Source organism: Jaculus jaculus, chromosome 16, assembly GCF_020740685.1.
Source record: "Jaculus jaculus isolate mJacJac1 chromosome 16, mJacJac1.mat.Y.cur, whole genome shotgun sequence".
NCBI classification, from domain to species: Eukaryota; Metazoa; Chordata; class Mammalia; order Rodentia; family Dipodidae; genus Jaculus; species Jaculus jaculus.
Window position 1 is genome coordinate 43,927,657 of NC_059117.1, and position 70,878 is coordinate 43,998,534.

General features: G+C 48.2%; 1 protein-coding gene across 11 annotated transcripts; it reads left to right on the forward strand.

Moving 5' to 3' along the window:
- The first annotated feature begins 1,613 nt into the window (after positions 1-1,613).
- Positions 1,614-51,516, forward strand: Adcyap1r1 (ADCYAP receptor type I). Of its 11 annotated transcripts, none has more exons than XM_045135774.1 (19): positions 1,666-1,717; positions 4,260-4,341; positions 10,075-10,206; positions 11,531-11,636; positions 22,011-22,118; positions 24,068-24,088; positions 24,862-24,903; positions 27,180-27,289; positions 27,833-27,930; positions 28,366-28,498; positions 29,315-29,468; positions 29,787-29,847; positions 30,245-30,314; positions 33,819-33,910; positions 36,719-36,829; positions 40,347-40,430; positions 43,200-43,329; positions 44,730-44,771; positions 45,966-51,516. In XM_045135774.1, the coding sequence occupies exons 3-19, from the start codon at positions 10,165-10,167 to the stop codon at positions 46,152-46,154; spliced, it is 1,593 nt and encodes a 530-aa protein (XP_044991709.1). In that variant the 5' UTR covers positions 1,666-1,717; positions 4,260-4,341; positions 10,075-10,164; the 3' UTR covers positions 46,155-51,516. The 11 variants fall into 11 exon arrangements, with proteins under 11 accessions (XP_044991710.1, XP_044991714.1, XP_044991709.1 ...); XM_045135776.1 differs by having other exon boundaries at positions 40,350-40,430; XM_045135777.1 differs by having other exon boundaries at positions 36,746-36,829.
- The last annotated feature ends 19,362 nt before the right edge of the window (positions 51,517-70,878 follow it).

Here is a 70,878-nt window from a genome sequence, read left to right on the forward strand (position 1 = left end):
GGACTCACGAGGGATGCTAACTCTCAGTCTGGAGCAATAGGCTAGGAAGTGAAGGCAGGTTACAGAGGGAGGCTCTACCTGACTGCCAAGCTCATCTCCACACCTGGCCAATGCTCTCTCTAGAGGGGCTGCAGCTGGTCCTGACAGAGAAGACTGACAGGCTCTGCCTTCAAGATGCTTTTCTGGCCCTAGAAGGGACCAGAGGCTGAGCTGGTTTATGGTGAAGAGGTGGGGTCAGTGCTCACTAGGCAGCAAAGAAGAATCATAGACTTGCTACACTGCCTAGAGGAGCTCATACACCTTACTGGGGCCTGGAGTTGCTCTCTGCAAGTTTCCATAGCATTTTTCTCACCCCTTCTCAGCTCCTTAGCCTGGCCTTGCCAAAGGAAAGGCTCATGTTCCTTGCCCTTCCCTCTTCCTCTACAGGGATTCTAGGCTGGTTACCTTCTTCTCAGCACCTGGGCCCACAAAGAGGCTGGCCAAGAGCTTACCTGAGTGGGCAGGAGCAGAACCTGGTTGCAGAGCTGAGGACTCAGGATGCTGTTGCCAGCCAGAGCAGTGACCACAAACTGAGAGCAGGTGTCAGGAATAGCTGTGGGGAGGGGATGGAGGTAGACAGAGGGCACAGACTTGTCTGGGAGTGAGTGACTAACTGCTCTATCACAGTTGTCTGTGTGACCTTGACCTGTTGAGTTCCCTTCGTCATGTCTCAAGTTTACCCATTTCTATCAGGAAAAGGTTGAACAGCAGTACTAATAGTAATGTATTCAGCACCATGAATATATGAAGCTACTGGAAACCTACTACGGGCTGCAAGCCCTATTCTCATTCTCAACGTTGTCCCCAAGACCCTAGAAACAGGTCTAATGCTGATGCTCATTGGTTAAGCCACATGCCTAAACTTACACCTGTAGTCTGATTCATTTTTTAACACACTCAATCCCTTTCCTGGTCCTAGAGGTGTCCTCCAGAACATAGGCACACATTTGAAAACATCCAGACAGCAGCCTGTACATTAGCTAGCCTTCCTAGGCCCGGGCTGTAGCCAGAGAAGGGCCCAGAGAGTGTCTAGGACTTCCCCGGGTGGCAAGCTTCCCGGAGGAGGGGAACGAGATGAGGAAGAGAGATTTCTCTCTGGGTGTCGTGCGTGGGGACTGGCGGTGAGCCTTGGGGAAGGACCGACTCAGCCGGAAGCTGGGCCACGGAGCTGGGGGAGGGGGCTGTCACCTCCGCCTCGGCGCGCGGGGGTCTTTGCGGGGTCCCGGTGGGTCCTCCTCGCCGCCCGGGCCTAACCCCGCCCCCGGGCGCTCATTGGCCTGCACCCCACCCCGGCCTGCGAAGAGTGCGGGGGAGGCGGTGGTCGGCCCAGCCGCCTCCTCTCGCCCCAGGCCTGACTCCGCGGCGGAGGCGGCGCCTCTCCCGCTGGACCGGGAACGCGGGGCGGGCGAGGGCTGGCGAGGGGCTCCCGCCGGTGACGGACGGCGGCGGCTCCGGACCAGCGCGGTCCCCGCGCCGCGCACACGCACACGCCGCCACCGCGCAGCGACACCCGGAGCCCGCCGGCCGCGGCCGCTGGGACGCGGAGAGCCGGCTCGGCGCGCGCTGCTCTGCGCACACGCTCCATCCCCGTCCCCGCGCTGCGCGGGGCTCGGCTCGCGGGCCGGGCGCCCCCCGCGTTGTCTGTCCCGCGACTGCCGGCCAGGCCCGCGTCCAGCAGGTAAGGACCACCCTCGCCCCTGCCCCAGCCGGGACCCGGGACCCTCCTCCAGCCCGGCGGTCTCTGGGAACCGAGCGCTTGTGCGGGCCAGTGCGGGACACAGCCTGAAATGACCCTCTTCCTCCTCCCCGACTCCCCCTTCAAGTGTCTGGGGCCAGTGCTTGGGGCGACCGTCCCCGCAGACCACTGGAATGGAGATGGGCCTAGGTATCTCAAGCCCTTCCCGGGGCCAGGAAGGGACGGACAGTCAGGTGCAAGGATGACACTATGGACCCTAAGAGATCTGTCTCCTAGCTCCCAGCAGACAGTCGCTACTATGCGGATTTAGAAAGCGAAGCTAGAGGGTGGGGCGGGGGCTAGGTGCTGCAGTCTTCGCGGGGCTTGCATGGTGGGCAGGCGGCATGCTGCTGGGTGGGGGTGGGGTAGGAGCCAATGTAGATTGCCCCTGTAGTGATATGTTTGGGATTCTTCAGAAAAGCATAGTCCCTGTTTTCCACGGAGCCAAGAGGTTCAGTCCTGATGTGGGCTTTGGTGGCCCCTCAAGAAAATGCCCTGCAAGGCCTGTGGGAGAAATGCAAGGTTTCTCAGGGAGGGCTAAAGTGGTCCCAGCCTGAACTCCCTCTCCCATAGCCCGGTTAAAGGCCCAGGCTCCTGTGGCAGCTGCTGAGAGGAGGGGCGCATCTTCAGTAGTACCTGGATGGCTTGTGGGGAAGGTCACAAGGAATAGGCAGCCCTGTGCGGAACTAGATCCTTAGAAGCAAGTCCAGCCAAAGAGGCCGGTGATGGCATTTTATTGAGGCTGGGGAGTGGAGCCTTGCCCTCGGAGGAGTTCAAGACCCTTTAACTACACCGGGATGGAGGGTGGGCCTCTGCTAATTCTTTAGCCTCTTTCCCTACTCCTCAAAGACAAAATCAGCCAGCACTAACCTTTTCCTGTGAGCGGCTGTGAATGGTGTGTGTGTGTGTGTGTGTGTGTGTGTGTGTGTGTGTGGAGTGGAAGGCAGAGGATGTGGAGGGCAGCTTGCCTTGGCTCTGCAGTTGGCCAGAGGCAGACAGCATCCTGAAGGTCAGCTGGAGGCTGATGGTGGCTGTGAGATTAGGACAAGGATGAGGCATTGTGACTGAGCCTTTGGGGCGAGGACTGCAGAGGCACCACATTTGCTCAGGAGGCCGTAGGCTGCAGCTGAGGCTGGTGGGAACCTTCAGTTCCAAGCAGACTCCCACCCCTCATTGACCTTGAAGAGAGCAGGCAAAGACCCCAGTCTGGACAGAGCTGAAATCTGAACACACTGGGCTGGCCCTGAGCCACGTCTTCAACCTCTCCATCAACAAGTGTGTGTGGTGTGACCAGGGAGCTGGACATGGTCCCTCCTGCCTTCTCCCATCAGGAATGATTTATGGATGGAGGGTCATTTCTTTGTAGATTCCTGAGGGTCTGTCTGCCTTTCTGTGCACTGAGGGCCGTTTATAAAAAGACATTTTTTGCTTCTAGGACTAAGCCAGGCTGAAGCATGCCTTCAGGTCCTGTTTTGTGCAAGGTTCTTTTGGGGACTGATTGGAGAAACACTTTGGAGGCCATCTTTTTTCACATAGAGGCTACCTCTTTGCTATGCTCCTACTTGGGACACTCTCTGGATTTGTGTTGAATAACAATACACTCAGTGTTTATAGATCAGTGCGTATGGACAGAGGATAGGAGAAAACAGCAGCTAAAAGCACAAGGTGGTTTTCTCCCTGGGGAAGTTGGTTTGGGTTCCTGGATGTCCTGGGTGGTTGGTCTCCCAGGGACAAACATTTCACTAACTGGTACTGGTATTGAGTAAATGGTGGATCCCTGTGCTGCCTGTGAGACAGCATGGGCTCAGGGTGCTCAGTGCAGAGTGTTCGCTCAGCTCAGGACCAGGAGGGCCTTGCCCACCTGCGAGCCACTCACCTTGGAGCTGACCCTGAGGTGGTAGGGAGAGCAGAGATGTAAGCAGAGCTGTGGTACCACAGACAGGGGCTGCCAGGGTCTTTCAGTCTCAGAAGGGCTGGAAGCCTCAGAAAAGGCCAGCTACGTCTGATTAAAAGAATCTGTGATCTAGGATCTGAACAAATTGGGCCTCGTGGTCCAGCTGCCTGGCAACATGGAGGCTGGAAACTCCTCAGCTGCGATGTGTTTGTACCGAGCTCTGGATGCCGTCAGAGGCACACAGTGATAGCCACCCCCACAGTGACACACAGAGAGGGAGTGACACAGCCAAGGAGGCTTGTAGGCTTCCTATGGCACCTGCTTGGGAGCTGGGACAAAATAGAGTCATGCAATACCAGAAGACAAACCCTCTCAGAGTCTTTGGGTATACACAAAAGCTTTTCTTAAGGTCCCAATGCACATTGAATTGAATGGGGAAAAGGTCCTTGTGGAATGTGTGTGTGTATGTGTGTGTGTATGTGTGTATGTACACGTATATTTGTGTACAGCATATTGTGCTAGTCTGGAACAAGAGTCAGTACCTTTTTGTTCCTGTAAATCTGGTTTTGTGGCCATTGTATTTGTTTGCAGTGCCTTCAGCTCTGGTAGGCGGGAAGCAGCCATAGACAACCATAGAGGACGTGTGAAGAAAAGAAAAGCCGGCTGTGTTCTGGTAAACTTTATTTGTGAACATTGAATATTTGAAATTCATATACTGTGTGTGTGTGTGTGTGTGTGTGTGTGTGTGTGTGTGTGTGTGTGATGAAATTTGATTCTTTAATTTTCACAAGCATTTAGAAATGTACAGACCAATCTTGGCTCTATGACTACACAAACATACAGGACAAGCTGGATCCAACTGGCTGGAAGGGTTTGCCAGCCCCTGGCCTAGACGTTAGATAAAAAAGAGAGCTAAAGAGGTTGAAGAAGGGGGTACTGGGCCCCGGTATCCTGAGGTGCTCCTGGAGCTCACAGTGCCTATCAGTGTGATGGGTCATTCCCAGGGGAGCCCCCACCTTGTGTCTGTGTGACACAAATCACTCTGAAGACACCAGCATGGGTTAAAAACTTCATACCCCCAACAAGACCTGCACCATCATATTCTGAGCCCATCCACATTTTTGACATGGAGGATAGAGGAGAACAAAAGAAATGGGACAATAAAACAGGAGGGACTAACTTGGAAGCAGAGTACTCAGAGGAATGAGGGACAGAGAGGACAAAAGAGGATAAGGTGATGGGAACACAGCCAAATTACATATATTCGTATATTAAAGTTCCCAGTAAAAATTAAATCAATATAATATCACCAAATTACTTTTGTTGATATTAAACTTATTGAAAAAAGTCTAAAAACAAAAAAATCTATCCATTGTCATCTGCTTACTCTAAGTGACACTTGAACCCCCTTTCCTGTACAGCTTGTGAAGGAGGAGACCTCTTGTGCCTCTTGAATCTCAAAATGAACTTGGCAAGACCTGAATAGTCCAGGCAGGAGAGAAGAGCTCTTCCATTCAGGGCCAGAGGTTAGAGGGGTGGAATGGGCTGGCATAGCTATAGGCTTCCTGGGTCTAGGGATGACCTTGCAGCCTAGACTAGCTCCTGCCAGCACTTCTCAGACTCCAGCTCTGTCTGGTGCTTCTCCCCACCCCCTGGCAGATGCCTACCATGGAGGGCTGGCTGAGAACAAAATCACAGCTCCTTTGCAGGCACCTCAGGACTTCCTAGATACCCACCTGGTATTTGAATAATGGCCCTCCCCTGTCCTCCACTTCTCACCCTGTTGTTCCCTCAGAATGCTTCATCCCCCCCCAAAGATGGCCAGCCAGTCTTTCCTCTCACATTGCCCAGAGCCTCTGCACTGCCCCCTTTCCATCACCTCAGCCCTGACCCTGAAAGGCCTGCCTGTGCTGGTGAATTCCATCTTTGCTTTCCAGTGTGACTTTCCCCAGGAGCATGGCGTAGCACTCCCCTCCGCTCACACCTGTCCTCATCAGTCCCACCCTGTGTCATGGTTTGGCTCCAGTGTCCCCAGCTCCCAGACTGGCTCCAGTCTGTCCTACCCTTCCACCTCATGATGTCTTATTAGGTCTCCCAAGCTCCCCCCAATCAGCTTCTTAAACCTTCTTGGGGGGACCACTTATGCCTGCTTTCTGGATACTCGGTGTGCTCCGTGCTCTGTGCTCGTGGTCTGCTCAGGAGGACAGGTACCATCACCTCTGTCTGAGCCCATCCTTGATGAAGGCCTCAGTCACTTGATCTGGAAGCAGGTTACCACATTGTGAGTTCTTAAGTCCTTCCCTCTCCTGCCACCTTTCCTTCTCCCTCTGCCACTGTCTCCCCTCCTCTGGCCTGGCCTGGCCTGGGATGGGGTAGTTTCCCCTGATACCTCAGGATAGGAACTGTCCCTGGACTCTTTGAGTATGGAAGGGAGTCCTCATGAGATATGATTTTTGGAGCAGGGATTCGCAGCATGACCTTGGAGAGGGGCCTGAGTGTCCTGCCCCAGCCCCCATCCATGGAAGGGGGGATACAACCAGAGGGCATGTTGGTGCCTGCCCCATCTACCCTCCTTTGTCCTGAGCCGCTTGTCCACCTATCTCCTACAAATTGCAACATGAGTGTGGTCAGCACTGGAGGCCAGTCCCATGACTTGGTTCCTGTGGATGGAACCCAAGCAGCTCTGGAAGGAAATGGTTTGGATAACCAGGAGTGATTCATCTTCATGACCAAGAGGAATCTTGCCTGGGGCTAGGCCCTTCATCAGCACTGGCCCCAATGAAAATGAAAGAGGTACCAGATCTACTCCTTCCTTGAAGCAGCTTCTGTTCTTCTCTTTGAGGGAGAGCGGGAGAGCAGTGTCTCTTCCTTCAACCTCCCCACCTTGTTTCCATGACCTAATTGAGAGAGGGAAGTAGAGGTAGGTCTTGTGTTGGTCTTTTTTATAAAGGTTGCATGTGGAGAGCAGAGGAGTTGAGTAATGCTTTTTTCCTGGTTATCTTTAGTTTGTGTCAAAGCTTGGTACTGCATTGTAATGGGAGTGTTAAGCAGTCAGGGCATTCTAGTAGGAGGTGGCTCTGCTGGCCCCTGGCTTCTGCAGGGCATACCTGGGACCTGGGGCTGTGCCTGAGGAGAGGGAAAGGCCAGCGCTGTCTGACATCCTCGTGTGTGTGTGGGGCATGCTGCAGAAGAGTTCAAGGTTGGTGGGAAAGGATGCTGAGAGATGTCAGAGTCCCACTGAGGTCATTGGCCAGTTGCAAGAGGAGGAGTGAGCAGCCTAGGGTAGGATCCAAGCTTCTGTCCCTGCCAGAATTGATACCATGAGGGGAAGCTGGAGGATCTGCACATCCCTGCTTCTGCCAACAAGGAAAGTGATGAGGCCATGAGTCTTTGCCTTCCCAGTATGCTGGCTGGTGTGGCATCTGCCACGTGCAGGGGCAGCAGACCCAAGGGAGGACTCTAAGACTGCTGTCAGCTCCTGCTCACTAGCTGTGGGCTACGGGGTCTGGGGAGAGCAGGCCTTCCCTTTCTTGGAAGCAAGCCATGGTGCTCCCCAGAATATCCTCCTGCTACACATCCCATTCCTACCAGGAGATCCTGCAGACTCCCAGGGTGTGACCTGGAGAAGGGCCTCCCCTGCTTTGACCTCAGCTTCCTCATCTGCATCATGGGTAGGTGGTCTTTCCAGGTGGCCTCAGGCACGACAACTGAAGTGATGAGCTCATGGCTAACTCCTGTTGGGGAGGGACAGATGGTCGCAGGGGGTCTGGGTAGCCCTCGAGGGTGAGAGAGACCACTGTGAAGCTCAGTGGCTCTGAGAAGACCTGAAAACCTTTCCCCCCTTTTTGAACCAATAACAAAGCAATAGAAACCCAAGGGTGCATATGCTTGGAGCCTCTTTCTAGCTCTGTGGGGATTCCTGCTGCGAGCCCCAGCCACTTCCACTGCACACTCTGTCCCTTAGTCTTTCTCTCTCTGGCCATCCTTCATTCATCCTCTTTCTCAGCCTTGAGTTTTTGGGGTAGTGCCAGGAGCATCTTTGGTGTCAGGTGGGTTATAGGCGGGTGCAGCATGCTCATTGTCCAGCACATACCTGAGATCCCTGGGATTGAGCAGTGAGTGGTCTAGAGGGAAGGGGAGAGGTCAGGGCCAGGACCAAGGCCAGTGATCCCTGAGATCCTCAGAGGTGGGTGGACAGGAAGCCACAGCCTGGGCATTCCGAGGTAATAGCTGCCTCTTGTGGATGGGCATCTGGGCACAGTGGACTGTAGTGAGTAGGGGCAGCAGTGGGAGTGGAGAACCCGGGCTCTAGTCCATCAGGCCCAGCTTAAAAGCCCTGGCTGCTTTCCCCGCATCAGGGGCTTGGGCGTACCCCTCCTGGTGCTCGTGGTGACAGCGAGCTGAGCCAGCACTTCCTCTTTGCCTTGTGTGTGCTCAGCACCCAGGCCATGCGTGTCTGCATCTGTGTCTCCCAGGCCACGTGTGTTTGGGAGACTCTGCATAGTGATCCTGTGCATCCTGGCTTCTGTGCTTATCTGTAGGTTGGGCCCACATCTATGTGCTTATATACCCCTATGAGACTTTCTTCTGTGCGTGGGTTGGGATCTGCACAGAAGGGGCCCTGACGGAAGGTGTCTGTCCCAAAGGAATCATTTCCACCTCATGGGTCCTCATCAAGGGTGTGAACATTGATGTGGGCAGGTGGGAGCTTGGTGTTCAGAGGCCTTCTGCCTCAGATGGTTCTCCAACCCTTGTCTGGCTGTGAGATGTGGCCTTCTACCCCTGTTGAGTTCCTCAAAACCAGGAACTCCCTCAATCCAGCAAAGCCCCAGGCCATTTCCATAGGCACCATCTGTGCTTTGAGGGTGGGGGATATGGTGGTGTCTTTTGAGGACCACCAGTAACTATACCAGAGGCAGCCTGTGATCACCAGGGGTGTGCAGAAACAAGTCTGCTTGCCTACCCTTTATTTCTTGGGTGCCCAGAGGGAGAGCTGTGGCCAGTGCCTGTCAGCCTGCATGGCTTCCACTGACCTACAGGGAGAAGCTGGGCCAGCACCACCGTGGCAACTGCCTTTCTCTTAGTGCCTCACAGACACCCGATGCTCCCCAGTGAACCTTGGGCTGGGGACATGGTGTGTGTGTGTGGGGGGGGGGGGATTCTGTTCTGTACAGCCTACCTGTCACTGGTTTCATTCTTCCTTTTGGGGACTTGTTTGTTGCTTGCTCAAATCAAAAGTGGTTGAAGAAGAGTGATAAGGTCAAGTTCCAGTGGCATAGAGGCCTGAATAATAGCAGTGGGCACACTGAATGTGTGGGTACCTGGCCTACGGGTTGGAATGCAGAGAATGGTCTTTCGCCAACCACCAGTGGCTTCTCTGAGTTAGCTGTGCCCCCAAGGGGCCCATTTCATCTTTTTCCAGCATTGTAGTCATTTGAAGTGGGCAGCATTGAGTGACTGGGCCAGGCCTGTTTAGCAGAGCTTGCATGGTGGCTTCTGTGTTGCCCTTGGGTGCCCATGATGTTTGAATTCTGCTGCACTGTGTACCCTTGTATATGCTGTTTCCTGTCCAGGGGTGAGCATTTCCCAGTTTTGGAGCCTGTGACTGGCTGGGAGTATGCATCAGTGATCAACATTAGAATGAGAGCAGACTCTTTGCAAGTGAACTGGGCTCTCACGGCCATTTTACTGGGGCCCACTCCTTGAATACCTTTCTTCTTGGAGCTCCTGAGGCTCTGAGTTATTAGCACCCCCTTCAGTAGTTACTGAGGGTGAAGTTGGGGCAGGTAAGGCGGAAGGAGGGTGTGTTTGTTAGGGTACTGACCTAGGTGGCTAACCAAAGAGGCCTTTGAGGGTGAGGAGATTGCATAGAAATTCATTTCTCTCATGGAGTAATAGGGAGTTGCTGGCCACTCAGGCTGGAAAAGTGCTGCCACAGACCACTCAGTGGCTCTAGCTCCTTCATGGTGTCACCACACAGCCCCTGGGCTATTATCTCTTTCTTCTCTGAGAGAGGTGGGCCCAGAACTTAGAAGGAAAGGAGCAGCAGAGAGGTAGTATGCCATGCCCCCGACGACAGATGCCTGGGAAATGCCATCTCTAGGTGTGCATTCATGTGCCACTGAAACCTTGTCACTGTGGGAAACTGGAGAATGCCAAGATTTGGGAAACAGCCTGCTGCACAGGAAGATGCTGCGCAGAGCATTCTGATAGCCTGATGGCTGAGCCAGCGTGTGCTTACACAGTGCCTACAGTGTGCCCCCTGTGTGCCCAGGGTCCAGCACACACAGCACTCAGCTCATGTTGGTGGAGGGGAGAATAAAGGACCCAAGGGGTTTCTGTGGGCTGGTGCCTGCTATGAGCAGCTGGGTCCCTATCTTAGGACTCTGATGTTTCTTCCTTTTAGCCTGTGGACACTGGGGACACGAGACGGCTGGCCTGAGACTGCTGGGAGCAGACACCAGCGGTGCTGGTGGGAAGCACCACGTCTGGCATCATGCAGCACCATATCCTGGCTGCTCTCCTCCTGCTGCCTGTGGTAAGAACCCAAAACCTCTCTTCACAATCTTTCTGGAGCCCAGGCTCACCTCATGCCCCTTCCCAACTAGAGAACTCATCATGACTTATGTGCCCTTCATCACACTGTTCTTAAGACCAGATTTCTGCCAGTTCCCTGCCTCCACACTAGACCAGCAGTACCTCATGTGAATAGAGACATGGCCCTTCCTCAATACACAGGACCACTTGGACTGGAAGCTGTCACAGTCTGTTAAGATGTGTGGCAACCTGCCCAACTGTATGCAGGGGCCCTGTTTAGTGCTAGAGAAAACTCTTTTTATGTTCTGATTGCCAGCCTATGAGGCCCTGCCAGATTTGAACTCAGAAGCCTGTCTTCTGCTCATATCTCTCCTGAGCAGGGGTGAGGACTGGGACAGTTTCCAAGATTTGTACCACCAGTGGATGAGGCTTTCCTCAGAGCTCTGGGTGTCCATTCTATCTTTGTTCCCATACCTTTTCTGACAGGACATGTCTGTCTGTCTTAGGAGCTACCTTTGGTGTGTCCCAGAGCATGCCCTAGGCACCTCAGTATTCCTTGCCACTTCTGCACTCAAGAACATCCCAGAAGGCACCATCTCTGCCCTGTGGTTTGATTACAGTAACAACTTTTGGGGGAAAGCTGTCATAATAGCAGGGCCTATGAGGCCCTTGGTCCTAAGCAGCGGGGGATGGGGGGATTGGGCTGGGCATTGTGTCTTCTCTGAGCCTGCATGTTTTCCCCTGAACAAGAGTGAAGAGGCCCAGAAGGCTGCCACTGCTTCTGGGGCTTTCTTAGCTCACCAGCCCTTGCCCCCTGATCCCTGCCCAATGCAGCAGTATCCAGAGTGCCAAGATTCAAATCCTGTCACACAGCCTGCCAAGCCATGTGACTTAGAGTGAGTTACTTAACTACTTGGTTCCACATCTGCCACAGAAAGCAACTTAAACAATGGCTACTACTTCCCTGTGCTCCTGGGATGCAGGCAAACATGTATACACACATGCTTACAGGAGAACACATACCTGGAGGAGGGCTAGAGGGGCTTGCTGATGTCATCATGGGGAATGGAAACTGAGGATCCAACCATGAGCATATATTGAGTTGGTCCGTGGGGACAGTCCTCGCGGTATCTGTGTCAAAGTAGATGTCTAGGCTTCTGCTAGCCTGAAGTCTGTGTTACTCTTCCTGTTTCTGTCCACCAATACCCCTGAGTTTGAGAAGGAAGACTCAAGCTGAGTGTGGTGGTGCACGCCTTTAATCTCAGCACTCAGGAGACATGGAGCTCCTTGCCACTCTCATTGTCTGGGCCCTGTGTCCCCTGCAGGCCACAGCAGTGCACTCTGACTGCATCTTTAAGAAGGAACAAGCTATGTGTTTGGAGAAGATCCAGAGGGCCAACGACCTGCTGGGCTTGAACGATTCCCTCCCTGGTGAGTGAGGTGGAAAGGCTGGTGTGGTGCTTCCCAGCACATGCGAGGAGTGGTGGAATGTGTGGCCCTCTGGAGTGATGGCACCCTGAGTCTGCCCTATACAGGGGCAGTTGGGTGGCCCTGTTCTGGCCAGTCTGGCCTTGATTTCTCATGGTCATTTTGGGTGGCTTGATGTGCCACCTGGCAGGGAGCAGCAAGGATGTAACATTGGCTGTGGCTGGGCTGGGCTGTATGACACTGGGTCAGCTGAGGTCATTTCCTGTGTCCTCTGTTCAGTCTAACAGAAACTTGGGTGGAAGGCAGTGGTTGCCCCTGCAGCCAAGACTAGTGCAGGGCTCTGGGGCTGCTGGCTGTGCTGGATGGGGCCATGTGTGGTACGACAAGGCATCCTTAGCCTCTCCTCTTAAGTGAGTCCAGAGATTACCAGAAAGTGCTTCCCAATGGTTCCCGCATTCTAAGAAAGAGGCACTGCCCCTTATGAGACCCAGGGGTCCTGTGTAGCCCCTCTCCTTCCACGTTCCCTCCACAGGGAAGGAGAAGTTGCAAGGGCCTCTCAGAGCCTTCCTGACTTTTTGCTGCCCTGCCTGCAGAGGCTGACGCCTGCTGTCTGTCTGGGGTGCAGCTCTCTGGCCAGAGGGGTGCACATTTCCCTCTGGATCCGCCCAGCTCTTCTGAGCACCATCTGCTTGAAGACTTTATTAATCTGCAGCCCAGTTAAACTTAGCTCCCACTGGGCCTGTTCTGCAGCCAGCTGCTTCTCCACAAAGCCTGACTGGAGGGAGGCGCTCTGGGTTTGATGTTCTGGCCTTATTACCAGGCTAGAAGTAGACTCCAGGCCTCCCCAACTAGGGAAACTGAGGCAAGGGCCTAGATGGGTGAATAGTGGGAGGAAACCTAGGCTATCTGAAGAATATCTGGTATGAATCTTGAAGAATGAGAAAGTGGATCCTGGGAGCAGTGCTGACTATGTGAGTTGGGTTGGATCTCAGGATCCTGCATGGTGGCCCTCAGGAGGGAATAGGAGAGGTGAGGGAAATTGTAGGGGGACTGTGTATAGTTTGGTTGTGTTCTGTCATTTGAGCCCTGGGATAAGAGAGGACAAGCTTGGCTGGTGATTCTGGTTGAGGCTCCCATGGCTGCTCAGGAGAGGAAGGAAAAGTCCCTTGGGAGGAGCAGGCTGGGCAGACGGGGAACCTGCCTCCTGGTTGCACATCACAGTCACCAGGGGAATTTTCAGGACATCTTCAAGCCAAAGTCCAGACCATTAAGCCAGAACATTGGTTTCTCAGTTACACATTGTGTAAAAGCTCCCAGGTGATTCTGGTGAGAAGCTATTGCTGCAAATACCAGGCCCAAGGGAGGAGCAGGTGTGTGACTGCAGGTGAGCAGGCAGGGTGGTCCAGAGGGAGAACATTGCAGACTAGGGGATCCCCAGGGACAAAATATCAGCAGGCAGGGTCCCGGTAACTTTGGGACATCTTGCATCTGGAGCCCAGCTGTGGGAGGACCACGGAGGGCATAGGAGCAAGTGTCTATATTCTTCATTTCCATTATTTTTTAAAGTAGCTTTATTTATGTGTGCTTGTCAGGGGGAGGGCAGGGTCTCTCGTTATTGCAAATGAACTTTAAACTTACATGCTACTTTTTGCATCTGGCCTTATGTGAGTGCTGGGGAGTTTTAACTCTAGTCAGCATGCTTCTGAAGCAAGTGCCTTTAACAATCTCCCCAGTCCTCATTTCTATTTCTGCTGGAGTAGGAGCTGGGGGAACAGCCATGGTGGCCCCCCACTGGGCTAAGTCCAGCAATACAGCTCTTTTCTGGGGCCTGTTGGTTACTTCTCAGACCTGAACCTGAGTGTGGACCATAGGCTGTGGGAGAAACTCACCTCCGGGCTGCAGGCCCACTTGCTTCTCCACTCCTGGTTCACTTCTTCCTAGCCCTGCAACCTCTCTTTCCCTCATGAGACTCACAGGAAGAACCACATTCTTAGGTGTCTGGCCTGGGTGGACGGAGGTGACAGATGGTCCTCTCCTAGCCCCAGTTTACAGGGCATGGGGCTGGGGAAGTTGCGTGGAAAGCAGGTCCTCCTGGAGTTGGTGAATGTAGGTGCTGGGGTGGGCAGTGGGACTATTGCATGGAGAAAGCGGTGCAGGCCAGGCCTGAAGGAGGACAGTGTGAAGGAGCCTGCAGAGGAGAGGGGATAGGTCTGCTGTTTCAAATGCCCAGACAAGAGAGGCGGCTTCACCCTCCTGTGCTAGCCTCAGGAGAATCCCACTGTCTGAGTCAGAGGGTGGAGAGCTATAGGATAGGGCAGCAGAAGCAAAGAGGAGTCTGAGGGTCCAGCTAGACCACCAACTCCATGATCTTCCCTGTTGGGAGCTGTAGAGATCTCTTTTCACATGGGGCTGTGAAGGAGAGATGGATTATGTTGTGGCCGATACTGACATGGACTCACCGTATGCCAGGCTGACACTAGTGCTTCTCCTACCCGGTAACACAGGCCCAGTTGTTACTCCTGTTCTATAGCTGAGGACGTTGGGTTCAAGGAGGTTATGCACCTTGCTTGAGGACACAGTCCATTGCAAGGCAGAAGTGGTGCTTGAACTTGGACATCCTGTGCTTTAGTCACTAGGATGCAGAAGAATGACATGCTACCACTGCACCTTAAAAGAGCAAGTAACCCTTAGATTTTCCTGTGTGCACAGAAGAGGCAAGAGTAAGGGTTAGCACTTAGAACTACTGTGTTAAGCGCTGTTTCTGAGAAGTGTAAAGGGCTCAGTGCACTCCGGAGATGTCATGGCTGTAAGTGGCTGCCTTACCTCATGGAGGGCTGCAGGCTGCCCACCTTCTTCTAGGTATGACATCTGGGAAGATAGACAGAAAATGGGTCAGGGCTGTTTGGAATAATCTGGAAAGGCTGGTAGAGCAGAGCAGGGTTGAAGACAGTTCTGACGTCAGCTGGCAGTGGAGAGGTACAGGGAAGCTCTGGTGGGGTGGCCCAGCACAGGTTGGAACCATGCACCAACATTCACAGAGCAGGCCCATTGCCTGGAGACCCACAGCCAGGTTGGTGTTTCTGGTGTCTGTTCAATGGCTCCAGGGCCCAGGTTCCACTTCTTCCTCCATCGCATTGTGGAGCAAGGAGATGACACCGGCTCTCTCTCTCTCTCTCTCTCTCTCTCTCTCTCTCTCTCTCCTTCCCTCCCTCCCCCTCTCTCTCTCTCTCTCTATCTGTATGATAGAGAGAGGGGGGAATGAGAACAGAGAGAAAAAGACGCTTTCCCATAATCTTTCAAATCTAGTAATGTGGGTCTGTTGAAGAGAACCTGGGCTTGGGGACTGGGGGCTCCTAGAAGAACCTATGTTCCCTTGTCCTTCAGTTCCTCACAGTAGGAAGCACCATTCCACTATTTCGGGTGGGTGCTCTGGGAGTTTCTTGGGAAGAGGAGCAGGGCTGTAATTGCATTTTGTGGTTTTTCTTCCTCATTCCAAACCCTTGGATTTTTCCTCTCTCATAACTAATGTAAAAAAATAAGAAGAAGAAGAAGAAAAAGAAAGAAAAGAAATACAAAGACCTGAGAGAGCAGATGCAGCCAGAGGTGTCAGCCACTGGCCAGTCACATGGAGAGTGCGAGCCAGGTCTGGGCCCTTTTCATATCTGCCCAGCTGGGGAGAACCTTTTCTTCTTTGGTGCCCTTGTGGCCAGAGGAGGAGGGACTGGCATGTTATGCCTGGGAACAGGCTGCTCACTGAGCAATGGCCCAAGCAGCCCAAGGGCACCACCTGCTGGGCTAGGCCACTTTGATCGTCTGCAGATCTGGGCCTGCTTGCCCTGAGTGAGGCCAGCTAGCACCTCTTCTTCACAGGGCTTCAAGAAGGTTGTCAGTCTGGGAGACTTCATTTGTAGGGCAGGGCTGCTTGGGCGCACATACTGAACGAGCTGGGTGAAGGCGGCCTGAGGCACTGTGGAAGGAGAAGGCCTGCATATTGCTTTCTGGTCCTGGAGGCTAGATGCCTGGAAACAGCCCTTTCTTTGTTGGCTTTCCCATGCTCTGAGCCTGACCAGTCTCAGCTGGGGAGCGGTAGGTGCCTGTAGTGACCCTCACTCTATAGGACTGATGGAAATCTGACCTAGGGCATTTATCTGCCTGGACTCATGCTTTCAAGTAGCCTGGTCATTCTGGAACTTGGGCATGTATTAGACTCTCTTGAGAGTTTGTTAAAATGCAGATTTCTGGGCCCATCTCAAGGTATCTGATTGAAGGTCTGAGTGGGGCCTGAGCATCTGTATTTTAGCAGGTCCCCAAGTGTATTGCTGGGGTCTGCACCGTGAGATCTGCTGACTTCCATGGAGCGGGGGGGGGGGTGTCTTTGGCTTGCTCTTCTCTCCAGCATTCGCCTTATTTTATGGAACAGAAACCTTGGCTGTCAAGTGAATTTCAGGAAATTGAATCATTTTTAAATTGTATGCTTAAAAGTAGGCCTTGCTTTAACGATACCTGAGCTTACTGGGTGGCTTCTCTAAGGAAGATCTGTGGCTTTGTCTGTCACTTGTGGTGTCTCTGGTCTCATGAGTTTTGAACACTGTGGAACTGGACAGAATCATCACCATGACAACCTGAGATTAGCTCCTCATTTTGTTCCAATCAAAGGCTGATAGCTCTTGCATTCTCTTTCAGCTCAACCTGCCTAAGTAGACTGTGTCCCTTCTGCTGTCACGATTCACTGCCACCCCTTGGATATGATGTGGGGAATCCTATGTAGGCATACTCCCAAGAGGTGCAGAGCACTTCCTGACTGCACAGTGCCCGTGTTCCTCAGGGGACCTGTGCAGTCTGAGCCAGGAGGACTGGAGCTATAGGTAGGAGAGAGGTGAACAGGGAAGCTTTGGGGGAGCCATCAAGAATGGTACAGTCTCTCAAGGAATCAAGATCTACTCTGATTTTCAAGCTCTTGGAGAGGAAGAGAGGTGGGAACTTAGCATTGATGGCACTTGAGTGTCACGTTTCCCAAAGACATGTTCCTGGCTGCTGTGTCCCTGGCCTGTCCTGGTTTTCCTGTGTGCTCTTCTGTGCCATCTCCTCTTCTAAATGCTGCCTTTTCTCTCCTTTGTCTTCTCTGAGCTCCACTCTCCCTGGACACTTCCTCTCTAGGCCCAAGGCCTGAAGTCACCTGCTGTTCACATCACCCACTCCTTATTGCCAGCTCTCACTTGGCCTCTGGGGCCCAAACTTTTATCTGATTGCCTTTTTGACAGCTGTCTTCTCTTGGCTTCTAGCACCATCTCCCATCGAACATAGTTAAGACTAAAGTCAATGTCCTCTGACCATCTGCTTCTTATCCATCCTTTCCTATTATAGTAAATAGCACACCCACCTGTCTGCCTACCCACCCATCCATCCATCCATTCATCTACTCAACACACCCACCACTCATGACCCATCCACTCAAACATCTACCCATCCATTTATCTACCACTCACCCACCTATCTATCCAGTCTTGTACCCATACAGTTAACCGAGTCGGAAACCAGGGTGATGTCTATGGTATCTTTGCTCCTTTTCTCTATATGAGCAAAGATAGCCTAGACTAGGCAGCAGTGACAGGTCAGCCTTCAGATCCATAGACTTTGCTTGGTGATATTTCTTTGAGCCTTAGGTTATACAGATCAGTGTGGTTAGCAGACGTAGAGGTGGAGCTGGGCTTTGCATAGTTATTAGGGACACAGTTTCCTTCGCTGCTGGAACACGGTCACCCTGTGCATGTGGCTCCAAGCGTGCTGCATAGGGGCACAGAGAGGAAGGCCGAGGGGGCCTGTGAGGCTTTTGGAGAATAGTTCACTTCTCGTACCTAATCACCAGAGCTAAGAGTTCAGGTGAGAGTCTTATGATATGAGCAAGCACTAGCTCTCTTTGCCACACTTACCAGCCATGCTCTGTGATCGGTCATTACACTATGTCATTCCTGACTGTGGCCTGTCCTACATCTCTGTTGACACCACTCTGAATCAAGCCCTTTTGTCATTTCTGGGCCATACCCAAGGCTTCCCATGTCTTCTGTTCTGCTTTTGCAATGTATTAACTCCCTGAACTACCAAGTTAGATTAGACAGTTGACCACTGTCATACAATCTTTCCAGCAGGCAGAGTAAGGCCTCCATGGTACCACCCAGTACTAGATGCTCATGGACCTGTGAATCTGTGGCTGGAGCTGGCTATGGCACTTTGCCAGTGCAGTTAAGGGTCTGAGGCTGGGGAATGTCCTGGCTTGCTCAGGTGAACTTAGGAGGGTCTTCCTGAGTGAGAGAAGACAGGAGGTACATAGAGACTTAGGATGCCAGGCAGCTGGCTTTGAGCCTCAGAAAGGAGCCTTATGCAAAAGTACACTGGTGACCACTTGAATTTGGGAAAGGCTGGGAATGGGTCTTTTCCTCGAGCTTTCAGAAGGACCAAGTCATGCCCATGCCCCATTTCAGCTGAGTGAGACCCATTTCAGACCTCTGATCCTGAGAACTGAATGATAAAAGCTTGTGCTATTTCAGACACCGAATTGGCTTATAATCTTCCAGCAGCTGTAAGAAACCAATGCACCACCCAATGGCCTCTTATAGCATTTAACATTGTATCCCTGAACATTGACTGGACCCTCCAGAATGTCAGCTCTGCAGCCCAGACTGGATGCTTGCTTTGCTTCTGAGTCACTCTGCAGAGTTGGCTCATGTATCTTGAAGTAGCATGCCATGAGTCAATGACAGATGAGGAGGGAAAGAGGAAAGGGATAAGAAAGAAAGGGTAAAAGGAGGAGAAGAGGAGCAAAGGCACCTTGAAGACTTCTGTTTCCACCAAAACCAAGCTGTAGGCTCGGGAGATAGCTCAGTTGATAAAGTGCATGCCTTCTACACATAAGGACCCAAGTTTGGCATTATGTGGGGGGAAAAGCCAGGCATGTGGTACATGCATACTTATAATACAAATGCTAGGGATTGGTGACATGTGGATCTCTAGAGCTCACCAGCCAACCAGCCTAGCCTAGCTAGGTGAGTTCCTGGCCAGTGAGAAATACTGTCTCAACAAAGGTGGACAGTGTTGGGTAATGACACTCAAGACTGTCTTCTGGCTTCTACATGCATGTATGCATACGTGCGTGCGCGCACACACACACACACACACACACACACACACCCTCAGCTGTACTGGGCCTGGCGCACAGAATCACTGGGGGTATAGAAGTTGTGTTTGTTCTGTGAGAGAGGTGGGACATAAGTTTCTCGCCTCAGCTAGAAAACTCCAGTACTTTCTCCGAGCCCACTCTTTGCCCCTAAGCCTAAAGGCTGTGAGTGCCCTTTGGGTCCTGGAGTCACAGTGTCTTGCTCTGGGGTTCCCTCCTACCCTAGATGCAGAGACTGCCTCTAGGATTCTGAAGGAGATGCAGCCAGGGCAGAAGTAGGCACCATGAGGACTTCCAGGTTAGTGGCAGCTGCATCCTTGGCCATGGGGTAGGTGGGAACTCTACATTTGCTCCAAGAAGGCAGCCCCAGTGGCCCCCCAGCCATGCCATCCATGAGTCACAACAAGTTTTGGGTAACTGTTCCATATTCCAGCTCTGGTCATTCATAGTTGGGGTACTTAGATCTTGCTACACCAGCACCATGAATCATGGCAGAGGAGACCAGAACACATATCTGGGGTCTTCCAGGCAAATACGGAGAGGAGGACCTGCCCCTCACTCTGCCCTTTCATGTGAGCTTCATGGCTCTGTCTCTGCTCCACCCCTGTGGCCATCCCAGTGTGCACTCAGAAAGCCATGACTAAGTGCATGCATCATTTGTTCTTCTTCATCTGTGACTCCGCCCCCAACTTCAGAGCCTGCCACCTCTCCATACCCTACCAGCCTTCCTATCCCTCTTCACTAGCTGAAGTGGTTCCCAGACCCCAGCATCATCAGCTGGCAGTACCAACTGTCTGTGCCAGAGCCTAATGTTCTGCATTATAGGAACATCTGCTGGCCTGGGCTCCTGGGGCATGGGCCATAGCAGCCAAAGACGAGCTATTGGGCCTCTTTCAAGGACATGATGTCACAGCCAACTTGCGCTGGTGAGATTAGTGATAGTGGCTTGTTGGCTGACTTGGAGCAACTCCCTTCATCTGCTCTGTGTGTCTCTGCCTACTTGGTATACTTCCCTCAGAGTTTTTACAGTTTTCCCTCACTCCCAGATGCTGTCATTCCATGAATAGGATGCCACAGACCAGTGTCCTTGGGTGTGAATTCCAAAGCAGCAAAGTCTAAATTCTGAGAGATGGGTTTTTCTGGACCTGGAAGCTGGAGATGTCTTATGTTACAAAGAGCACCCAGAAGTCAGGACTTCCAGGTCTGTTAGCATTTAGCCACAGAGCTTCTGCCTCACTTTTCTAGTGTCTCCATCTGGACCAGCCTCCTCCAGGGGAGTGACTCCTGAGGACACCTAACTGAAAAGATGAAGTCAGTGCTAGTGGCAATGTGCATGCATGGGGTGGTGCTCTTCAAGAACTTTCCACATATAAACTCATTTGTCTACTCAGTAGTCCTGGAAGGAAGGACATGTTGGTCCCTCGCTTCCCTAGCGGGACACATGCTGTTGTGCAGGTCAGGCTGCTCTCCTGAGGCTCTTCTGCTGCACTTCTGCCCTCCTGCATCTTTGTCACATGCATCATGTGCCTGCTTCCTCTGCTCACCTATAGTGTGCAGTCCCAGGACCCCTCCTCCTTGCTCATCCCATTTCACATCCATTCTCTGAGTGACGTTGCTCACCAGACTCACTGGAGAGAAAGCAAGCCTGGCAGCTGGTGGGGGGGTGGGCATGGTAAGGATCGAGGAGTCTAAAGCAAACAGAAAACTTTTCATTGTTGGTAGTAGGGTGTAACCCAGTCAGAGACTCATTTTGGAAAGCTTTTAGGCCTAGGTATGTGGGCCTCAGGGAGACCAGGGAGGAGGCTTAGCTATGGTCTTAGTGAAATATGATGGGTTCTACCCATGTCTTGAGGGAACCCAGCAGGCCTTGATGTTGCACATGAAGGAGGTGGAGCAAGGTGTCTCTCAAGTAGTCAGCTGGGCTGAAGCAGATGAGCATTTACTAAGAGCTGTTGAGTGGAGTTGAGTTGTCCTTGGCCCCTCAAGGTAGGGATGTGTAGCAGGGAACTTGCCTTGGGCTCAGCCTTAGGGAATGGCTTGAAGCCAAAGATTGTAAGTGACCACATGTAATTATGTTAGGCCTCTGACCAGCATGAGCTCATCCAGAGCATGTAGCTCAAGGCTGCTTATCAAGGATAAGTGACGGTGGCCTCCAGCACGACCTGCAGTCATGCAGGTGGGCAAGGTGCCACCCAGCCAGAGCTGAAGTTGTTCCTTCGATCTGACAGCAAAGTGGTGCCCGTGACCTTGGTGAGAGTAAGTTCTGTGTAGAGGAGGAGCAGAGAGAGTGAGAATGGGAAAGTGCATGCAGGCCAAGGTGTCCAGGGGCCTCCGTATTGCCGACATTAGAGCACTGGTCAAGACTGGTGTCCCCTCTTCCTCAGCTCACACCCAACTAATCGGCAAGTCTTGGCAATTTCTAAACACCTCTCCATGCATGTCCCTTCCTCTTTGCTAGTTGATCCCTATAACATTGCACTGACCTTGAGCTCCCCAGGGTCCCTTTTCTCTTCCTGCTCCAAGTCTTCTCACAGCTCCAGCCTTGGCTATGCAGCTTCCTTCTCACAGGGAGCTTTTTCTTCCTCCTTCTTGTCCTGTCCCCACCTGGGAAGGGCCAGCTTCGGAATGTCCACACAAGGTGTGGTGTGCAGTAGTATTAGTTACTTTATCAGCACTTGGTAACCATATGTAATAGAAACAGCTTTAGGAAAGAAGATCTGTTTTGGCACTTGGTTCCAGACTGTTCAATCCATCATGGTGGGGAAGGCAAGATGGAACCGCTCAGTTCACAACAGGGTGACTCATGGAGCAGAGTAAAAGGGAATGCCAGTATTCTACTAGTTTTCTCCTTTTATTTTACCTCTAGCTCATGGGATGGTACCACCCACATTCAGGGTGGGTCTTTCCCTCTCAGTTAATCCTCTATGGAAATACCCTCAAAGATACACTTAAATATGTGCTTCACTGTTACCTAATCATGATCACAGTGATGGTTAACAACTACAGTATTGTATATATGTGCAAACACATCTGTAGCAAGTGTGCTATGGGGTGTGCCTGGTGTACCTGTGTGTACCTCCATATGTACAGTGTAAAGTGTGTGTCATGTGTTTGTGCCTGGGTTGTTTTGCACATGCACATGTATATATGTATGTGTGTGTGATATGTTTGGTGGCATCCATGTTCACCATGGTCCTGTTGCACAGGTTGCCCTGGCATGTGGGACAACATCACATGTTGGAAGCCTGCCCACATAGGCGAGATGGTCATTGTGAGCTGCCCAGAACTCTTCCGAATCTTCAACCCAGACCAAGGTAGGTATAGCAAAGTCTCTTCTGGAGTTCAACGTTGAGGACCAGGCTGCACTCTTGGGTGAATGTGGGGAGGGTGGGCTGGTAGCCTCAGGCTGGTGTAGGGTGCAGAGGCCCTCCTCCAACATGGCACCCAACTGTGTGTTGTGGCAGATGCCAGCAACCTGGGCTCTTGGTCATAGAGTCCATTCTAGTTCTGTTGCTTACCATCCTGGGAACCCTGAGCAAGGCAGTTCACTCCTGCCACCTGGTCTTCTAGATGGGAATATGGCTCAGTGTCTCCCTCCCAGGGTGTATGTGAGGATAAAGTGTGTTTGGATACTGTATGCACAGAACTCGGTGCATTGCATGTTTAATGGTAAAGCTAGCTGACGTTATTATCACAGTCAGTCATAGCTATAGAGTCTCAGAGGCCCCGAGGAACAAATAGATGAGATAGAGACATGGAGTTAGATACCCTTAGGCAGGATGGTAGTGTAAAAACAGCGGCTAGACAACAGGCCACCCACCCAGACACCCAGACCGTTTGCTTTGGGCAGGAGCCCAGACCCTCATGGCTGACCATGACATGTTTGTTAAGTAAACATTTCCTTGGTCTTCTCTGCCCTAAGATGACTGTGAGGGCTCAGGAGAGGAGATGCTAGGGCCTTGCCCCTTCCCCTCCAGGCTGTCATGGAGATAGTATAACTCATGACTTGTGGATGCTGGCTTTGGAAACCATGGCCCCATGTCTATGCTTGGGACCTCTGGGGCCATTGAAGTGCCCTAGAGAGAGCCAAGGTCCAGTTTGGGAGCCTGTGGGGTAGGGCACTATGGCTGAGCTCTGTGACATAAGATGCAGTGATATGAGTTAGGGGAACAAAATAATGCTCTGCCCATAGACAGACCCTCTTAGTGTCCTTTGTGAGTGAGAAATAGCACATTTACTTTCAAACTCCAACAACTGACCTCCATCCTGGAGGCAAAGCACTTTGTGGGGGAAGCAGAGAAACAGTGAAATGCACTGGAGTCCCAGACCTCTACCTCTGGCTTTCCACTCCAAATGCATAGAAAGCTGGGTTTTTCTACTACGTGCCTCACTTCTCTTCACCCCATACCTTGCCCAGCACCATACCTTGGGCCAGCCCAGCAGGAGAAGACTTGTTAGCTCTCTTGTCTCCAGGGTTTGGGGACTGGGTATTACCAAGAGCAGGGAGTGGGGAGCTTGGCAGAGGTGTTAGAGGGCGAGGCAGAGTGAATAGAGGGAGGGTACAGGCTGAGATGCAGCCTGACTCCTAACTCATTGCTCTAGAAGCCTGCTGGATCACTTCCTCTACCCACTTACTGTTTTACTGCGGGATTGACGTGGGTGGGACTTCTGTAGGTCAGCTTCCAGTCAGATCTGCTTCTTTCCAACAGCAGGAGCCACCAAAGGCAAAATTAAGATGAAATGTGATTTCCTTCCACTGTGCTCCCCCACTCAGGGTGCAGGGAATGTTATTTACACCTGATCCTTAATGGTTCATTAAGGTAGGGCCTTTAGCACCTCCGTTCACAGGTTTGGCTGGTGAGACTTGCTTCCTAGCAGAAGGGAGAGCATGACAGTCACTCATCTGCATTCTCACTCCCAGAAAGCTGGGTGACAGTGGTGGCTGGACAAGCTTTGGAGGTACTGGCCTCCTTCTCCTCTTCTTCCTCTCCCTCTCCTTACTCCTTTTCCTCCTCCCCTCCTTCCTCTCCTGTACCTCCTGCCAGAGATGTTTTGTCCTGTGGTGGAAGCAGAGCTGTCCAGGCCCTAGTAGTCCTCAGGGTGGTGTCCTCTGGCCTTTCAGGGCCCTAGAATGGTTCTTTTTATGTGGTGGTGGGAAGAAAGTGGCCAAATCTCAACATCAGTCCACCTGATTTCTCTCTCTCTTTCTCTCTTTCCCTCTCTTCCGTCCTCTCTCTCCCCCTATCCTCACTCTCTGTTGCAGTTTGGGCGACTGAAGCCATCGGTAAGAGGACCCTTGGTGAGGACAGACCGAAGCCTATCTGTCCAGCAGGAGTCAGCCTCAGGCGATCCCAGGCTATGGCTGCAGGGATGAGGACTGGGTGGGCTAGAATGGCAGGATCATCAGGGATTAGCTTCTTCCCTTCTCCCACAATTGGACAACTTGAGGGCAGGGCTAAGATGGAGAACGCAACACTTGGCTTTAAGACCCTCAAAAGCTTGTTGGGAGACTGACTCCCCAGTGGAGAGTTGGAAAACCAGCCTACCTGTAGATTTCCTGAGTGCGTGGGCCTGACCTTACATGCGTCCATGCTGGCGCTGACATCCCGTGGGTGGGAATCTGGGACATACACAGCCTAAGTGAGGAGAGACGAGACCACCACATGTAGGAAGAACAGGGAGGAGGTAGCATGTCAGCTTTGAGGTGAGATTTTGCAGAGTTGAGAAGAAACGGGGGTTCATTTCTCGGCGGGCATAGAATTTGGTTTAAGAATAGGACAGATGTGGGCAGAGTGCAGGGAGATAGGAGAAAACTGCAAAGTCTTCGGAATTCTGGAGTCCATTTGATAAAGAGCCACATGTAGCTGGGAAAACAAACACAAACGAGTCTGGGGTCCATGTGTTCTCTTTCCTCTTGTCACTGAGATGCTGCCTTTTGATCCGACCCCTAGTTTGTGCAGCTCAGGTGCAGCCTTAGCCTTGTAGACTCAACAGTGGGCAATAGCACAGGTTGGTAAGCCAAGTGTTCTGACCCCTGCCCACATCTGTGTTTTGCAGGGGATTTTGATTTTTCTCACAGTAACTCCTTGGATCTTTCAGGTGAGGGGTAGGCTGGGGCAACCCTTGGGCTGGCAGGGCGGATGGTGTCTGCTGCTGTGAACACATTAAGACCACAGCGCAGATGGCTCTGCTGTGTGATCTTGGGTGTGTTGCTACTCTGATAAAGCCTCATCTTTTCCTCATGGAAAAGTGTATTTACAGGCACAGGCAGAGGATGGTTCAGGCAGTCATGCATTGTGTTTTGGGGAGTGGTAGGAATCCTGAAGTCCCTTCATGGAATCCAAGTAAAGGGCCCCTGGATTAGAGGATCATTTATAGTTTTGAATCCCCATAAGTAGAATGAAGGCTACCAGACTTTTAACTGTGTGCCACAATCACCTCATGGGCTTAATCACCTCATGGGCTTGGTAAAATGCAGATTCCTGGGCCTCCCCTCAGAATCTCCGATGTAGCCTACCTGGAGGGGCCTGAGCATGTTCACTGCTAGCCCATCTCCCAAGTGACAGGTGACAGGTGACGAGAGAGAGTGGCTGGGTCTGGGGAGGGCATTAACTTGGGCAATGATGTCGCTGCAGGGCTTTCACAGTCTGAAGGGCGCCCGTCGTCTGCTGACTTCTGGCAGAACGATATTCATGGAACAGTTTTTGGGAACGAAAAGTTTGTTTTTCTGAGCCTACACTGTTTTATTAAAAAAAATAAAGGAAATGGCTTTTTCCTCTAGGACATGTTTTTTAAAAATTGTTTTTCAAAAACAATTTTCCCCTCCCACCATCTTGAGGTGGGCAAAACAGAGAGGATTCCAGGCCCAGGGAAGGGAGTGGCTTGGTCAAGTTCTTGGCTTCCCAGAGACAGCCATGCCTTCTGAACTGTTTGTATTGGAAGCTGTCGCCAGCAGTAGCCTGAGATGGATGTATTGGAAAGGGGACAGACTGGTGTGAAACTGGGATAGTAGTAAGCTCTCTCTGTTCCTGGGCCTTCTTCCTTCTTAGCTTGACCATAGCACTCAGCATCAGAAAAGTGGTGCAAGCCAGTCTTCCTATCAGGATAGGACACTCTTAGATGGGCCCCTCTGCTGCCACTTCCTTGAGTCCCAGAAAGAAGGATGTTTTTGACTCTCTTGACTGGAGTCAGTTGGCCTCATACCTTTCAAGTCCACCAGTGAGGATGATGGTTACAAAAGTGATGAGTCTTTCCCCCCTTGACCTCAGCCTCCTGCCTTGTGCTCCCGGCCCAGTGCCCTCCTTTTCTCCTTGCTGAGCTCCCTGGAGGCCCCTGCAGTGAGATCAGGGTCTGCTTCAGCAGCATGGGCCTCACACATGCCCTTCTGCAGTTGTGTCCTCGTGTATACCATTTCTGCTCACTGAAGCTTATGAAAAGAAAGGCCCTCCCTGTGACTCTCCAGGGACAGGTACCTTCCAGGCAGATGGTCTGAAAGCAGGTGTTTTGTATGGGGCCACACTCACATAGTTGCTGAAAGAAAGGGTGCCCCTTGCTCTCTCCGCTCCCTGGACTTCAGGGGTCCTCTTTTACTAACAACCCAGTGAATGACAGGAGGTCATTAGAGGTTGAAGCAGGCCACTGATGACAAAACCCAGCCATATCTCTGCTTGTAGCCAGCCAGTGTCTCTCAGTGGCTGGGACCACCCTTTCTCTTCAGTATCTCACACAGTGGCTTTAAAGTCAACCCAAAGAAATCAAAAGCGCATTGGTGACAGGAAACAGACTGCAAAACTCTGGAAGACAAATAATAATATTAAAAAATCCAAATATATCTTAATCAGGTTGGGACTAGGTTAGAGTAGGCTCAAGTTTGTTAATTAAGCCAGCAAGGCAGGTATCCACTTGGTACTGGATGTCATAGCTACTGGGAGGTCCAGAGCACTGGTCTCTGGGGAAAGTACTGCCTGTGGCCTGTGGCTGTGAGCTCAAGGCCTGCCAAGAACTCTTCCCACAGTCTCATTACTTATCATCTGAATGCCATGGTGAGAATTCTTGGGATTAGAAGCTGCATTTGTGATCAATTTCTGGGTGTTTCTTTGGCAAATTGATTATTGAGAAGTGCTGAAGGTCCAGAGGATGGCCCCAGATCCTTTTCTGGTGAGTATTTGGGGATATTTCAGGAGAGGTGTAGGGTGGTGCCATTCTCTAGGGTAGAGAGCTCCAGCGGCTCTCACCCTATTCTCAGTGAAGGCTGAGCTTCAGGTTTTCAACAATCTCTTCTGAACTTTCTGGCCCTGGCCTTCCAGTTGGGTATATGGTTTCCAGGGCCCTCGTAAGCCATCACTGTGCCTTGCTTCATTTTCTCTTCTCTGTAGACACGGGGGTGGTGAGCCGAAACTGCACGGAGGAAGGATGGTCTGAGCCCTTCCCTCATTACTTTGATGCGTGTGGGTTTGATGACTATGAGCCTGAGTCAGAGGACCAGGTGAGTGAGATGGCACAGGGCATTTGAGGAACTCTCGGGGCTCTAGGTAGCACTCATGAGCTCCTGCTGTGAACCAAGCCAGACTGTGGAGGGCAGGACCCTCACTAGGGCTGGGCTGTGAAATGCTGACATACTGTCCAAGCTCCACCCACCACACATGCCCCTCCTCCCGGCTAGTCTTCCCAGAGACTGGCTTTCCTATGGCCCAGCAACTGAGGGGTTGATGTTGGTTCTGGCAAGGGGCTTCTTGGCCCCTTCTCTGGGCCAGGTTGATTTTGTTTTGATTTAACTTAGCACATTTATGTTCAAAACACACCTATTGAGCAGGTATAGGGCGCTGATCCCCTGCAGGGGAGCTAGCAACCATCCAGAAGCAGGAGTGGGATCATGGAGACTGAGGAGGAGGGAGAGGGGAGGAAAATCAGGAGGTAGTGGTTTCAGTCCCATGGGTGGGTAGCTTCTGGCCTGAGACACTGGGTACAGGTCCTAGGGACACAGTGGCCAGCCCACATGGAACCCCACATGTCTTGTGCCCTGCTCCAGGATTATTATTACCTGTCGGTGAAGGCCCTTTACACAGTCGGCTATAGCACCTCCCTCGTCACCCTCACCACCGCCATGGTCATCCTGTGTCGCTTCCGGTGAGAACACAGAGACTTTCCAGCCAGCACTGCCGATCCACCCCACTTGGAGGCCCCTTCCTCTCATCAGCTATAGCGGGTCTCTTGGAGGCAGCCCCACCCCCTAGCCTAGCACATGAGAATCTGGCTGCAGAGAGGAAACTCATGTATCTAGGGCCACAGAGCTGGGCAGAATCTAAGCTGGGGTTCTCTGGAGATTTCCCTTGCTTTTTATTTTCCTGGTCTGAATAGAGAGGTTACAGGAGGAAGAAGTTTGGCCACTAGATTGCCAGGGCCAGGAAAAGCAGAGGATTAGAGAGGTGGTAAGGAGGTGGTTTGGGATGGGGGACCCCATAAAGACCAATCCATGAGTAGGCCCAAAGCAACCACCAAAGAATGGAGAGTGTGAAAAGTTCTGGGGCTGATGGCTTCTTCCTCCCGCCTTCACCCACATAGGAAGCTGCACTGCACCCGCAATTTCATTCACATGAACCTGTTTGTGTCATTTATGCTGAGGGCCATCTCCGTCTTCATCAAGGACTGGATCCTGTATGCTGAGCAGGACAGCAACCACTGCTTCATCTCCACTGTGAGTGAGCCCAGAAGGACCCATGGGACCCAGCCAGGAAAGTTCCCAGCCCCAGTCACCCAGGGGCTTGTTCTTCCTGCCAGTGCTCTGCAGGTGGGGTGTGTCCTTGTGTGTGAAGGCATGACCATGGGGCCTCATGGAAGTCCAGGAACCACCATGAGGTCACTATAGCCTGTGCATCCCATCATCCACAGCCAAAATATAGTCAGGACCTCAGCTGGGCTCTAGACCAGTAGGGTCAGGTGGGAATGCCAAGTCCCACCTGACTGAGGAGGACACTGTGGACCAGAAGGAGTTTGCACAGCCCCTGGTCTTTTAACCAGCAATAGGGTGTGTGAGTGCTGAGTGGTTGCAGGTCTTAGCAGATACCTTTTTGAGTTCAGGCATTTTGAGGATGTATAAGCCAAGAACTGGGTTTTTATGGGGTGGGACTAGAAAGACAGTTTAGAGTACAGGGCTTTGAGTAGAGATTCCTAGGGGTGTCCAGATGCTCATATTTATAAACATTCTCCTACAGGTTCCTTGGCTGCTTCTCTCCATATTCATCTGCTCTGTGGATATTAGGAAGGGGCTGGAGGCTGGGGAGGATTTGCAGAGGGGCTCTGTCTTTTCCCTGCATGCACCCTTTTGCTTTTCTGGGCAGCTTTGCCTTTGTCCTAGGACGCTGCAGGTTCTACCTCCTCTACCCTGGAGCAGCAGCTCTCGTAGGTCTTTGGGATGTTTGACTCTGAGCCCTAAAAGTCTTGAGAATCGCCTGGTGGGGCTCACGCAGTGGCAGGGAACTCACCCTCTCTCCTCCGGTGGTTGTCTCTGCAGGCGGAATGCAAGGCTGTCATGGTTTTCTTCCACTACTGTGTTGTGTCCAACTACTTCTGGCTGTTTATTGAAGGCCTGTACCTCTTCACCTTGCTGGTAGAAACCTTCTTTCCTGAGAGGAGATACTTCTACTGGTATACCGTCGTTGGATGGGGTAGGTCACTGGGTCTGGACAGGCTCAGTCCTGGTGGCCAGCTTGGGCCTGTCTTCATGTAGCATCGGGTAGCTCTGCCCCAGACTATTGGCTACATGCTGATTCTTAGACCTTTTCTTATACTTCGTGCCTATGGGACCCTACTGTCTGAGGGCGAGACATATCTCCAGGAATCCTCTTGTGAGGCCGTGTAGCTTGAGGCCTGGAGGAGATGAAGACCTTCCAGAAACTGGGGTGTGAGGGAAAGTAAGGGTCCCTAGGAACTCTAAACCTGCGGGAATACTGAATGCATTGGGTTTTCTGTTGTCTTGCTCGCAGGGACCCCTACAGTGTGTGTGACAACATGGGCCCTGCTGAGGCTGTATTTTGATGATACAGGGTGAGTATCACCACGAGCTAGGGCTGTAGTAGTGCACATTCTTATCTATGGGTCTTCAGTGGCTACCTGACTTGCGAACTGCCCTCTCAGAAGCGCAGACCTGGGTACCACTGAGCTGTCACGCCTGGGGTCAGCTGTGACACAGCCTATAACCCAGTAAGAGAATGAGCATGCTGCTGAGCCCAGTCTGTGGTTGGGCAGCTCCGGCAGTCTGGTTTTTTTTTTTTTTTTTGGCAGAGAGGGGTATGAATGTGAGGGTGAGGTCACACCCAGTGGCCCTGGTCTGAGCGGGAGACATGATTTTTCCTAGGAGCCCATTCTGATCCAGGCGGTGCGGGGAGAAAGGGGCGGTGTCCTGCAGGCCGGAACATGACTGTCCTCTCTGCCCATCTTTCAGCTGCTGGGATATGAACGACAGCACGGCTCTGTGGTGGGTGATCAAAGGCCCCGTGGTCGGCTCTATAATGGTGAGTGCTCCTGCGACAGAGGTGGAAGGACAGGATCTGGGCAGAAGGCACACAAGGAAGGGAGATAAAGGGGTCACAACACAAACTCGCCTCCTCCTTTGATGCTGGATACATGATAGCTTATAACATTAACATACAAATTATTTAGCTTTTCCCATAGATTTGGACATGTATGTTATTGTAATTTTTTTTATCTTTATGGAAGGTGTTACTAGGAATAGCTTATGCATTTATAAATATTTATAAACATTTTTTAAATCTCTAGAAGAATTGTAAGTCAAAGGGGGTATACATTTAAAATTTCAAATCCCTTACTGTTTTGCAATAACCCTTGAACAATTTAGACCTCCTTTGGAAAGATGACTTGTTTTTCCATGCCATTGTCTGCGCTTGGAATATTGATCTTCTGATGTTGGCACATTTCTACTGAGAATAATGAGAGCTTGTTGATTTCATGTGCATTTCTCCATGTTACTAATGTGACTGAGAATTTATTTCTGAACATTGTTTTGGCAATAGATTTTTTTGGCAACTTGTTTTTATCTTAGATATTGCTGTTAATTTTTTTTGTTTGGTTTTCTAGCAAGTTGTCTTTCTTACAAGTTGAGAAAAAGTGACTCTTCATTTGTTACATATGTCATGTTCTCAGGACAGTGTGAATATCATGCATTGGAACCATCAGGCTTCATCTGTATGACTCTGAGCCTTTTTTTACTGTTTGGAAGCTGTTTTAAGCCTGAGGCCTCAAACTCATGGCGATTCTCCTACCTCTGCCTCCCACGTACTGGGATTAAAGGCATGTGCCACCATGCCCAGCTTTATGTTATAAATTTGTTCCCAGATGACCCTCTGAGGTAGTTACTGAAATCTTGGGTGTGGTTTGACATCTTATATGCAAATTTCTTATTTTTTCTTTTTGAAAAATTTTATACACGTTGCTCTTTCAAGTGGATCTTTAAATATCCTTGTCAGTGTCCAAAAGAGTCAGGTTGAGATATGAGTTAGGAATTGCATTGAATTCTTTGATGAATTTAAAGGATAGTAGGTTTTCTTACAAAAAGGTTTTCTCTTGTCACTGAGTCATTTTGGTGACATGTTCAAACCTCTGAGATGGTCCTCAGCTTGGGCCCTAGAGGCCATTCTTTAGTTGTATTTCTGATGGGTGTTGGAGTCACATAGGGAAGCTATTGGTTTTTGTGAGTGTCTTAGTTTTGCTTTTGAACTTTCTTATGAGTTTGTAGCCCTTTTTATTTGGTTCTCATGAAGTTTCTACACAGAAAATTATATAACCTGCAAATGGAAACAGTTTGCTCGTCCTTTCCAGTCTTCACTCCTTTTGTTCCTTGCTTTTATGGATGGTGATATTTGCTCCAGATCTTGGCAGCTATTCTGCATGGAATTGGGAAGCGTTCCCTTTCTGGCTTGTTTGAGTTTGTTGTTTTAAAAGAAACTGTGCATGAGTATCACATTTTACCAGGCATGTTGACATTATTGCACTCTATGACGGGCATTGATAGCATTCCAGTTGTTCTCTAATGCCAGGAATATAATTGTGTCTAGTCTAGCCTTGGGCAATTGTGAATATGCCTTTGGAAAAAAAGTCTATAGGAGTGGGATTTTGGGGGACAAAGTGTGCATCACTATTTACATGGCAAGGCATAGGAGGGCTCACTTCTTGTGCTTCCCGCGTCTGTATTGATGTTTCTATTGTCAGATTATCTGCCAGTCTTACAAGGGATAATGGAAGCCTATTGTTTTCATACATCATCATAATAAACAATAGTAATTCACTTTCATTCCTAGGATGAAATCTTTGTCTTCATGATCTGTTGCTCTTTTAATACAGCTTGTATAATTCTGTTTGTTAGCATGCTGTTTAAAGTTATTTCATTGCTCTCCTTATGTCATATATGTCTGTGTGAGTATATTTGCTGTTCGTGGTTTAATTTAATTTAATTTTGTTTTATTGAGAAAGTGTCTCACTGTGTAGTCCAGGCTGGCCTAGAACTTATGATCCTCCTGCTCTGCCTCCCATATTGGAATAGGTGTACATACCGTGTCCTGTTTTTCTTGTCGTTTTTTTTTATACCAGGGATTTTTTTTTTTTTTTTAGTTTCATAGGCAATCTTAGAAGTTTTTATTTGCTTTGAAACGATTATATAGAAGAGAAATCACATCTTCCTTAGAAATTTATAAAATTATTTGGGCTGATACCTTTTAATACATATACTTTTCATTACTTTAAAGATTTCTTCTGAGTTTATTGTCCCATTCATATATTTTATCTTTGTGTAAATTCTTTTTGTTCATTTTTTTTTTTTTTTTTTTTTTTTTTGGTTTTTCGAGGTAGGGTCTCACTCTAGCCCAGGCTGACCTGGAATTCACTATGGAGTCTCAGGGTGGCCTCGAACTCATGGCAGTCCTTCTACCTCTGCCTCCTGAGTTCTGGGATTAAAGGCATGAGACACCACACCTGGCTATTTTTTTGTTCATTTTTATCTTCCTATTTTTGTTTGCTGTTTCTCATGACTGAACACATTATATGCATCTTATGTCCTCTTTCTCACCCCTAGCATGTTAAATTGTATTTTATTTTTCCTTTTAGAGTGACAGAGACATGCAGTTAACAGTATTTGCTGAATTAACTCTAGGCACTAATTAGGCATCAGACATAAAGCAGAAAAGATCGACAGAGTAGGGAGTGTAAGATAATCATTCTATTTGAGCTGTAAAAAAGAAAATAAAAACATCTTTTTATTGACGAAGCTCCTAATTCCTGTTTCTTTCTCATGAGCTTTTACCTGTAACAGTTTCTTCTTGTGTACATGAGCTTTGTGGTCATCTTTGCCTCGCCTTTGATTTGAATGCTTAGTTGTTCCTCAGCAACTGTCATTGTTGTTAAGCAGATTAGTGTTCAGCTCTGTTGTTTCCTCCAAGCTTTGGCTCCCTTCCCAGAGATGTCACTGTGCAGTCTCCTTGTTGTGCCTCCTTTCCATTTATTTACAACCCTTCCTCCTCCTTTCTCATTGTACACACATCTTCCCACTTTGTTTAGAAAGCCTTTGTCTCTGATCTTTATCTGCAGGCAAATGCTGCTATTGCTATTCCCAGGCAGTCATGCCATTAACAGTGATGTGGCTATTCAGGTTTTTGCCCTCTCCTACCCCTGACTCTGAACTTGGACTTCTCTGTCTATCCCCCAACCCATCTTTCTTTCCCCTCTACACACACCAGGGTCTCCTCGTTGACTCATGTTTGTCCTGCCTCAGCCTCTTGCATGCTTAGCTTACAGACTTGCCTTACCACACTCTGCTGAATCTGCTGTCGTGTTTTTCTTGTTTGGGTGGTTCTGTGGCAGGCTGGAAACACAGAATATTTTGGCTACCACCTTGGATTGAAATCTTGATGGGATCTTGACTGCTATAGAGAGCCATGCTGGGGATTCTGGGCTGGGCACAGACCAAGTGTACAGTCCTTGTCCATTTGCCTTGCTTTGCTCCTCAGGTTAACTTTGTACTTTTCGTTGGCATCATCATCATCCTGGTGCAGAAGCTTCAGTCTCCAGACATGGGAGGCAACGAGTCCAGCATCTACTTGTAAGTACATTATGTGGATGCCACAGCCATTTCTGACCATGTAGGCCTTCACTCAGGTCACAGGCAAGACAAGTCTTGGGCTCTGCTGACAGGGTGATAGAATGTGGCTGTTTCTTCCTCATTAAAGTGCATTTGAACTATAGCAACCTTCCCAGGCCTCAGCCAACCCAGGAGCTCAGCTGCATGAAAAGGTGAGAGAGAGAAAGAGAGACGGAGAGAGCTTGTCTGAACCTAGGAACACGAGAGGAGGACACTAGAGTCCCTAGCGTCAGGATCTTGGATGGTGGAAGGTGGGTTTCCTTTGGGAGTGGTGGTTCTGTGGGGAGTTAAGTGTCCTGGAGGCTCTGCTGTGTTAGGCCACTCCCATCCAACATGCACCAGCTGCTCAGTGCCTGCCTACTGGCCCCTGGCCCTTCACATTGCTGTTTGCCTCCTGAATGGGGAGTCTCTCTCCACCTGTCCTCAGGGCAGCTGGACCTCCTTCTGAGCCTCTGTTCCTACTTCCTCAGCTCTGTTCTTTGCAGCAAGGAACATCTGCTTTGTTTGTGACTATTGGGTTTGAGGGTACCTCTTACATTGAGTGCAAAGCTTTCCTACTTTCATAGCCATTTAGTTCCTAAAATAGTCATGGCCCCTAATGTATACCCTGCTCTTTCATTCTACCCCTATCCAGCTTAGCCACAGTCTGAAACCAGACAGAGGCTGGTACCTCAGCACACTGGGCTCAGGAATGGGAGATGGGGGCTTAGGGTGCTATTCAGTGCTGAATAGAAAGGTCAGAGGCTGGTGAGGTTGGCTGGAGGAGCAAAATGAAAGGCATGTGCCTCTTTCTTTGGTTCCTCAGACATGGGCAGGTTAGAAAGTGCTGTCAGCCTCTTACAGCATCAGAGTGAAGATTCACTAGACACCTCAAGATGGGGTTCACAACCTTGATGGCTGTTCAGGGAGAAATGAGGGGAACAGAATAGGGAACCTAGCAGAGGCTTCTGCCAAACATTCCCCTAGGGATAAGAAAGGGAAGGGCTGTTCAGAACCAGGCGTCAGGTCCTCCCAGCAAGCATTGTGGGGTTCTTGGGAGGATGGAACTTGCTTTTGGCCCATCAGCCCGTCCAACCTTACCCCTTGTGGGTAGTTAGCCCAGTATGTGGAGCATTCACTGCATTTTATCTGCCTCTGAAATGTTTATATTACATTAGAAAAGTCACTTTGTGGGCTTTTGTTACTATTTTTTCATGTTTTTGCAAGGTTTTCACCAACCCTTGCTATGTGTATGTGATGTTACAGGAAGTTGCTCATTGATATCAGACATGACATTGCCCAGCAGAGATCACACCTGCCCTTGTCTCAGGGGGTCACAGAACAGTACCCGCTGCTCCTCTCTCGTGTCACCCTGCCCAGAATAGGAAGCCATGTCCTTGAGCCTGGCCTCAGTTTCTCTTGCTTGATTGTGCCGCCCCTCCCCACCTATAGTCATCTCTGGTCATTGCAACTGGTGGGCTGCTAAGTCAGCCCCAGTCTTTCCTGGGCCCTGGCAGCCTCCCTGCTCTCCGCCCCCTTCCAGCAGAATCTCTTTTTCTGAGGCCCCTGGGATATCTTCTCTAGGGGGTGTCCTTCCAGCCTCCTCCCACTCTGCCTGGGAGGGGCACACACTAAATAAAGATGCCATGCTGAAGCCTGACCACATATTTTACTAGCTCAGTGTCCGGTCTAGGCAGCAAGACTCCTGGGGCCTGATGGAAAACAAGGGTGAGCCTTCATGATCCACAGATAAAGCTGCTTATAATTAGAGAAACTGGCTCATATATTCAGGTGTTAATCCAGGACTTTTTTTTTTTTTATTTGAGAGTGATAGACAGAGAGAAAGACAGATAGAGGGAGAGAGAGAGAATGGGCGCGTCAGGGCTTCCAGCCACTGCAAACGAACTCCAGACGCGTGCGCCCCCTTGTGCATCTGGCTAACGTGGGACCTGGGGAACCGAGCCTTGAACCGGGGTCCTTAGGCTTCACAGGCAAGCGCTTAACCGCTAAGCCATCTCTCCAGCCCTAATCCAGGACTTTTGAAGCAGCAGATAGTTGGTTTACTTCCTTAGTGTTATAATAAATGCTCCCTTCCAAGCTCAGCCAATCTTATTATTATTACTATTAGTGACTATTATTAGTTTATTGTTGTTGTTATTATTATTATCATCATTGAGAAAGCCAAACCTATGCTAATTTCCAGCCCCAAAGATTGAACACTCAGGTGATGAGGTCTGAAAGCCGGGTGGAAGGGCCAGTGCAGAGCAAGGAATCAGCTTGATCCCACCGAATTCACCCTGTGTCTGAATGTTCCTAGGTTGGGGAGACCTTTTTGCCTTATTGCTGCCCCTGAAAATTGCAGCACACTTAGAGTACTTGAGCATTTTTGTCCTATGTAGTGTACCTAAGCACCCAGCAGAATGGGTGGCCTGTAGAAGAAAGCATTAAGCAGAACTCCATTTTCCATCTGAGGGCACTAGTGAACCCAGAAGGACAGAGTGAAACCATAGAATAGGTAGACAGCCTGAACCCCAAGATCCATGATGTCATTCCAGCCCCAGCAAATCCACAGATGGGGAAAGGGAATGAAGCCAGTGTGAGCTCCAGGGTTGTTTAGAAGTGTCCCCTAAGGGCCTTAGAGGAATTGGCTCCAAGTGAGGGGTCTGCAGGGGGAAGAGGGATAATGTGGGAGTGGGGCAGGGCTTGGTGGGAGAGTCTAGGGCTGTGCTTGGGGCCCCAGATGTGTGTGTTGGATTGACTGCAGAGCCCCTTCTTGTCTGCCCACAACAGGTCTCTGGTTTTTTCCTCTGTTTCCAGAACAAATTTAAGCCTGGGAGTCCCCAAGAAAACCCGAGAGGACCCCCTGCCTGTGCCCTCAGACCAGCATTCACTCCCTTTCCTGTAGGTTGGTTCCAGCCGCTCAGTTGCTAAGGGTTTGTCCACTGTCAGCCAAGATGGTGCTCCTGGCCCAGACTTACAGGACCTGCCGGGTGTGGGGCTGTAGGGTAAGGGACCCAGGGCTCGGGTCAGGGTCAGGGTCAGCAGGGGTCGAGGGGCCACTCAGTCTGTGCCAGAGTTAGGGCTGCATCTGCAGCCTGGGGGCAAGGTAGGGTTGGTTTGCCCTGGTCTGAGGACAGAGTTTTGCTGGCTCCTGAGGACAGGTGAAATTTCTGGGGCAGACTGAGCAAGGAAATGTTCAGTCCTATTGTGGATTGACCAGGCTTCATTCCCAGGGCCTCTCCCTGCCCAGTTCCAGAAGATGGGCTCTGGGAGCGTCCTACTGGGTCTGGGGTAGGGAGGAAAACCCATGTGTAGCTCTTTCAAGATTTCCACCACCATCACCTAGGACCGGCTCTTCGGGGCAGTGCGGCAGTGCACTCAGGAAGCCCAGCCCAGGCTTTGCCCACAACCAAGGGCTTCCTCTACTGCCTACTTCCACCACTCCTGCCCTTCCCTTCCCAGGAGCATTATCGTCCCAGTCCTGCCAGGAGTGGCAGCAGAGAGCTGTTACCCTCAGAGAACCAGAAAAGGAAAGTGCCATTAAGTAAAACCACCAGCAAGTTAGTGGCCAAACAGACCTTTGGTCCCAGGTGCTGACTGCAGCGGGGGACAGCTGTGAGCCAGGGGGCTGTCCAGGGAGTGGTTTGCCCTGTCTCCTTTTGGGAGAGGAGTCACTAGACTTCCAACAGAGGTACTGGGGAGTGCTTTCTGGGCCCAGGAAAGAGTTCTGGGGGGATGCGTGCCAGCTTAGCATTGGGGAGACCACCTTGTTCTATGGACTGCCAAGGGCGCAGCACTACGCAGATCCCTAGAGTCCAAGGTAAAGAAGATGAGGCCTGTGAAGGATGCTGTCTGTGTCTAGAATCCGGCTGGCTGTTTCCTGGGGCCACAGCCCAGCCAGCCATGCACACAAAGTGCGTGTGGCATTTGGTCATGATAGAAACCTTGTGTTGGGTCCCTGGGGGATAGTTATCAGTGCTGAGAATGGGAACTGGCTTTGACCTTTCTGCCAATACTCACTGAAGCTGTGGCCAAACCAGGCCTAGACATCAAGGCTCCTTGACCTGCAGAGAGGACCTGCACTGGCTACCAGAGTCTTATCTAGGCAGTCCCACCAAGTGCCTCCTCTGAGCTCCCTGTGCTCTCTTGGAGCCAGGCAGAGCTGTCTCCATTGCTGCAGAACTCATGTCTCTCTCGGGAGGAGCCCCTTTATTCCTGATGCTGATGGTCCTGAGAGCCCCTCACCCTTGCCGTTTTTGTGCTCCTGGCTCTGGCCGTCCTGCCACTGCTTATCTGTTGCTGATCAGTGAGTCCTTTTGCACAGGCACTGCTGGCTGGGGAAGGGCAGGGCTCGGGGAAATGCCTCTTCTTCCTGTCTCTCCTTGGTGAGAATTTGGTATCATCCTCCCCTCTGCTGCTCTGATCGGACCTTCCATCCCATCAGAACCATCCATCCCTGCAAACTCGTCACTAAATACTCTTCAGAACACTAAAAAAAAAAAAAAAAAAAAAAAAAAAAAAAAAAAAAAAAAAACTTTCAAAAATCAGAGGAGCCCGTGTTTAGGAGCCCGTGTTTACTGTAGAATTGTCTTGGGTTTGGGATGGGCCGTGTCACAGGACACACCTGGAGCTAAAGAAAATAGTCTTAGGGAAGAAATGCTGAAGCTTAGAATCCAGGGTGCAGCTTTTAGGATGGCGTGGGAGTCTCAACTGCACATGTGCAGGGTCTTGGGCTCCTGGCTTTGGTACTTGTTGTCTCTTCCAGCCAGGGCTGAAGGGTTGCTGTGTGTAGGAACTCTAGCCAAACATTTGGTCTGGGCAAAGGAGATGATAGCTATTCCTATATACTCAGGTACACTCTTAATTATTGAAGCATCTTTATTTGTGTGTGCCTGGATATGTAGAAAACAGACACTTGTCTCTCATTGAGGATGTGTGAGAAACTTGTGAGAGCCACAAGTAGCTTGCAGGGGCTTCTCCTGTACATCCCTGAGGGCTGTGGTGAAAATGTGGTTTCTGAGCCGGCAGGTCAGAACAGCACCTGAGCTCATGTTTCTGAGAAGCTGTCAGGTGGTGCTGATGCTGCTTGTCTGTGAACCACTTGAGTAACAAAACATCAAGCCACACCCTAGGTTTCTGTTCTGCAAAATGGGTCTATAGCACTCACCTCATAAGTACTATTGTTTGAGTAGGAAACACAAGTCTGGAGAGGCACAGATGCTACACAGGCTGAGGCTTGCCCCATCATGGAAAAGTGCAATACAAATTCTTGCCTCAGGAGGGCACTCTGTCTCCATGGATGTCAGGTGCCTTCAGACTCACTCTTAGAGAGCTGGAGCCACTGAGGGCAAATATGTGAACGACAGGATCTAATCTCTCTTGTACATTTGTCTTCATTGGCTGCTAGCCCACATCCAGCTTATTCATTCACCAGCCAGGACAAGGAGACTTAGAGCCTAACTTGTAATCCAAAACTGACAAAACTCCTGAGCCCTCTCTGAAAGGAAACCTAGTGTGTGTGGCTGGCTCAACCAGGAGCAGGGATGATCAGCAGAGGTGGGACTAAATAGCTAGAGGCCTGTGAATCAATCCCCTCAGAAGCTGGGATCAAGTTGGCCCCTGGTTCCTGCCTCCTTAAGAGACTTATTTTTTTATTTTTGTAGGCCATGGGGCAATGCTCTTATTCTTTGGCTCTTGCCCATGGACCTAGAATGGAGCAGAGTAGCTCAGCATTGTCCAGTAGAATCCCTCACAGAGAGACAAATGCCCAGAGTCTGTGTGCCCTGCATGGTCACCATTAGCCACATGTGTCTGTGGAGCCTTTTGCTGTTAATTTAAATTGCCACCTAGGGGTAGTAGCTCTCATAGTAGTGAAAGTCTCAACTGCCCCTGTCCCTTGTTAATGCTGATACTGAGAGAGGAAGTGAGAGGGGGTAGACAACATGAACAGAGTGTACCCAAAGTGACCTTCCCATCAAGTCCACAACTCTGTGCCTAGCCATGCACGAGGTTCATGAGTGATTCCAGCTGCTCATCTCACAGGGGTGACCACCAAGGCTATGTTAACAAGTTTGGGTTGATACCAGAGAAAGCCTCTTGCTCCATTTCTAATCCCTAACCCAGCCTCCACCTCCTGAACACACCTACTCCCTAAGCTCTCCCACCTACCATGGCCCCCGTGGATCTGTGGGTACCACATGCACACATGTGCATGCTTATGGACATGCATTTCTTTGTCCGAAGCTGACCTTGTCTTGGTCCTCGCCTTTCATTTTCCTCTGGGTCACTGCCCTGGCCCTGTCTTCATCCCATCCACTCCTCTGCCTTGGCCATGAACCAAGTCTTCCCAAGTCCTACCTCAGTTTCTTCTTTACCCAATGCCCCCAGCTGACAGAAGTGCTAATTTTGTCACACCCAGCAGCTGCGTGCAGAAATGCTACTGCAAGCCACAGCGGGCTCAGCAGCACTCTTGCAAGATGTCAGAACTGTCCGCCATTACTCTGTAAGTGTGTGTGGCTGTAGCTGGGTATCCTGAAGGGGAGGGGGTTGCATGCTGCTGCCACCGCCATTGCTGCTGCCTGGGGTTTGCGTCTGGCTAGGCTGGAGGAGAGTGGAAAGCCTCCCTGGCCTCTCACCCACCCTCCCATTCCCAGCTGTTGCATGTTGACTGTGGATGTCTGTGTCCTGTGAGTTCTCTTCAGTCTGTGGGTGGGGTGAGAGGGTACACAGCTGGAGTGGTGGCATTGTAGTTGCACCCCAGCTTTGCCAGTGCTGAGGGAAGCAGTTCTGTAGCCCATTGCTACTTCTGGACTGAGCTTACCCAGATGCCTATTTCTCTGGGCTTCAGTCTTTGTAACTGCAAAGCTGCTTCTAATAGCTCGGAGTTGGTGGAGTCCATATGACTTGATTGTCCACTGCATGGGGCAGTGTGCTCACCTAGTGTGCAGAGCACTGTATGTGCAACTTGACAGCACCTTAGTAGCCACAAGGACATAAGAGTTAGCAACAGATCCCACTTTGGAGCACAAGAAAATGAACTGGCTCCCAAGGTCACATAATTGGTAGGGAAGCCTGTAAAGCAGCCCCCTGAAGGTCGTGTGCAGCGTCTGCACTGAATGGGAGGCATGGTCTCCCTATCTGGGCAGCTGTGATCACTTGGTGTTGCAGTACTACTCCTCAGCCTATTGACAGCTGCTTGGGGGTAGGAGGTCAGAAGCAGAGCCCTGGCTCACTGTTGCCCTGGGATAATCAGATCACAAGGCAAGGCTCACATTGTATGCTCTCACTCCTAAATGGTCAGCCCAGAATTATAAAGTCCCACACCCCACAGATCTTCATCTGTCCCCATTGCCCTGTCTTCCAAGAGCCCCCAGAGTGCTCTGAGCCCTCAGCTGAAGGCCCTGTCTTCCACAGGTACTGCTCTTGGGCCATACCATGGGAAACCCTCAGTTCAGCCACTGTATAGATCCCATTTTCAGATGGGTGGCTTGGAGAGAAGGCAGGGCATTGGCTTGTTTCTGGACCATCCCTCTTTCTGGGCTGTTTAGCAGGATCCAGCAGAGCCCCAGCCTTGCCATTCATGTGCTTTTCTAGCCACTTCCCTCTGCTTTTCCAGCTCCCATTCTGTCTTCAAATACCCCCTGCTGCCTCTGGTGCCAGGCCTTAAGCATCAAGAGATGAACAAGGCCTGGAGTCTAGGCAATGTTGGGTTTTATGGACTCCAGGCTCTTGTGCCTGGGTGAGCCTGTGACTCCTACATGGAACAGGAATTTCCAGTATCAGTGCCTGGATATGCTTGCTATAGGACCTGTGGATAAAAGAGGGACTTCTCCTGCCTTTGGAGCTGCTGTGAGACAGATAGATAAGACTGCTAGGAGTCACCTGTCCCATGCAGGCGAACTGCTGGGCTCCCTGCAGGGACTCCTGAGATCCTGCTGTGGCCCAGGAACCCATGGGGCCTGCAGACTGTGTTGTCTGAGCAGGGAAGGGACAGGTAAATCTATAGACAGGGACCTCTTCCTTTCTTGGCCAAGACCCTGCTCCTGTAGGTCACCTCAGGTGCCTCCTTCTCTGTCCATCTTCTGAGCCCCCTCTCCCTCCTGCCTCTTCCTCTCTCCCATCTTCTCTCTCATAGATGCTAGCATCAAAGACTTTTTAGAAATCTAGCAAGCATGGTCAATAGAATGATCTCTCCCTGAAAGGCTGGGAAGAAGAGATGAGGAGCACGTGATAGAATTGTTCCCAAACAGTCACCTCTACACCTGTTATCCATTTCTAAGGGCTAAAATGTGCCAGAGCAGGGCGATGCTGCTGATACCAGCAAGGCTGGGCACAGGTAGGAGGCAACTATCTGCAAGGCAGGGCAGGATGTTTTGGGGAGGACCACAGGGATCCCGTATCCTGGAATAGGTGGAGATGGTGTTCCATTCTGGAAGGCCCTGAGAGAATTCACTCTCTCTAGAGTCGGATTCCCAGTGTGCACACTCCTGCTATTCCCACCGTGGGTCTTTGCCCTGCACACTTACTTAGTCAGGGCCTTACCTATGTTGGTCCAAGTGCCAGTGGCAGGGGAACTCAGGAGAGCTGGTCCGGCAGGCTCCCCTGCTCAGGCCACCTCCCAGCAGATAGTCTCCTCTTCCTTTCACTGTCTCCTGGGCAGCACCTTCCTTCTGGCCGGCAGGGATGGCTTCAGCCCGGTCAGAGCATCCTTCCTCTCATCCCTGCCTCGTCCCTCCCCACTGTACCCGGTGCTCTCCCTCCTGCGCATATGCTCTCCTAGTGTGCTCAGCGAGTGTGCCCAATCAGCTCCACATTCTGAAAAGTCCTGTCTGTCTGGCCCTTGAGAGTAGCTCCTTTTTAATATATGTAGCTCCTCTGAGAAAGGACAAGATTTTGTTTGGCTCAAGCCTCCCTCCTGTGCTTTCCCAAACCCCTCCTGTGATTTTCTCTGACTTCCATTTCTTCCCAAAGGTTTTACATGCCACTCAAGGGGGCCCTGTCAATGAAGCATACATTTTAGTGGTCTGCAGGATACTGTTTTGGTGCTCTGAAGACTGGGGAAGCTCCCTCATGATATCCCAGAGAATCCTAGAAACCAGGCCTCTGGTTGGCTCCCTCTCTCCCAGGCTCCTTGCACCTGGAGAGAGCTCAGAGGAAGTGTGTGGACAGGGGCACTGAGGGAGAGCCAGGGCTGGGCTGGGTCCTTGGCCCTCTGTGCCTCTTTCCCTAAACCCTGCAGATCTGGAGCAGACGCCTTGCTTTCTTCCAACAGACGGCTGGCTCGGTCCACACTGCTGCTCATACCACTCTTTGGAATTCACTACACGGTATTTGCCTTCTCTCCAGAGAACGTCAGCAAGAGGGAAAGACTCGTGTTTGAGCTGGGGCTAGGCTCCTTTCAGGTAGGCATGGTGCATGTGAAGGGCACAACTCCCTGGGAGGCAAGGCCCTGGCCTCTGACCTGCTGCTAGGGGGAACCCTGTGGACCCTGGCTTCTGACCTCGTTATTTTTGTCTCTGAAATGAATATGAGGGAAGATATGCATGGTGACAGCCCTGTCTTCTGCTGTTAAAACACACACTAGTGTCTGGCTGTCATGATGTCTGGATCCCCCTGATGATCCAGGATGACAGTTGTCCATGATGGATTTTAGAGCTCTGTGTCTGACTATGACTGACAATGAGCCCCTGAAGGCTGGAGTTCTGTCATACCTATGCTGGGTCCCTGGCATAGGGGACCTCAACGTAGGGCTTGGCTCCTGAGAGCTGAACAGGTGCATCATGAGCAAACAGCAGATACTTAAGTGAGTGTGTGGGGGATGTGAGGAGGAAGAGGATAAGGACCGGCATGAGGACTGAGTAGATATGGCTGTGCATGAGCGCGTACACTGCAGTGAGGGAGTGAACTGAGTGAACTAGCGGTGGCACATTTATTCATGGAGGAATTGCCACTTTGGCTGTCCTAGAATAGGGTCGCTTCCTAAGCTGACAATTTAAATTAGTAATGGAGTTTGATGGTTAGAAAGTTACTCTGTGCAACTGCCTTGGATATCCCTCTGCCCCTGTTTAATTCAAGGGCATTTAACCTGATTTACATTCTTAAACTAGTGAGGCTGGGAGTGTTACTGATGAAGTTCTGACTTGGAAATTAGAACCCAGAGCCTCCATCTTTTGACATACTGTCATTTTTCAGCCCTCATTCCTCTGTCACTTGCAAATGATAGCCAAGGGCACCAGGGTTGCAAGGAACTGGTTGGTAACATTCAGGAAAATATTATTGCTTTCTTTGTTGGAGATGCAGAATAGCTAAACTTATAGTCTGTGCCAAGTGCTTGCTGCATACGATTTTGCTGTGCTGTATACGGAGCCAGCATGCATGGGGAGGGCAGAGTGGGGAAGATGGTGATAGAGAAAGACAGCACAGGTCTGTTCTGTCCTGGAGTGATCCTGTTCTCAGGGGCCTGCAGACTACTAGGACGGTGCAGCGACATTCCGGCTTACTTTCTGTAGAACGGGAGGAAGGTTTCCTATATAAAATTTAATAGAGTTGGACCAAAATTGATAAAGGGAATGTGAGCTTCACCATCAGAGTGTGTCAGTGAGGACTGGCCCAGCAGGTGGTCTAGTTTCATGGAAGCGCTCATAGTAGTGGAATAGAATATATCTCACCTTACCCCAGGTCCGTGGTACCCCTGTCCAGGTTATGACATTTTTCATCTCCTACTTTCATCTCTCTCATATGCCCTGGGCATACATCCTCTCAAAAGCCCCCTTGCTAGTCCCTGTTTCTCTTTTCTCTCCAGGGCTTTGTGGTGGCTGTGCTTTACTGTTTCCTGAATGGGGAGGTAAGACCCTGGGTCTCTGGCTTCTCAGCAGTGCATGTGGGGTTTGCTGGGGAACAGCCTCCATCTATGTCAGAATCACTCCTTGTTTGAGGCTAAGGCCCACCCTGTAGAGCTGAGCTCCAGCCTTCAAAGGCATTAGAACACAAGAGTGTGGGGACTCTAAGACATACCTCAGTGAGCAGGATTGTACCTGCATGTAGGCTGTGATGGGCCGGGCTGCTAAACCAGAAGCTACTGCAAGCATGCCAGCCTGCCTGAACCTGGTAGAGCAGGACCTATGAGAATTTGGAAGAGACCCCAGGACAGACCTGGATCTCTGGTTTTAGGCTCCTTTATTAGCCCACTGCTTTGGATAAAAGCCCAGAACAGAAGTATTAAGGCTATGGTGGTGGATGGGTTCGTAGGTGGGCAGAGTCTTTGTACTATGGCTCAGGTCTTCACTGCAGAGCCTTGTCCCTAGCAGGTTCCTCCTCCTGTTTTCATCTGAGACTCAAGATAACTGGACTCAATAATCAGCAGGCCAATCTACAACAAAGGTTAGATTAGGACAGACCATGAGAGCCAGAGAGGGCCCTGTATGAAGAGCTGAGAGAGAGTGTGGCAGCTCCTCAGGAGCCTGCTGAAGAGTAGAGGCTGCAGTGTAGAGGGTATGTGGGCACTGTCTCCAGTCACGCAGCCTGTAGGCTGCAGAAACTTGGCTGAGGTGGCATCTGAAGGCCAAGGCTCATTTGGCATAGCACCTCCTCACCATTCTAAGAGCTACATGGAAATGTATCCACCAAGACTGATGGACTATTGTGATTCTCTGCCCAGGCTGTATATTGTCCTCATCTGGGAAACTTTAAAAGTTCTAGGTGTCTAATTCTAACCCAGAGACACTGATGCCAATGTTTTAAGGATCTGGTTATCTGGGATATTTAAAATTGCTCAGGAAGGTGGTGGAACTAAATGGCCAGTGAGGGTAAGTACCCTTATTCTGATCTGAGAGGCTGCTTGGGAAAGATGCCCTGACAGTCCCAAAGAGCTTGCCTCCGAGAGAGCCAGACAGAAGGAAGCCACCAGAGGGCCTTGCCTAGACAGACTGGGGCAGGACCACAGGAGGTGGATAGGAAGTGGTGGTTGCAGCAGGGATGGTCCCAGGCCAGGGCAGAAAAACTGTCCACCCAGAAGTCACAGGCTTATTGCTCCTTACAGGTGCAGGCAGAGATCAAACGGAAATGGCGGAGCTGGAAGGTGAACCGTTACTTCACCATGGACTTCAAGCATCGGCACCCGTCCCTGGCCAGCAGTGGGGTGAATGGGGGCACTCAGCTCTCCATTCTGAGCAAGAGCAGCTCCCAGCTGCGCATGTCTAGCCTCCCGGCTGACAACCTGGCCACCTGAGCCCTAGCCCACATTCTTCACAGGCAGGGGCTGCAGGCAAGTGCCTGCGTGTGTTCATGCCTCTCCTCTCCCCTTGGGCAGGCCCTGCGTGGGAAGTTGGGCTCCTTCCAAGGGGGAAGAGAGAGGAGGGTGTAGGCTGATATTGTCCCTCCTCTTTGGGTACTAGCCCCACCCACCATGTTTCCCTGGACCCTGATTTGTCATGTAAATACACCTCAAATTTGGAAAGTCACCCTTCCCCTTCCCATTCCACCTTGCTCATCTTGGCCAGGCTCCAGTTCTGTCTGCTGTGTCTAGGCCAGCTCCAGCGATGGCCTGACCTTGGACACGAGGCCTTGTGAGTGGAGGCTGAAACACCTGCTTTGAAGAGGCTGGGGTGGCATCCATCCCCACAGTCCCTCACTGTGTGACTTTGGACTTAGGTTCTTCTCAATCTGGGTCTGGTCCTGCAGCCAGCCAGGGATCCATATCAGTGACCAGAACAACTTTTAAAGCAGGTCAACCTGAGATTTTCTCTTGCTCACCTGGCACTGAATTGCCCCTGTACCCATCTCTTGGATACCAGGACAGTGGGATAGCTTGAGGACTCTTCCAGTCAAAGGCCTTAACTGCAGGGGATGGGCTGTGGGCAAGGGTTGGGAAAGGTTCTGGTGCTTTTTATTTGATCCAAGAAGAGTTGAAAGCCAGAAATGCAGATACAATTGGGAAGGAGATGGAAAAGTATGGGAGACCCATGGAAGAAGAGCTTACCATCTCCATGACTATGCTCCTGATTCAAGACAGGTTCATGTGGTGGTACCTTTCTGCCCTTCCTGCCCCTAGAGGATGCCCTGGAGAGGCTGCTCCCCAACCACACCCACCACACCCATCCCTTCATCCCCTTCCCATTTCTTCCTAAGTCGAAGCCATGTCTAGGATGAACCAGCCGCTTTCCTGTGATGTTAGTGGGCTACGAAGCACCATACATCTTCATGAGCCAAGTCCTGAGCCCCAGATTCCCACACTCCTCACCACCACAGATGATGAGGAATCCCAGACACAGGCTCCACATACCTGGACTCAGCTACTAGATTCTCTGAGATGTCTCCAATCTGTCCTCATGTGCCCTTGATATTGAATCACTGTGTGTGTCCTGTGGTGTTCAGTGGCGATGTCATGCCTGCAGTGTGTATTAGCAGGAGCTGCTGGTGAATGGAGCAGTGGTTCCCCAGCTTCAAGTTGCACAGCCACAGTCTAAGAATTAAAAACAGGGCCAAACCAGGTTCAGGAAGGTAGAGGAAAGAGCTGGAGTGCCATGTCCCCACGTGGCCCAGTTCATTACATTCACAATTGCTGTCTTGATGTTGGTGGGCTTGCTTCCCAGTCATGCTCTGGAGTGCTTGGGGAGTTTGGGTGCAGAGGAGTGCTGTATCACTTGGCTTTATAAAGTTAACAAACCCTGGGAGCTTTGAACAATGTTATTGGAGGGACCTTCAGAATGATGGGAGAAGATTCTAATTGCTCTGATTTAGAGATTAGTTCTGTGACTTTGGCCAGTGAAGTAAATCCTTGGGCCTTTGGAAAAGCCAGAGGGATAAAGGATTTCTACCCTTTTCCAAGCATGTTCTGTGAGTTGGACTGGCCATGGGGTGTGCAATGGTTCCTCTACCCTGCACTTGACCTTGTGACCCATCCCTTTGCTCTGGGATCAGGTTTATCAGTCCACCAAGCATCTGCAAATGGCTTTGCATTCTGAATGCGGCTAGGGGGCCTGTGCAGCTGGGAAGCAGCATGACAGGGGCTCAGGGCTGGGCCAGACTTCTGTGACTGTGGACACGAGGCTCCTACTCTGGGCTTCAGCTTCCCCATTTGTGAGATGAGATGGCTTCTGATGCTTCTCCAGGCTCTTAACTTTAGGAGTTTTCCTGTTCTAGCTAAGGCAGGTAGAACAGCATGGTCCTTGTTTATATAATATGAGGTGTGTGTGTGTATGTAGGTGAGGGGGTGAAATTCTGTTCATTTTCCCTGTCTTAGAAACCAAACTTCATTCTCTTCCATTTGGCACCACAGTGGATTCTGGGAGAGTAGAGGGAGCTCAGGCCGTGATCATTTGAACAAGGTCTTGGGCGTGATGTACAGGTCACAAGTTGCCCATGGCATCCCTGGTTCAAGGCATGGGCCCTATGGTCTGAACCCTGTCCATTTGTTATTGCCCCTCCTACCAGCAAGTCTGCTTCACTGTGGATAAAGAAACTGACTTTATAGATACTTCATTGCAAAACAGCAAAACAAGATCAACCCTGAATTGCCCCAGGTATGCTATTTCCTGAGCCCTGTGTCCTCTAGGCCTGGTCCTTTCTGTTCCTTTTCTTTTCCTGTCTAAATGAGTGTGTGCTTTTTCTTGTGAGTAGATGTACCCACAGATGCTGTGTGCCCCAGGACACTCTGACTTCTGTCACAGGTGGTGAAGGGATAGCATTAGGCCTGGGAAAATCCTTCTGTCCTTGAACCTCTTTTAGGTGTAGACTGAGCAGTAATACTGGGTAGTTTTTATAGACCTGGTACATCCCTGGGCTTCTCTGTAAACACCAGCCATTTGCTTGAATGGACCTCAGGCAAGGCTGTGGTAATGTTTGGACAGGAAAAGCAGAAACAGTAAGAAATTCTACCTGGAGTCCAGCTCATGCTGTCTGTCGGGGTGGGGGTGAGGTGGGGGGGATTGTTTCTAGGACACAGGGGCTTATTCTATAAACTCTTTGAAGACAGACCTCATCCTTTGAAGGCCCACTATTAAGTGAGGACATCGTTTGCCTTATGTCATGACTGTTCAGCCATAGGACAGGCGAGCATTGCCAGGAGAGGGTCTCTAGTCCTAAGGGAAATGAGTCTCATAGCAGGGATACCTAGGATACCAGGGAGCCAGTGGAATTTAGGGAATAGTCCCCAACACTGCAAACCTCAGAATCCTCCACACTTGAGGCCTGACCACAGTCTCTGGCTCAGTGGGCAGCATTGTGGTCATCTTTGATATGCCCAGGGGCCTCAGTGTTTCCTAACCCCATCTCCTTGAACTAGGTTCTTTAGGGAGTAACTGGAGCTGAGAGGTTGAGGAGAGGCCAGAGCCAGAAATACTCCTGCTATTAACCTCCCTCCCAAGGCCTCTGTACTTTGTTCTGTCCCCCTCTCTTTCTGGGATGAAAAACTAGGAGAGGCTCTCCTTTTAATTCCTTGAGTACCCTTACCCCCTCAAAGACAAAGTAGCAAGTACTTTGGCATGGCAGAGTCTACTTAAGTGAAAGGAGCCTGGAGACTATCTGGAAGAGTCTCAGGCAGGGAGCATGGGACTTGGGTTTTTCCCAACTTTCCCACAGACCTACTTTTTGACCTTAACTCAGTACCCACATATCTTTGGGGAGACTTGGGGATGCCAGGCAAACCTCCCCTGTGGTTAGATGAGGAACAGGTGGGTGTGACAGGTGGGTGTGACAGGTGGGTGTGTCTGAATGAGGAAGAGTCCCAGTCAGTATTGCATAGCTGTACATGCAAGCCAGAGCATATCACTCAAAGCAGCCATCAGCCATGTGGTGGACATCACACTGTGTACCAGAGGAGCCCTGCCTATAGAATTCCACACTACACAAGAAGCAGTGGAATTGGTATGGTATGGAAAGACCTAATTGCTAACTTGGGCTGCTTGTGGGACCCCCATACTTACCCTCCTACCTTAGATCTGAGCAGTGGAGCAGTCATGGTTGCATCATTTTCCCCTTAGCTAGGGATGAGGTGGAATTGAGATGTCCCTCTGTATATTTACAAGCTCCAGAAATCACAGAGATGTGTCTTATTCCTGGGGTGAAGACCTATGAAAGCAATTCTTTGTGGTTTATCTACTGCCTTGAGCCTCCTGGATTAACTTTTACCCAATTTGTAAAACCACCAGCACTTTACTCGCAGTAAAGGGGAGGCCAGAGGGCTCTGGTGTACACAAAGTTCCAGCATTACCTTCAGCTGATTCAGTTTGCTCTTGAGGTGAGGATGGAGAAAATTCTATGTGGGCGCTGTATGTCCACACTGTCTGCCTGGGAGCCCTTCAAGGATCTGGGCCTTTCCTGTATGCTGTTCCTTCTCCTTCGCCTTAGCTCCAGGTCCTGTACTGTGTCTGTACTCAGTCATTGTGTCTTGTCTAATGTGTGTTTTCTGAGGCTTTGCAGCTGTCAGAGCTGGAGTGATATAACCTTTGGCACCCCAGATGTGGCTCCACGCCCATTTGTGGGAGCTGGACCAGCCTCAGTTTCACCTCTCACAGTGTCCCACGGTAAAGATAAGTCCCACGGACCTTACTGCTACTGCTGCCACCATTAATGCTGTGCTCACAACCTTGTCTGGGATTTTAAGGATGTCAAATTGCTCTAGGTGACTCATAAATGTCTTGTTATTTTTCCTGGTGGCTGTAAGTTGGTGAAAGTGGAGGGCAGGGAGGAGGGAAGAGATGGGGAGGGGATACTTCAACTCTGATTACTTCAGACTAATCCAGTGCCAGTACCCTGTGGCTCTTTGGGTTCCCAGGGAGAGAGATGAGGTGGCCTCACTGGGCTAAGAATGGACTGAAAAATGGAGAAGGTTTGGCATGAAAACCTTCATATGATATGAATAGTCGGGATCACTTGGACTTCTGGACATGGAAGTGGCTCACTCAAAGTCTCTGATGGCTCATGATCTTCATGTAGTTGTGTACCAGAAGTCCCAAAGCTTGGATGAAGGAAGTATTTGTCCCAGCTCAGCACAGGTTTGTCCTTGGCTGCCAGAATTCTACTCCTGGACCCTTGTAGAGAGTCAGGGACATCTACCCCTGCCACATCAGATAACCAATTTAGGTAAGTCATATTTTTGAGGTTCTATTGTCAGAACTCTTAGGCACATTTTAAGCTGGTCATATTTTTAATTGCCAGGAACAGAAAACAGTTTGGGCTGTCAAGTCAGAAATTAAGTTTCTGAAAAAGATTGTGGGCCGTTACGGGTAGAGAAATCAGAGAATGGAGGTTGGCGTCACTCTTACTACACAGTACTCAGGGAGGCCTTGACATCATGATCCTTCTGCCTCAGCATCTCAAACTCATTGTGCGACTCAGATTGGCCTGAATCCCCAGCACTTGTAAGGTTAAGATAGGAGGATCCAGGGAGTTTAAGACCAGAATTGGGTGTTGTGGGGCACATCCATAATCCAGCATTAGTGAGGCTGAGAGGATCATTTAATTTGAGGCCAGCCTAGGTTACACAATGTAAACCTGTCAAAAAGAAAAAGAAGGGAGAGGAAGAGAAATGAAAGAAGGCTGAGGAAATAACAGTGGAATGATGACAATGTATAATAAACACATAAAACATGTATCTGAAGCTCCATGTCATGCCACAAAGCTCCTGATGAGCTCCACAGCTGCTGTGCCACACCCCAGGGGTGACTGTTTCACCAGGGACGTCATGTCGCAGTTGTCACTGCTGCTGAAGCCTACAGCTTTGTGCCATCCTTACCAACAAGCTCCCACTTCTGGCTTCCTGCCTGCAGTTGCTCCTTTCCACATCGGAGTCTCACATGACACCTGTGGGTGGGACTGTTGTAACTGCAGTGGTGGCACTCTTCTGGATTCTTTCTTGGAGAGGTTGAGATCACAAATTTAGAATTTTTTCTTAGCTATTACAATAGTATTTAAAAGTCTTGAGAACAAGAACTGCTCACCACTGTAGGCTGAAGGTCTACAGCCATTAACTCTCTGCCCCCAGGCCAGCCTGTAGTTAAGCCAGTGAAGAGATAAACCCTTGCCCACCAGAGGTGACCCTCCAACTTTATGGGTCCATGGGGCCTCAGCAAATACACCAGGTACCCAATGGGGGTTTCCCACCCAGGTGCTGGCAGGCTCTGCCTCCTACTTCTGTACCTGCTTTTCCTCCTTTAGGACTGTGCCCAGGGGCCACTAACAGACCCTTAGAGATGAAAGTTAACCCCTGTGTGTCAGATTCCACTGAAAGTTCCCACAAAAGGTCCCCAGCATTCAGACAAATGCTAAGTTTTAACAAGAAGTCACACTTGGGGCTGAGGAGATGGCTCAGTGGTTGCCTGTGAAGCCTAAGGACTCAGGTTTGATTCCCCAGAACCCATGTAAGTGCATGGTGGTGCCTGCCTCTGGTGTTCATTTGCAATGGCTAGAGGCCCTGGTGTACCCATTTCTCTCCCTCATCTCTCATAAATAAATAAAAGATAAAATAAAAAGTCACACTCATAAAGCAAGAGACCAAAGCTCAAAAATCTCAAATTCCATATTAAAGGGGAATTAGCAAAAATGTAAAGAATCTAGTTCCAAGAATCCAAGCCATCTTGAATTCTTGAAGTACCTTGGAGACACTGAGGCCAAGCTCAGTGGGCTGAAACCCCTAGTTCTGACGTGGCCTAAAGTAGTGCTTTATTTTCCTGAATTAGGCCAGTGTAGAGGAGCCGGGGTTGGTAGTGTGGCTCCATGCGCTCCTCAGGAGCTCAAGCCCTGCTCATTTTGTTCCTCCACCCTTAGAATGCGAGGTACAACTCTAAGGCTACATCCAGAGGGGCTCTTGGAAATCTGGATATCACTAAACTCAGTGAGTGGGAGAAGGCAGATCTGTCTGCTGCTTACATCTCATTGGCTAATGTTTAGTCACATGGACACACCTCCTTCTAGAACACTGGCAGGAAAGAGTACACAGTGACTAGTTTGTATTTTTTTTTTTTCCCCAAGGTAGGGTCTCACTCTAGCTCAGGCTGTAGTCTCAGGGTGGCCTTGAACTCTAGGCGATCCTCTTACCTCTGCTCTAGAGTGCTGGGATTAAAGGCATGCACCACCATGCCTGGCTGGATTTGGGGGGTTTTAAAAAAGATACAAGCCAGGCATGGTGGCACATGCCTTTAATCCCAGCACTCGTGAGACAGAGGTAGGAGGATCGCCTAGAGTTCAAGGCCACCCTGAGACTACAGCCTGAGCCAGAGTGAGACCCTATCTGGGGGTTGGGGGGAACGACCAAATCCTTAGGCAGTCTTGTGGTCACTGGGTTCATCCCACACCAGAACAAAAGTGGAGTGGCCATATGTCTGTCCCACTTTATTTGGAACAAATAAGGGAATGCAGGCTCAGAGGTGAGCCATATGACTGAAAGTTCCTTCAACTGGGATTGGGGGCCTGGTTACTCCCAGAGCCTCATTGCATCATTTCTGTTTCCTTCATCCTTTGAGCTTCCTCTCATATATGAAGTTTAAGTGGATTCTGCACACTGGGGACTTCTATGTTAGTCACTTTATAATTAGGAGAATCTTCAAAGATCATTCTATTGGGAGAGAGAGGGTGAAGACCATGGTTGTCATGAATTCAGATCAGCTCTTTGGATTTAGGTTAGAAGCTTTGGAGCCCTGCCTCTGTTAGGCTGTCCCCTAGCGTGAAGCACTGTGCAGCAGCTCTGATGGGCGCACAGACGGTCCTGAGGCATGCAAGGTTATAAATTCCCAGTGGGAAACAGCACCTGGTGTTCTTCCACACCTCCCTTTAGGTTGAGAGGCAGTCCTCAGCAGATGGCAGATCACCTCTGAATCCAGAAATGAACGTTGTCTTGTAGACCCTTGCATAAAGGCCCTTTATCTTAGCTGATGACCTTCCTGAATTTCGTCAAAGAAGAGTCTTAGAAACATTCATCTTTCTAGAACAGTGTCCAAAAGGCATGCAACTTTAAACAACTCTTGAGTACACATATAGATATTTAGAAACTGTCTCAGACACTGGGGATTGTCTCAGAAAATGACCCTGGTGTCAATGACTGTGTTATCTTGGAGAAGATGAGACAATAAGGAAAGAAACAAAGGATGTGATTTTAGATGGAAGAAAGTATAAAGAAGTTAAGGAGAAGACAACGCTGGGACCAGGAGCTGTTTTGGAATGAGCATCCAGAGGAGGCCTGACATGTAGAAGTTTGAGAACAGGAATAGCAGCTTTACCAGGCTCTCTGCAGATACCAGCAGCAAGAGCATCCCAGGAAGAGAGGCACCAGATGTAGGATAGGATCTGAAATGAGCTCACTCATAATGCTAATTGATTCCTATGGATGCCATAAAAAGCCACACACTGGAGTGTTTAAGACAACTGACATTTTTCTCTCACAATTTTGGAGGCTAGGAGTCTGAAATCAAGTCAGGGTCAGACTCTGTCTGAAGGCTTTCCCCACATGTCTGTTGTCTCTGTTACACTCCCTTATAAGGACACCAGCCACATTTGATTGAATACCTACCATCATTCAGCATGACATCTTGAGAGACCTTATTTCCAAATCTGCCTCCATTCATGGACGCCCAGTTAGGACTTCAGTGTATTTGGACACACCTTTAGTTCACAGTAGCAGTGGTCTAGGAGGCAGGCAGCTTTGTGGGCACACTAATTACTTAGGGGACTTACTTGGAGAAGGTGCAGCAGATGACACATGGGGCAGGGATTGAAGCCTCTCTCTCAAGACAGTGTCAGTGCATTTAAGTTTAAAACAAGTAAATGTAGCAAGGCTGATCCCTCACGCTTACTCCTTGTGCTCGTGTGGTCCTTTCCAAGCATATCATGTGTTTCTTGTGTGGATGTGTAGCTCCTAAAGATCCATTACCTCCCTCAATTATAAATCCTACAATAGTATCAGATGCTAAAAGGGCCTCAGTCATAGCTGATGAAGCTACATGGAATTCTTTTGGAACAGAGTCTTACTATATAGCCCAGGCTAGCCTCAGATGCACAATCCTTTCATCTCACCCTCCTGAGTGCTGGAATTATAAGTTTATTACACCAAGCCTGGAAGTGCATGGGATCTTAAATTGTTTGAAGGAGGTTGGACACTGAACTCTTTTTTTCTACCCAGAGAGCCCCAACTTTCAAAGGCAGTGGGTACCTATTTCAAAGCAACAAGGAAAGCAAGTATCCTTACAGTCTGCCCCATGTTCTCATAGAAGCGGGATGACATGTACAAACCACCATGTGTATCTGTTCCAAGCCATATTGGACTCACCAGTGAGCAGGGCTGGGGGCGGTGCCTTAGTGCTCATAGGTTTACCTTTCCCCAATTCAGCAAGAAGCGTCTTTGTTCTTTAGTTCTCTTAGGGACACTCCTCTCAGTCACTGCCCATCATCATCCCCTTCACAGCAGGTCATCCTCCCAATATATTAAATTCTAGCTACTTCCTTTCTGTCTTTGAGCAAGACTCAGGCATGGTTCAGTGGTTAGAGTTATCCTTGAGTTGACACTTTTGGTGTCTTTTTTTTTGTTTCCCCAACACTTGGGAGTCATTTATGGTGTTGTCCTTAATTTGCCCTCTCTAGACACTGTCCATGGGTAAAAGCATCCATTAAAGTCCATTAAACATGATCTTGGTGGATAAAACTGGATTACTATGCCCTGAGTACTCTGGAGACAGCCACAAGGGCTTCATGCCCAGCACCCCAGACAGCTCCAGAACACATGCTTCCTGGTGGCCTGTTTACTCTGACAGGAGCAAGGCAGCTGTGGGTTGTATAGGGCCTGAAACTCATGATTTGGAGCATCCTCTTTAATATAAAAATGAAAAAGATGTGAAAAATGAGTGTGAATGGTTTTTTAGGTTGAGAAAGTTGACAACTATCTCAAGCAGTATAGAATCTAGAAAAATGACATAATTTATATTAATTTATGCTACAACTTGCCTACATTTTTTGGTGCAAACTCTGATCAGCTCTTTACTGGACATTTTCAATGCTATTTTCTATCAATTAATTGAAATATAATTTAGTTGTATAGTTAACCAAAGCAGAGACTTTTATTGTTAATAGTTTGAACAGCACAGATGAGAGCAGAACTCTCCAGTTAAACTTGAACACATGGTCAAGGATGGGAAGGAGTGTTGCATAATCTGGAGTCTGGCACACCCGTGTTTCTCCAGCAGGAAGATGGCACACACTGGAGGGCATTTTAATATCACAACTTGTCATTACTCTGTTTGGCCCCTACCTCTGCATATACTAAAATTAATATTAGGAATATTTCCAGATGGGTAGCAATAACCTGGTGACGTAATGAAACAGTTACCCCTTATCTACAACCCATGGAAATGCTTTGAGCTAGTTTTGTCTTTTTCAAGCAATGAAGAGGCTAGTTGAGAAGCCAGAGTGGATTCAGGGCACATTTCCCCCAAATAAGACCTTTTGGACACATTTCTGAGATTTTAGCAAGTGAGGCACTTGGAAACTGGGCACTGACTATATCCAGGATTATCTGTTCATCACCATAGGAGCAGCTTCCATTTACAATTTGTAATATGCCCATAATGTATAGATCCAAGTACTTGTAAGGTTCCTTCCTTCAGATAATATTTTTCGAGGTATTCAGTCACCTGTCAGGTTGATGGCAGTCACTCACCCATGTGAAACTTCTTATTCAGCACTAGGAGATAGGGTCTCTGGAGGACACCAACACTAGGAATAACCTATATCATTTTGCCATCACACAGGAGCCAGTAGCTTTATTTGGCAGCTATCCCATAGTCCTGGATTCTCCCAAGTCCCAAGGTCTCCACTTCAACCATGGATTTTCTTCATAATATCACACAGTGGCCTCACAGGGCCTCCTTGACTTTGTGTCTTACTCCCTAGCCTCAGCTGTTCTGTAACTGTAGTGCAATCCATGACCCTCTACTTCTAACATCTTAATGCTTCCCAAAGTACTACCACGTGTATGACACTGTCAAATTATTTTTATCCAGGGTGGATGAAGCCAAACTTTGAGGAGCAGGAAACTCTTTCAGCATTTTCCCTTCAAAAGAACCAGCATGGCTTCTAGCTTGGGTTGGGTCTCTTAACCTCATAGCATCTTTCCTATTGTCCCAAGCAGCTTTTCCATAGTCAATGATGATAATCTCTAACAATTGCAGCAGGTGCAGCTGCTGTCTCTGATCCTAAAACCTGAAATCACATTTCTTCCCATGCCAACCTTCATATCTTTCAGTTCTGAATTTTCTTCCACCAACCACATCAGTACATTACTTCTAAATTCAACTTTGCTTAATTTGGACATGGGAAGAACACAGCCAGGTTTTATGCCAGAGCATCACTTCAACTACCTCTAGTTCAGTTATGATGAAGTGCTTTCTCTCCTCTGAAACCTCATAAGCTGAACTTCTGTAGTTCATACCTCTCTTTGCAATTTAGTCTTCAAACTCCCCATCGGAATTTCCCATCCAGTTTTACTTATAGTGCTGAAAGCTTCTCCAGTCCAACGTGCCAAACCCTTTAATAGTCTTTCCATGAACCAGTTCTAAAATACTAAATATCATTTGGTCAGGCTTATCACAAGAATGTTCCCACTTCTTGGTATCAATTCTCTGTTATCAATGTCTTGTTATAGAAAATTGGTACCAAATAAGTACTTTCTCATTGCCAGGACAAAACACCTGCCCAGAAGCCATTTATGGAAGAGACAGGTTTATTTCTGGCTTCCAGTTTCAAAAGTATTAAATCATGGTGGGGAAAGCACACAAGCAGCAGACACTCAGAAATCACACCTCCACAGCAGTGGGGGGAAGCCAACCAGTGGGGTTGGACTAATAAACCTTGAGGCACATTCCTAGTGACAGGCCTTTGCCAGCAAAGCTCCACCTTTTAAAGGTTACATGAAAACACTTTTTTTAAGGGCTGGAGGAATGGCTTGGCAATTAAGGTGCTTGCCTGAGAAGCCTAGGGACCTTCTCTCCAGATCCCACATAAGCCAGATGCACAAAGGTGAGGCAAGCACAAGGTTGCACATGCCCACTAGGTGACTCAAGCATCTGGAGTTTGATATCAGTGGCTGAGGCCCTGGTGTGCCAATTCTCTCTATATATATAAAAAAATAAAAATTAAATAAAGGTTACATCAGCTGGGGAGTAAGTGTGAGGCTTAACCACAAATAAATAAGGCAACAAGGGATATTATACACTCAAACCACCACATAACAGGAATCTTGAAGATGAATCAGGCAAGGGAAGTGGGAGAGAAGCACAGGGTGGAGCAGGGGCTGTGGCACCATTTGACTTACCACATCAGGCCCCAGCTAAAGGCTCATCTATAGCTTCCTGATTTTCCTAGCAGTGGATGGTGGGAGAATTATTTAAATGTGGCAGAAAAAGGTGTGGCATATTATTATTAATTTTAAGCATAAACCAAGTACAGAGAGACAAATGCATATACTCACTCTAAAACTAACAAGTATCATTGTATAATCATGCTTGATTTAGTGTTTTCCCCTTAAATTAAAATATCATATAGATAGAATTTGAAGTCTCTATTATGATATATCTGTTTTCTTCCTCTCCCCGTTTCAGTCCAGTTGCAGCCACTAACAAGAGCTTAGCATTTCTCCTTCCCATGCATGTTTCTGAGATAGTTCCTGAGTAATCTCAAGCTAGGGAGTGATGCCCAATTTAAACATTAGGATTACTGAGTCCTGTGAGAAAGGGTGCAGGTTTGGGAGGTTTCCAGGGCTTGAAGACAGGTGGATGATCTTAGTGGGGAGGTGGCGTAGTGGGGATGGGGAGAACTAGTTGGACATGAGTATTTGGATATAACCAGTAAGAGTTGCACTTGGGTTGAGTGTGGTGAGGGAAAGCACGTGATATTAGGCTCTTAGCTTGAGACAAAGGTGGGAAGTGGTCTGATTTAGAAGACAGGAGGAGAAAAGTCACGGAGAAGTCAATGTTCAATGGTTCAGTCAGGAAAGGGAAAAGCCATTTCTGAGCCTCCAAACATGAAGAATTCTTATTAATGGGGGATTGCAAGATCATGAATCGTTAGAAAGGCTTAGGGAAACATTCCTAGTGGCTTCAACTCTCAGCACCAAGGTGAGAACTCACCTGGAATTCCAATGCATGCCCTGCAGTAAAGTGGCACTCCCTAGGAAGCAGCTACTTAGTAGTCCCTGGAGGGTTTTTTTGGGGGGTGGGGTGGGTGGGTGGAGCTGTCCAGCTAGCCTCTATGCTGTGTCTCATCCTGCTCCCAACAGCATAGTTAGTCTCCAAATTTGTGATCTCACCTCAAAGCTCATTCTAACCCTTACCTCACAGATTAGGGCTTCTCTGTGACCTAGAGGAGACCAGGGAGAGAATAATTAAAATGCAGCTGACAAGGAAAACCAAGTGCCTTGATTGAGGGAGGAGAATACAGTGACAGAGAAGCTAAGCAGGGTCCAAGGACAAGGGAGAAGCCATCTGGGTCAAGTGCTGCTAATGGCTTATGAAGAACAGAACAGAAACCAGCAGTTGACTGGGAGAATGGTGTCTTGTTGACAAAGTCATCCTTTGCCCAGCTTGATGGGCAGGCCTTAGTACTTATCGGTACCAGAGTGACTTCTGCAGTGAAAGCCCAGTACTGATGTGCCCTCCCCCAGGGGTACCAGACCTCAAGGTTACCTGAGAGTGGTGGTATAAGGAGATGACTAGGAAGTGTTCATCTGTACTCCTCACACATTTGTGTTGCCAGGGACAGATCTAGCATGTTTAGGAGCCATAGGGCATCTATCATCAAAGCCCAGGTCTCACCCATACCTTAGAAATGAACTTACCTTAGAATGTAGCTGGGTCAAGGAAGTGTGGCTCAATTCAGGAGTCCTCTCTTTGCTCCAGGATCAGCCCCAGAAAGGAGGAAATCCCCAGAAAGGAGGAAACCACAGACATTTGCTGTGAGAGGAAAGGCTGCAGCTCTCCTCTAGAAAGGAGTGGACAACCCTGGGCTGAGAACCAGGCCCAAGGAGCATGGAGGAAGGCCTGTCTGGAAAGGGGGTGGTCACTTCTTTCCCATAAAATAATTTTCCTTTGAAGAAGCCCTTCCCCTGGAGTCAAAGGGCTGCAAAGGAAAGGAAGGGTGAGGACGGACTGAATGTTTTCTTTTTTGGCATATTTAGGGGGCATTGCTCGCTGTGGTCTCCTCAAGCAATCAGACTCTCAGACCTGCCTTCAGCTTTCCAGAGCCCCTTACATAGCTTCAGTGGGATGTCTCGGGACCAGCTAGAGTCCATCCCTACTTGGAATCACACACTCAATTCTGGGGAGATATCTGCAAGTTCTTCATGAGAAACTAAGGCTGGGCTGTAGCGATGGGGTGGTATCCATGGACATACACAAAGGGTACCAAGGATATGAACCCTCTGTGGGTGGCCCAGTGAAGGTCCTGCCCATCATTTGATTATTGTTTTGGAACAGAAGCAGAGAAAGACATGACAAACATTGTTATGGCCACAGTTATTTAACCTGAAGGGCTAGCAAGTAAGAGGAGCTGACACTCAGTTCCCCTTGCAAGTTTTCCTACTTGTTTTCCCTGCAAAAATCAATGCATGGGTCTGCCCTGCCCTCTGCTGGTCATTTGTTTGATGGCAGGAGCAGCCCAGTGCTCTCTCTTAGAAGTACAGGGAGCCTTTCTTTTTCTTTTTCTTTTTTGTTTAATTTTTATTTTTTTAAATCTTTTCACAATTTTTATTAACATTTTCCATGGTTATAAAAAAATATCCCATATTAATACCCTCCCTTCCCCATTCCACTCTTTCCCCTTTGAAATTCCATTCTCCCTCAAATTACCTCCCCATCTCAATCATTCTACTTACATATATACAATACCAACCTATTAAGTACCCTCCTCCTTTCCTTTCTCTTCCCTTTATATATCCTTTTTACCTTACTGGCCTCTGCTACTAAGTATTTTCCTTCTCACGCAGAAGCCCAATCATCTGTAGCTAGGATCCACATATGAGAGAGAACATGTGGCACTTGGCTTTCTGGGCCTGGGTTACCTCACTTAGTATAATCCTTTTCAGATCCATCCATTTTTTTTGCAAATTTCATAACTTCTTTTTATCTACCGCTGAGTAGAACTCCATTGTATAAATGCGCCATATCTTCATTATGCACTCATCAGTTGAGGGACATCTAGGCTGGTTCCATTTCCCAGCTATTATAAATTGAGCAGCAATAAACATGGTTGAGCACGGACTTCTAAGGAAATGAGATGAGTCCTTAGGATATATGCCTAGGAGTGCTATAGCTGGGTCATATGATAGATCAATCTTCAGCTGTTTTAGGAACCTCCACCCTGATTTCCATAAAGGCATTCTTCATGGAAACAGAAAAAAAAAAATCCAAAAATTCATTTGGAATCACAAAGAACTTCGAATATCTAAAATAATACTGTGCAACAAAAATAAGGCTGGTGGTATCACCATACCTGATTTTAACCTATACTACAGAGTCATAGTAACAAAAACAGCGTGGTACTGGCACAAAAGCAGATATGCAGATCAATGGAACCGAATAGAGGACCCAGATATAAGTCCAGGCAGCTATAGCCACCTGATATTTGATAAAAATGCCAAAAATACTCATTGGAAAAAAGACAGCCTCTTCAGCAAATGGTGTTGGGAAAACTGGATATATATCTGTAGAAGGATGAAAATAGATTCTTCTCTCTCTCCATGCACAAGAATTAAGTCCAAATGGATTAAAGACATTAACATCAGACCTGAAACTCTGAAATTGCTAGAGGAAAAAGTAGGGGAAACCCTTCAACATCTTGGTCTTGGCAGACTTTCTGAATATAACCCCAATTGCTCAGGCAATAAAACCACAGATTAACCATTGGGACCTCATGAAATTACAAACATTTTGCACTGCAAAGGACACAGTGAATAAAGCAAAGAGGCAACCTACAGAATGGGAAAAAATCTTCGCCAGCTATATATCTGATAGAGGATTAATATCTAGGATATACAAAGAACTCAAAAAGTTAAATAACAAGGAATCAAACAAGCCAATCAAAAAATGGGCTATGGAGCTAAATAGAGCATTCTCAAAGGAAGAAGTACGAATGGCATATAAGCATCTAAAAAAAATGTTCTATGTCCCTAGTCATCAGAGAAATGCAAATTAAAACTACATTGAGATTCCATCTCACTCCTGTCAGATTGGCCACCATCATGAAACCAAAGGATCATAAATGTTGGAGGGGATGTGGAAAAAACAGGGAGCTTTTCTAAGCCCATCAGGTTTGTTTCCACACCATGACTCTCAAATGAGACAATGAAAGGCAGGGACAAGATAAAATATTTACTATAATTAACATCAGAAGGAGACACATGTTAAATTGCTGTAGAAAGAATATGACCAATGGAAAACTGTGTAGGGCTTCAACCCTTCAGAGTTTCTGCCAACAAAGATGCAAATGGATTCTTGTCTAATATGGAAAATATTTTTCTGGAGACTCCATGTAAGATGTGTGGGAAATATGCCTCTCCTGTTGTTTAGGAAGTTGACACATGCTTGAACTTTTTCAGACTTTATCATAGGTACTGATATCTTTACCCATCCTTCCCTCCTCAGATTTCTTCACAGATTTTTTTTTCTATGTCTTCATTTTTAAGCTTTGGGAAACACTAACGTGAAAGGGGTATGTGTTCCTCTCAAGGGTCTCATTGTTTATAGGGAAGTCAACATATTCATTTGACCCTTCATGTTTGTGGGTAGCATATCTGTGGATGCAGGTTTTGAATGGAAAATATTCTGGAAAAATTGTGTCTGTGCTGAACAGACACACATATGAGACATTTCTTCTGTCAGCATTCCTAGCACAGCAACTATTTACATAGTAGCCACCTTGTGTGGGGTATCATAAGTTATCTAGAGACTATTGATGTACGTTGGAGGATGTGCATAGGCTATATGCAAATACTATACCATTTTCTGCAAAGTTCTTGCGCATCCATAGTTTGGTAAAACAGTAATTATGGAGCCAGTGCCCTGTAGAAATGAGAATACTGAGCTAATTAGGCAGGTAGGACACTGTGCGTAGCAGTACTGCTCATCCGCCTGGCTCCTTTACTTGCCTGGCTGTTTCACCAGACAGTTGTTGACAGGTGCCTTCCAGGTACCAGCATCCCTCTCACCACCCTCTCATCCCATGTGACCTGTAGCTAGTGAATGAGTGTAAGGGAAGGGCAGCTTTCCCCTGGATTTCTCTGACTCAGTGCACACCCAGACCACCATGAGGCCAATTGTACTTAGACGTCTGTGTCTCACTCCTTTCTTGGCCCTTCTGGTCTTCCACATTCCCCTGTTGTGCCTCCCAGAGTTAGTCCCTCTTTCAGTGACTTGCTCAAGAATCACTATGCCAGGCTCTGTTGCTAGGAAGTCCAGACACAGATACCTGCCACCCAGAAGGCCTAGAGAAGATGGTGTTAAATTTCAGGATCAGGGAACATTTGTCTTGAAGGCTAGGTTAGATTTGTGCTAGATGTACTGAAACCCACCAGTTGTTCCCTAAATTGCATCTTCTTCAGGTCTTGGAAACATAGCAGCCAATGTGACAGAGTCTGATTATTACTGGTACTCACCTATATTGTAGTGGAATGGGAAAAAGAAAATTAATAGCAACATGAATTCAGTTAGGTTCAATGGTGAGGATAAAATGTTGGAATCAGGTTAGTGCAATCACCTGTTTCTTGTGATTCTTCAGAACCTTGCCCTGACCTGGTTCAGCCCTTCCCCCATAGTTTGGCTCCTCACTTACAGTATCACAACTTCACTCAGTGTTAGCACATTGTGTTTCAATTGTGGACGCTTAATTTAAACCACAAAATTGATACCAGACATTTTTCAGAGCCATCTAAAGCCTATATTTGGGATCTTGGAACATCCTCTAAGCAGGATTATGTTAAGAACATTAACATATTTTATTTGGCTCTGGATTCAGAGCAGAGTCTTTCTACATCACAAGTTCTTATGTTAGGGGTCATCACCCCAGACAGAGTCCTATAGCAGAAAATGTGGAGGCTGTGGTATACTAGCAATGGTAAAATGTTTCTGAACATTCAACAACCAATAATTCAAAATCATATAATGAATTATAAGGGTTTCTGGCATCACATGACTTCACATGGTTCTGAACACACTGTGGCACTTTGCATTGTAATTTTGTCATACCACGTAACTCCAGCAACCCTGCCTCAAACACCTTGGCAAAGTTTTTTGTTATGATAAAAATAATGATTTAATTATGGAAAACAAAGAATTTTATCATTTTCATGCCACCATTTATCAGCATATACCAAATTAGTATCTCTTTGGATTGTATTATATTAGAATGTTTGGTTTAAAAATTGCTATTTGAGGTGTTGACTTGAGTTTCATAAAGAATATTGTTAAGTAAATTTTGGCTTGGGATTAGGACAGAATTTTCAACAATTTTGGAAATGGCCCTAAACATACTTCTGTCATTTTGTACTATGCATTTATGCAAAGTGCAAAGTTGTGTTCTCAGCATCTATGATTTACAAAATCAAAATATCAATCAACTCTGAAAATGTTGAAAATGCTGTATCAAATATTTAGCCAAGATTTAATCCTTTATGTAAGAAAAGGAAAGCATATCCACCAGTGTAAACAGTTGTTTTGTCTTGTCTTTAATAAATGGTAAAATTATATATTGAAGAAATGTTTTAAAACAAATTTATTTATAATTCATTATTAGTAAAAGTTTAATTTGTATGGCTTTTTGTATACCATTACAGCAGGGTTGCATCACAATTTCTCTAACAATAGTCCCATGCTCTTGAAAGCCTTACTGCCCACACTCACCCAGATTAGGGATGACTGGACACAGTAGGATTGTGTACACTCCTCAGTGTACCCATTCTAGAACTGAGTATAGACCACCAGCCCAGACACTCTCTGTGCAAAGTGGACCAGGCCATTCAACACAGGCCTCACTGGAGCTACTGTTACTGCATTCTTGACAAGACAAAAGGATTATCTCCCAATGGGAAAACCCAAACACAACACAACACAAGAGTCCAAGGTAAAATAGCTTCTCCAAGAATGCCCATCCTACAGTGGAAAACTCCAGTGAACATTATTTAGTGGAAACTTTGGATAAAGAATTCAAAAATGCAATTATGATAAGCATATGCAACAAACTCAAAGAGCAGACACTGACTGAAATGGGAGAGAATCAATAAAAACAATACAATAGACGGGTGAATGAATACAAAGAATTCACAGAGAGCATGATCAAATGCCTGGATGAAAACCAAAGAACACAGACAACTAAGTGCAATGGAAAAAAATCAAGAAAGGAGAATGGAACAAAATTAAGAGACAGGGATGTTGAGAAAAAAATAAACCTAATGGAGATTAAAAAAAGATTTAATAGCTCCCAAGACTGCCTCACCAACAGAATTGATCACATGAAGGACAGAATTTCTGGACACGAGGACAAGGTAGAGGAAATGATAGGGAGGCCAAAAGCAATGACAAGTTCTAAAAATAAAAATAAACACAGCAACATTCAAAGAGACTAAGAGAGAGATGTGGGACACCTTAAGAAAACCGAACATCTCAGTCATGGGTAAAGTAGAGGAAGAACTACACATCAAGGGCATAAATAATATCTTCAATTAAACTATAGAAGAAAATTTCTTTATATCTTACAAAAGTGAGGCCCATCCAGGCACAAGAGGCATACACAACACCAAACAGACAGGATTGAGAAAAAATTCCCCATGTCATATTACAGTTAAAACAGTGACCTTGGGAGACTCAGAAGGTATCATAGTGCTGGAAAGAAGTGACGAGTACTGAGTAACATCTTGATCACACCTTCCAAGGCTCAGGGTCTAAAGCGGAAGAGGTGGCAGAAAGAATGTAAGAGCCAAAGGAAGGGTAAGACTCCTTACAACATGCTCCCTCCAGACATAAAATGGCCTGGATATCCATGAGCTCATAGTGCCTGACACTACCTACACAAGACCATCATAAGAGGAGGAAAAGATCATGGCATCAAAATAAAAGAGAGACTGATTGAGATGGGGAGGAGATATGATGGAGAATAGAATTTCAAAGGGGAAAGAGGGGGGAGGGAGGGTATTACTATGGGTTATTTTTTATAATCATGGAAAATGTTAATGAAAATTGAGAAAAAAACCCACTAAATACAGAAAACAAAGAAAGACTACTAAAAGCTATAAGGGAGAAACAATTCATCACTTACAAAGATGAATCCTTCAGAATAACATTATATTTTTATTTTTCATTGGAAACTCGAAAAGGTAGATGGGCTTGGGATGGAGTATTTAAAATGTTGAAAGACCACAGCTGCTAACCAAAACTGCTATATCCAGCAAAATGATCCCTTATAATAGGAAGGAGAAGGAAAAACTTTCCATGACAAAAGTCAGCTACATGAGCACTTATTCAGCCTTTAAGGAATACTGTGTGAAATACTTTACACTAGAGAGAAAAAGAAACATACTCAAGAGGCTACAGGAGGGAAAAAAAATAATTAGAACTCAAATGGTTTTTTAACAAAAAAAAGCAAGTGAAGATGAAGCAAAAACAAAACTCCACAAATTGTCAACCAGACAGGGATTAACTCACACCTTTCAATTTTAACTCTGAACTTCAGCTCCCCAATCAAAAGAACATAGGCTGGATCAAAAAGCTGGATTTATCCATATTAAGTCTTCAAGAATCCTCCCTCACCATTAAAAACACACACCACCTTAGGGCGGAAGGATGCAAAAGGATATTCCAAGAAAGTGGAAGCAGAAAGGAAGTAGGTTTAGCTATGTTAATATCTGACAAAATAGACTTTAAAGCAAAAATAATCAAGAGACAAATAAGGCCAATTTATACTCATCAAGGGAACAATTCAATAAGAAGATATCATAAGCATATGTGTGCCAAACACATATGTACCAAATTCTATTTTAAAAACCTACTAGATATTAAATCAGAAATAAATTTCAAAACAATGCTCATCAACACACAGATCATATAAACAGAAAATAAACAGTGAAGCTAAACAACAACATAGATCAAATGGACATAACAAACATCTACATTCCACCCCAATTCTACATAATACACATTATTATTAGCAGCACATGGAACCTTCTATAAATATTAGGACACAAACCATGTCTTCACAAATTTAGGAAAATTAGTATAATTCTTTGAATTATATCAGATCACAATGTAATAGAACTAGAAATGAATAAGCAAAACAATAGAAAATATACCAACTCCTGGAGATTGAACAATACATTACTAAATAATGAGTTATTGAAGAAATCAGAAAAGAAAAAATCTCCTAGATAGACCCCTCTCCAAATTAACCAAAAGAAAGTGAGGTAAGACTCTCATCAACAATATTAGAGGGCTGGAGAGATGGCTTAGCGGTTAAGCGCTTGCCTGTGAAGCCTAAGGACCCTGGTTTGAGGTTCGGTTCCCCAGGTCCCACGTTAGCCAGATGCACAAGGGGGCGCACGCGTCTGGAGTTTGTTTGCAGAGGCTGGAAGCCCTGGCGCGCCCATTCTCTCTGTCTCCCTCTGTCTGTCTTTCTCTCTCTGTCTGTCACTCTCAAATAAATAAAAATAAAAAAAATTAAAAAAAAAACAATATTAGAGATGACGGCAGGTCTGTTTTTGGTCAGCCTGGGCCACAGTAAGACTCTACTTCAAAAAAAAAAAAAAAAAGAATACTGTTGTAGATAACAACCATATCTACATATCTAATTTCAGGTTATGTTACAAAGCCATAGTAATAAAAACAGCATGGTTCTGGTAGAAAAATAGATGCATAGAAAGTGTAAATTCAGCCACCTAATCTTTGGCAGACAGGACAAAAACACACTGAGGAAAAGTATTTTCATCAAATGGTGCTAGAGGAACTGGATAACTCAGTGTTGAAGAATAAATCTAGACACTTTACTCTCACCCTGCACAAAAAAACAACTTCAAGTAGATTAAGGACCTCAACATAATACCTGAAGCTGTGAAATGAATGGCTAGAGTGAAAAGTAGGGAGAACATGCCAAGACTCTCTGAATGGGATTCCAGTAATCCAGGCAATAGGACAAATAGTCTTGTCGATCTTATGAAACTAAGAAGCTATTGTACAGCTAAGCAAACACCAACATTACGCAACCCAAAGAGTTGGAGAAAATCTTTACCAGCTATACTTATGACAGAGACTTCATATCTAGAACATACAAAGAACTCAAAAAACCTAAGCAATAAAAAAAAAATCAACAAATCTAGTCAAAAAACCAGGAAGAGTACTGAATAAGGAGGTCCAAAAGGAAGAAATAAAGTGGCAAATAAACATCTAAAAACAGTTCAATATTTTTGTCCATAAGAGAAATGCACATTAAAACTCCTTTGAGCCAGGCATGGTGGCACACGCCTTTAATCCCAGCACTAGGGAGGCAGAGGTAGGAGGATTGCTGTGGCTTCGAGACCACCCTGAGGCTCCATCCTGAATTCCAGGTCAGCCTGGGCTGGAGTGAGACCCTACCTTGAAAAACCAACCAACCAACCAAACAAACAAACAAAAAACTCCTTTGAGATTCCATCTCACTCTGGTCAGAATGGCTATTAAAAAAATCACATGATAACCAATGCTGGAAAGGTTGTGGGGAAAGAGGAACGCTCATCCACTGTTGGTGTGAGTATAAACTAGTAAGGCCACTATGGACGTCAGTCTGGAGGTTTCTCAAAAATATAAAAATAGCCATGGCAGAGGTAGGAGAATTGCTGTGAATTTGAGGCCAGTCTGAGAGTATTGCATAGCTAATTCCAGATTAGCTTGGGCTAGAATGAGACCCTACTTTGAAAAAACAAAAAATAAAAATACAAAATAGATCTACTTTATAATCAGCTTGTATTAGTCAGGATTCTCTAGAGGAACAGAACTGCTAGAATGAAACATACTAAAAAGGGAATTTATTGGATTATGGTAATCCAACAGCAGTTGCAGGCCTGAGAATCAAGGAGCCCAGTAGCTGATCAGTCTACGTGGCCAGATGCCTCAGCAGTCCTAATCCAGCACTGAAGGCCTGTAGGGTTCCTGAGGAGTCACTGGTTTTCTATCCCCACAGGTCTTCAGTTGACGCTGGTCTTCAATCCATGCTGGAAGGCAGCAAGTGGCTCTGGCAGGCAAGGGGAAGGAAGGGGCTCTTTTTACTCAGAGCTTCCTTACATAAATAAGTTCCCATCTGAGTGGGGCTGCCAATAGTCTTTCTGTTTCTGTCATCTCCCTATCTCTGCTAAATAAATAAATAAATAAAATATCTTAAAGTTATTATTGAAAAAATTCACCAGTGTGGTGGCAAATGCCTTAAATCCCAGCACTTGGGAGGCAGAGGTAGGAGGTTTGCAATGAGTTAGAGGCCAGCCTGAGACTACATAGTGAATTCCCGGTCAAGTGGTGAACGGACTCACTCTGGGTGAAGGACTTCCTCCTTCAGCTAATCCTTCCTGGAAGCAACTTCAGGGACCCATCTGAAAGGGATTTCTGTGAATTACTAAACAGATCAAGCTGACAACACTTTAACCATCACACAGCTATACCATTCTTGGGTGTATATCCTAAAGACTCTACTCTTTACTACAGAAATACTTGCTTAGCTAGAAACTGTAATCATCCCAGATGCCTATCAACTGATAAATGGATAATGAAGATGTGGTATGTTTATACAATGGCATTCTGTTCATTGATAAGGAATTATGAAATCTTTAGGAAATTGGATGAATCTGGAAAAAATTATACTAAATTTGGTAACTCAGGCACAGAAAGACAAACACAGCATGTTCTCTCTCATATATGGGTCCTACCATGGAATAGTTTGATTTGTTTATGAGTTGTAGTGAGCATCAGTAGGACTGCTTAGGAAGCTAGATCGGTGTAGATAGTAGGCAAATGAATACAGAGAATACAGAATACAGAGGGTGTAAAGGTCTGGGTGGCACAGAGGTAGGGGAGGGAGGAAAGGGGGAAGTTATGCAAAATTAGAGTTGGCATGAATCTGTACTATTGAAGTCTATTTCTTTGCTAGCTAATTAAAAGTCATAGCTGTCTTAAAAGGAGAGAGAGATAGATAACTTGGGCAGATGCATACTATGCTGGATGGAGAAAGCTTTATTCTAGAACCATAATCTGTTGCTGGTAAATCCCAGTGTCAGAACTGAAATTTGTGGTAACTCCCCACAATGAGCTGTTGGTCAGGGATGGTCATGAGGCTCCTAAAGCAGTGCAGGTGTTATCAAAGTACTTGGTTACCCACCAGAACTAGATGGTAAACCCTACTGCTGAAGGCACCATGGGCCATGGTCGCAAGACATTGAAAAATCAAGCTGGAAGTAAGATGGGCATCAGCTTCCTGTTGTCTAGTCACTGTAATCCTGAAATGCGCTATGTGAGCTGCAGGAGGAAAACAGTCACTGAGAGTATAAACAAGCAGTATATCCTGCACCCTATAAACTGACTTGCCTGGCAAGAGGAACCCACATAAGTTACGAGGATAATCAATTGCTCTCTGATTGGATATAAAGCCCACTTAATGGCAAGAAATTCATGCCTGGTATTGGGACCAAATCAGAACTTGGAATATATGTTCCCCATAGATTCAGGTATTTTATTAATCCATGTAACTTGGATTGCCAGCCATCTAGCTGGAGGCGTCACTGGGGGCAGATCTGAATTCCAGCCCAAGGTGACGGTGAGCAGTATGAGACTGGTGTCCTGATTGCTGCCAGTTTTGTGCTTGCTGCTTTTGGGGTTTGTTGGCTGGTGATGGTTTTTCCTCTGCTGGGGTGTACGGAAGCAGCTTCTTCCAACAGTGATGGAACTTCCCCTTGGATCTGAAAGCTTGAAATAAAT

Excerpts from the sequence above, each read along its gene's own strand:
- Adcyap1r1 (XM_045135775.1), top strand. The coding sequence starts at position 10,165 with ATGCAGCACCATATCCTGGCTGCTCTCCTCCTGCTGCCTGTG. Across the intron at positions 27,931-28,365 it reads GTCATCCTGTGTCGCTTCCG|GAAGCTGCACTGCACCCGCA; the intron begins GTGAGAACACAG and ends TCACCCACATAG. Across the intron at positions 29,848-30,244 it reads CTGTATTTTGATGATACAGG|CTGCTGGGATATGAACGACA; the intron begins GTGAGTATCACC and ends CCCATCTTTCAG.